Source organism: Sarcophilus harrisii, chromosome 1 (genome assembly GCF_902635505.1).
Source record: "Sarcophilus harrisii chromosome 1, mSarHar1.11, whole genome shotgun sequence".
Lineage (NCBI taxonomy): Eukaryota > Metazoa > Chordata > Mammalia > Dasyuromorphia > Dasyuridae > Sarcophilus > Sarcophilus harrisii.
In genome coordinates this window covers 373,539,207-373,611,295 of record NC_045426.1, presented here as the reverse complement: position 1 = coordinate 373,611,295, position 72,089 = coordinate 373,539,207, and the positions used below count along the sequence as shown (strand labels likewise).

At 33.3% G+C, this 72,089-nt stretch overlaps 1 pseudogene; it reads left to right on the top strand.

Annotated features, from left to right (window-relative positions):
- The first annotated feature begins 33,531 nt into the window (after positions 1 to 33,531).
- Positions 33,532 to 65,812, top strand: LOC100925667 (annotated as a pseudogene).
- The last annotated feature ends 6,277 nt before the right edge of the window (positions 65,813 to 72,089 follow it).

Here is a 72,089-nt window from a genome sequence, read left to right as displayed (position 1 = left end):
TATTAATTTCCTTTTTTGTGCTACACATTGTACAGTTTGGAAGCTTAGAATTCTATTAAAAATAGAAATGGAGTAATTATGAAGGTTCTAGATGCAACTTATCCTAAATTCTTCATGACTCCAAAACTTTAGATCATTTCTTTTTTCTTTGATAAAGAAAAATATCAGTCAGTTCACATATCATTAATATGGATACAAAAATTTTCTATTTCCATGTTGTTTATATTTTGCATTCTCGAAATAAAATTCTTAAGTCAGATGTTTTTAAAGTTCATCAGAAGCTCTAATACTCGGTGATCCAGAAACTGTTTCAAAGCTGGATGAGTTTGGACTCCATGAAAAGACACACATTGACCTCAGTTAGGGACCAGGCATTTTAAAACAATATTACCCAGTCCAGTGTCAAGTGTGAATGCCACCCTTTAAATCTGACAGTAATTCTCTCTTTTAAGGCTTCTAATAAAGGATAATTTTTCAGTTACTTTTAAGCATTCTTTACTTGAAAGCTTTGAATTGAGTGTGCTGTCTCATTCTAGCTCACAATTAATCCACAATTACCAATAATGTTTAAGAACTGATTTCCTTATTTCTTTTTGTCAATGTAATGTCTCTATTTCACATGTTTGTGAAACTAAATGCCTGGATTATTTACTGTTGCATCTCCTTCTTAATCTTTTTCATCATCTCTTTTTCTCCTATTTTTCCCCTAAAGCATTAGTTTGAATGTTTTCTACCATTTTCCCTGCACTTTTCTGGCCCTCACTTCAGGTTTATTTTTTCATTTCTTCTCCATTAACTCTCATTCCTCCCCTCTATTTTTTGCTTCTCTATAATCAAGTTAAACTTTCCTACATTCAACCTACTAAAGACATCCACCAATAGCCAGTGGTGTATTATGGTATCTCATATTCTAAAGCTAACCAATCTGTTCAAATTCTTTTTTTTTTTTCATCTTGCTCTTTGCTCATCCTTATCTTTAACCATCTTTTTTTGCAAATTCATGCTGATTCTTTTTCATTTCTGTTTCTCCTCTATTCTCCCACATCCACCATCTGCAGTTATTCATTTCTCATGTAATTACGGTGCTCCATGGAGAGGGAAAATTGCTGGACCTTGAAACAGTTCTAGATTGCAAAGAAGACACTGCAGTAAATCTAGTTTTGCAGTATAGCCAAACCATATATTATTAACCAATCTGTACCCAATTCCTCTAAGAGTTGACATTATGAAGTAAGTTTGCCACAATTTCCTTTACATCATAAACAGGAATGTTTACTGCAAAAAAGCTCACTGACCTTTGCCTCTTTCTTAGCTTTATTTTATGTAGGTTATCTAGTAACTACTGGTGGATTACTTCAATTATGTAGGTTTTGAAGCTTTGAGCATAGGGGTTAGTTACATATCAGGAATTTACTAAGACATTTTAATTTTTAAAAAATCCCCTGCTCTATTAATGCAATTTTTGCATCAAGAGTCTCCTGTGCTAACAAAAGGCCAGAGTGTTTGCAGGGATTTTTTTCCAGTTCATATAGCCTCCCCTCTACAAAAATTTTAGGAAAATTTATTCATGGAACTACCTTGAATGCTGAAAATGATACACCACTTCAAAAAGTTATGTGCTTATCACAATGTTACACAAGAATTTTTATTGTTGTTTCTTTGCTTTTTTTGAAAGAAAGGGGAAAACAAACCATGATCTTCAAATGATCTCCAGTATAAATCTCTAGTCATTTGAGAAGTTAAACTGCAGTAGGAAGATGAAGAGAGATGTTAATATCACTGAAGCCTTCCCGGAATCTTGTCTTCATTCAAGGTCTCCAGTCTTCTCTCATCACATTTTCTACTCTGTTGGCATAAAATTCTCTGTTCTGTGGGAGAACTCTATGGCCCACTTTTCTTTCAGGAAGACAGTTCCAGTCTTAAGAGCTGATATATATCAGAGCACTCTCCACCAACAATGTCATGGATAGTTCCTATTGGTAGAGCCTGTCAGCCTCACATTGGGTGCCAAAATGTTGGTGTTCTTTTTCTTTAAAATAATAATGGTTCTCTCTGGGGAAGAGGGTTCTTGGGGAGGTTTTCTGGAGGCAGCTTTAGTTTCAGTTACAAGTAAATAATCACCCAAAATCTAAGCCAGCTGATAAAAGTTCAGATCTTTTATTGTGTCCTTCAATATAGCCCAGTTAGCTCAGAGGCCTATCTCTCTGCTTGGTTCCAAGAGCTCTTACAGCTTTGTCCTTTGCCACTGCTTTTTTTAGCCTCCAGCCAGCACCAAGGTAAAAGATGCAATGAATCTCTCTTGTCTCGGAGAGAGGGTTTGTGGGCTTCCTCACAGAGTGCTCCTCTCTGACCCCAGTCAATGTTCTGAAGTAAGACCCTCGAGTGGCTCACTGGAGCTGTATTTATGCTGCTTCTCCGAGAGAGGGATTGTGGGATATCTCCCAGGGTGCTCTGTGGTCCTAAGAGCTTCAAGGGAGGTGTGAATTCAGATAGATCTTTCTAAACCCTGAAATCTCCCAAACATGTGAACTCCAATGAGTACTTAAATATTTCTTGCTTCTATGAGCTCTCTAAAGGTGTGAACACAAGCATCGTTTCTATCAGTTGTACTTAGTACCTTGTTTCAAGTTCTGGCCCAAAATATCTCCTTCTAAGATCAAATCAATCATATTGAACCATGCTAAATTAGCTAATTATTGTCTCTATCAACTCTAATGGCTTAATAGTTTGTAAAGATTCCAACAGTCTAGCTAATCTCTATGGCTTTGAATATGCTGGCTTCCACTTTTAAGACTTTTTTTTTTTTTTTTGCTTCTAAATTCTAGTATGGGGAACCAAATTTCTGGCAACCCTTCCCCAACTACTAAGATGTAATGCCAATTGTACAGAAAAACAAATAGTTCCCATTATTCCATTTTTAAAAATTGTACCCCAGAGCAAATCATAGTGCCTGATACATACTAGGTATTTAATAATGTTTGTCAGTCAAATATGAAACAAGTAGGAAATTGGATTGATTTGAAGCAAATGATGCCCTTGTATTAAATATTCAAGTGGTTTCATGTAAATCAGCCAAGAAAGTCAGGAATCTGTGTAAGGTATAAGTCTCATCCCAGGGATGATTCCTTTTTAAATTTTATTTGCATTCATATGTTTTTTAATACCATTGTCATTTCTTTTTTTAAAGTTTTATTGATGTTTTCTTTTAACATTATGAACACTGCTAGATTAGCTCAATATGTAAGAGCTCTCTATAACAAAAGTAACACCATTAAATAAAGCTAATATTAAAACCTTATTTTAAAGTATTGACAATATTCCACATACACACAATGTCCAAACTGTTTTTTTTTTTCAAACAGACAACTATTTCATTCTCTTCAATTCCCAATTTAAAAAAAAAAAGTAAAGGAAAACAAATTCCTTGTAACAAATAAGTGTATATGCACACATATGTGTGTGTTTGTATGTGTGTGTGTGTGTGTGTGTGTGTGTGTCTGTGTGTGTGTAATGCTTTATTGTAAATCCATTATTTCTTTATCAGAAGGCCATAATGGAATTTTTTCAACATGGTATTCTTCTGGAAGTATGGATGGTCATTTTATGAATCATATATCTCACAGCTTTCAAAGTTTTCATTTGTTTGTTTTTTGGTCATTGTTTTTATTCATCAGTTTGTAAAATTATTTAAAATTATTCATTTAAAAATATTAATCTTATAAATTGTTCTTCTGGTTCTACTTGGATCTTTTTCAGTCAGTTCATGTAAGTCTTTCCATGCCTCCTTGAAATTATATTATACCTTGTATTCCATCACATTCATATGCTACAATTTATTGTCATCATCCAATTGACAGAATTCCTTTTAGTTTCCAGGGTGTTTTTCACCTCAAGAAAAACTGTTATATTTTTGTACATATAGAATCTTTTTATATGGGCCTTGTAGTAGGATAGCTGTTATAAAGAATATAAAGTACATACTGAATTACTACATACTAAAATTTTTATGTATAATTCCAAATTACTTTTTTTGAATAGTTGTGTTCATTTTTAGTTCATGCATTCAGAAGTCTACTAATAGTGCTTATCTGTGCCTATTTTCCTATAGTCTATCATTTCAAATTTTTTGCCAAAAAATGAAAAAGGAGCTGCTATAATTATTTATACAAATAAATCCTTCCTTTATTTATTTGTTTCTTAATCTCTTTGGGATATAAATATAGCACAGCTTTTGCTTGTAAAAGAGAATTCACAATTTAATAACCTTTTTGACATAGTTCTGAATAACTCTCCCAACCATACATTCTATGATTTCTTCTAGAATTGTTCCAAAAATTGAAATCAAGCTCATCAAAACAGAACATAGCTATGAAGTTATGAAACTTCAATGATAAACATAAAATCAAAATCAAAAGAATTTATTATGTAAAAATAAAGCAGGGGTGGTAATCATAATCTCAGATTATGCTAAAATAGCTAAAATAGATTTAATCAATAGAAAAAGTAGAACTATGTTATATATCAATCATATTAATCAATATGTTTTAGACTATTTAAAATAACTTTATAGTATAAGATTGGAATATTGCTGTGCTGTTGGAAATGATGAGTCTGTGAATTTCGAAAAATATGGAAAGATTTGGACTTATAAAGGATGATGTTTTCCACCTACAGAGAAATAGAGGATAAACAAAAATAGTATGTATGTCTTTGCATAAAATATATGAATATATGTATATAATATGATTATAAATATCTGTGTATATGCATATGTATATGTATGTGCATATATATTATTAAAAAAAACTAATCAGAGATGGTCCTAGCAAATTTTCCTGTGATCCAGGTCATGATACACATATGTGGGAAGAATATAACAAAAAGGAAAACTATACACTAATAACCCTAATAAACATTGATGTAAATAAAAAAAATTTATTAGCAAATAATTCCAATAGCATTACCAAAATTATACACTATGGCCATTTTGGACTTAAACCAGAAATAGTTGTCTTAATAATTGGAAAACACTAAACTAAATAGCCATGTTAATATAAAAATGAACAAAATCATAAGTTTGTAACAATATATGTAGAAAAACTTTTGCCAAAATACAAACATTTCTGTATTAAAGCACCAGAAAGCACAAATAAATAAAGCTTTCCTTTAAATGATGAAGAATTCAAATTAGAGATAATTATAGATAACAAATATTAGCTAGAATCTTTTTACAATAAATTCAAAAGTGAAATAAGCATGGTTATTTTTAATGCTACTATAGGACACGATGCTAGAAATCCTAGGTAGGGCAGCAAAAGAAGAAAAAAGAAGTTGAAGAAAACAGCATAATGACAGAATAAACACTATGATCCCTTCTTCTGCCTCTGATCCCTAAATAGTTATCCATGAACACATGAGTTAAAGTCCTACATTTGACTGATAATAGTAATGTTACCCTGGAGTAAATCATTCATCCTCTCAATGTTCTAGTCAGTATTTTAAGAATATAAATGCTATAAAACATATTATCATCCTCTCAATGTTCTAGTCAGTATTTTAAGAATATAAATGCTATAAAACATATTATATAGCATTGATAGAGAATAGATCTCAGGTTCAAGAGTTCTGAGTGGCAGTAGTCTAAGCTAATTGGGTATTTAGCATTTAGCCTAGTAACAATATAATGAACTCCCAGGATCTGAAGCTCAACTGGCTGCCCAAGGAAAAATGAACTAGTTAAAGTTCAGCAAAAAAAAGCTCCTATTGTTCATCAGCAGGATAAAACCACTAAATAAATGCTTTATTTCTAAGCAAGAAGAAATAGGGACACAGTCTTCAACCACAAGAACAACAACAACAAAAATCCTCATCAAGTATTTCACTTTAAATGAAGCACATTTGTTTTTATGACCAAATTTTGTATGTGTGTGTGTGTGTGTGTGTGTGTGTGTGTGTATGTGTGTATGTATACAGATCTTTGATCCTGGCTCAGTAGCAGAGCAGTGTGTGATAAATATATATATATATATATATATATATACACATATATATATATCACATATATATATAAACACACACACACATATATATATATATATATATATATATATATATATATATATAAATACATACACATTTATGTGCATGTATATGGGTGTATATGCCACAATTTTTTTTTTATTTTTTATACCTTTCAAGTGCAGCATAGTAGATAGAAAACTGGTAGAAAATCAAGAATGTGTAGCTGCACATACCCTGCATGATATCTATTGGCCCTATAATGCTGAACAGGTCACAAGTTCTCAGTTCACTAAGCAAGTAGAATGTTCAGATTTCCATTGATAGGAAGTATATACATGTGGGGCTTCCCTACACCAAGTGTATTAACATCTAATTGGTATCATCATCCCAGCTTGCCCTCCAATTTTTACTTCTTTTCTCATTTGTTGCTAATTCTAATATTGTAGCATTTAGTTGGATTTCCAAAGCACATTTCTTAATTACTAATTATTGCCTTTGTAATAATACAGTATGTTTATAATTCTATTGGTTACTATCATGTCAATCTTATACTTTGAGCAATGCTGCCTAAATTCTATAATTTAGTTATTCCCGGGAATGGATCAGTGAAAAGTAAAATAAAAAAGATACTTATCGTTCCTTCAATCTGGGCTTTTTCTATAACTAATAGCAAAAAGACATTTAGTTGCCAGAATTAGGCAGGAAAGTGGGGGCCAGGAACAGATAGTCAGGAGAGACAAAATTCTGACAAGAAGTTGAGATTTTGTGAGAATTTAGTTAAAAATTCAGACCTAATCAGAAACTATGTATATGCTAATGACAAAAGGGGGTTAACCTTTCAGCATAATAGTAATTCCTAGGCTATAAATATAGTACATACCAGCGCCTGGATGGAAAAGGCAGTATGTGAAATTTTGGCAATGTAGGCTTCCACTAATAACAAATTTAACTCTTATTAATCTTGAAATAGACTGCTTGTTAAACTCAGAGCCCATATATATTAAAAGTCAGTGATACTGTAAATAGGACAACAAACATTGTCTTTGGGTATACCTTTTGTGATTGTTAGCCTTTACATGAATGGTAGGCACATAGCATCTTGGGCACTGAAAAGACTACAGTTATTTTTACTCCTAGAGTTCTCTGAATTTTATGAAATGAGTTTAAGGAACAGCATTTCCATGAGGATATTAATGTTACATAGATTTTCTTACTCCAGGTCAATGACAGATCTCTAAAAGATAGATTGGTCTTGGTGAACAAGTTTTCAATGAAGACATGAAAAAACAACTAGTGATGTTAATATAAAACCCTAAAACTTTAGTCTTTTGAATCTGCCCCAGGAAACTCCTACATCCAGTCTGTCTGATTCTGAATAGACTATTTCTCAATTCATTGCTGACTGATCATCTAGTCAGTGATCATTAAATTCTGGACAACACCTTCAATTCATCTGGAGATTCTACCCTTGAGCCATAGAATCCATGATAGAAACTGGATACATTTTTTTTTACCTTTGCTTCTATTTCTTAACTGGATTCCCTTAGAATTCAGTGTGTTTTGTAATGCATCACCATTACTTTCAATAAATTTTGCCCCTTGACTAGGAGATGGATTCAAGCCTGCAAATTCTTTTGAGATACCTTGCAACACTGATCTGGGAGCCCAAACTTTTGGGGTCCCCCTTTCTCAACCTCAACACCACTTCATCAATATAGTCAATCATATCAATACATGCAACACACCTTGCAATGTAGGTAAGAATTCCCTTCTAGAGGAGGAAGAGTCTATTTCTCCAGCCAAGTCTCAAGGGAAAAAAAATATTCTTTTGTTGAAGGGACAAAAGTCACCAAGGATTTTTGATCTTTTGTTTTATTATTTCAATGAATAGGCATGTTAGAAAATAGCTTTTCTAAACTTAGATTGTTTAGAAATACATCCCTAGACTTAAATAAAGGGATCAGTCTACAAGAATTTTAAAAATCACCTACTATGTGACTATATTCTAAGCACTGGGAATACAAAAAAGAGCAAACTGCTGTCAAAAGCACAAGGGGCTCCTTACTCAGAGGAGCTACTTGACCAAAAGTCTAATGAGGAAAATAAAATGCAAACAGCTAGATGCAAATAAACAGGGAATTATAATTAATCGACAGAAAGAAGCTCCTAAAATTAAAGAGGCATTAGGAAAGACTTCCCAGAAAAAGTTATGATTTTATTTGGACCTTAAAGGGAGGACAGGGAGTAAAAATGCTCACAAAAAAAGTATTCCTTGTAGAAGGAACAACATAAATGCAGTAGAGAATAAGATGAGATATAGAAAGTGTATGACATATATAATGAAGGCAAAATTAATAGAACTTGGCAAAAGATTGGATATGGTGAAGGTGAGAGAGAAAACAAGAAGTCTAGTATGATATCTAAGCTGTAAACCTGGATAAATAGAAGACTGGTGGGACTAATGACAATAATTAATAAGGTAATTATTTGTAAGGTAAGGTAAGATTTGGGTTTTTGGGGGAGAGGAGGGATGATAATAGACTCTCTTTTATAGATGTTCAATTTAAGATGTCTGTTATTTTAAATTCAGGAAGTCTGACATATAGGGTGATCATCAGTGTTAAAGGCTACAGGGAAGTCAAGAAGAATAAGGACTGAGTAAAAGCCATTAGATTTAGCAATTAAGAAATCATTGAATGATGAGGATAATACCCAAATTGTAGAGACTCATGATAAAAGAGAGTAAGAAGTAAAGACAGAGATTATAGATTGCCTTCTCAAAGAGTTTAGGCATAAAAAGATGGAAAGATACTGAGTAACTAGCAGAGATGGATGGATAGTTCAAATGAAGGTATCACAAGGATGAAGCACACTGGGGCATGTTTCTAAGCTGTAGGGAAATAGCTATTGGGAAAAACTGAAAATAAATGAGAGTTGGGATAATCAAGGGGCAGTTTTCTGAAAAAGATAGGATGGAATAGGAGCACCTGATCATGTAGAAGAGGTTGATGTGGCAAAGAGAAGTGCCATAATATCCTGTAAGATAGGTGTGAAGGCAGAAAGAGTGATAGAATATATCTATGTGATATGAATTGAAGTGGAGAAGAATAGAAAAAGCTTTCCATGAATGACCTTAGTTTTTGCAGTGAAATATAAGGCTCTCAGGTGGAAGGATAGGAAAAGAAGAAGCTTGGGAGGTCTGAGGAGAGATGAAAAAGTTTGCAGAAAACCTCTAAAGTAGAGTAGAAAGTCAATTAGACCTAAAAGTACTGTCTTACAGAGCTCACTGAAGTGTTAGAATCTTAGCCAAAGACTCCAACCACAGGTAAAATCTAGATGCGGTGGAAGATCGATGATTTCCTCAGTCATTCTTGGAAATAATCTGAAGTGACCAAGAACCAATGGAGCAATGTTGAATAGTAACAATATAAGACAAAAAAGAGTCAATACTTTGCAGATTGTACATAATAACCTCATATGCTTGGCAGACACAAGCATACCAAATGAGACCAGCGCTATGATTTTGAGATATGGGTCCCCTAAATACATTGAATATTTGCTAAATTTTTTGAGTGATACTCAATAGCCAAAATAGGGGCCATTTCTAGTAACTATGAGTTCCTTTGAAATCTGATATTATCATGACCTAAGGAGAATAAATGCTGATATATATATAGAGAGAGAGAGCAGAAGTTATGTCTGCTCCTCTGATGTGTCAGAGTCCTGGTTTTCTGTCCTTCCTAAATTCTTCCATTGTGGAAATGAGACAAAAAGAAACACTAAGATAACCATTTGTCTATCCATTCTCAAAACTTAAAGATTGGGAGGATTTGCCTAGGATGAATAGTGCATTAGCATTAGTGAGTTTTCCAAGATAAAGTATATTCAAAATGATATCTAAATAAGTAGGTAAGAAGGAAAAGAAAAAGGTCAAAGTCAATATGGTTCAATAAAGAAAGTATTCCAAAGAGTCTCCCAATATTCCCTCTTAAACAATTTTAAAATAATACCTCAAATTGAATTAAGAAATATTAGAATCAACAAAAGGACAGATTGAAACATTGCTCCAATACAAGACAATATCAGAAGTCAAAAAAGAGAAATCTGTTACACAGGGAAGCAACCTGGCCCTGGGGATGAAACACTAAGGGTGGGATTAAGTGGTAATAACAGAAGAAACTGCAGCTTCAGGAGCTTTCAAGCCAGAAATAGTAAGATGACCTGGCAACTGGTCCTGTGCTAGTACAGAACACAGAAACAGATGCTGTTTGGTAACTCTATTGCCTATACACTTTTCTGGGTTGTAACTCAAGAATAGAAAAGAACTTTTTTGGTGAAGGAGTGGAGGCCCTGGGGGGTAGAATCACTTCCTATCCAAAAAAAGGAGGAGGGGATCTGAGGATCAGCATTGATTGAAACAAGGAGGAATCAGAAGGGATAATAGAAGACTAATTACCTCTATTTGACTTCTATATACTAAAAGTATGGCCTTCACTTCAACTCTTTGTGATTTAATGCCTTCATCTGTAGCCTGAGGTTAAACTTGATGATCTCAGAGACACTTTCCTAGTCTCAATTGTAGATCTTGTATATGTGAACATATTTTTGCATCAGAAAGATTATTCTGGAAGCAGTATGAAAGATAGAATAGAGATGTGAGATAATAGAAAAGGGAAAGAATGTGAATGGACTAGTGAAATATTTTAAGCAGGCGATAATGATGGTCTTTTCAGGGATCATAGCAGGGGTCCTCAAAATACAGCCCACAGGCCAGATGCGGCAGCTGAGGACAATTGTCCCCCTCACCCAGGGCTATGAAGTTTTTTTATTTAAAGGCCCACAAAACAAAGTTTTTGTTTTTACTATAGTCCGGCCCTCCAACAGTCTGAGGGACAGTGAATTGGCCCCCTATTTAAAAAGTTTGAGGACCCCTGAGTAGGGCATAGATACAAGACTTGTTATGTTGTTAGAAACAACAAGATTTGGTAACCAAGTGGACATGAGAGGGGAGTGTGAGGGAAAGTCAAAGAAAATATGGAAGTTTCAAATGTGAGTATCTGAGCAAATGTTTATACCACAGACAGATATAACAAATTTAAAATAACGACTAGGTTTTTGAGAAAAGAGAATAAACTCACTTCTTGCTTTATAGTGTTATTGAGGATATTCATTCACTCTTCCTTTGTTCCTCTTTTCTTCCCTTCTTTTTTCTTCCTTCTTTTTTTCTTACTTTCTATCTTCCTTCCTTTTTTCTTTGATCCTCCTTCCTTTTCTCTCTCTTTCCCTCCCTCCCTTCCTTTTTTCTTTTCTTTCTTTTTCTTCCTTCCTTCCTTTTTTCATTCTTTCATTCTTTCCTTCCTTCCTTCCTTCCTTTCTTTCCACAAATATTTACTAAATACCAACTATGTGTAAGGTACTGCACTATGACAGGGAATTTGCAAACAAAAAAAAATTAAGTAGTCTGTTTTGTAAATAGATGAGATGTATGTCAGTCAATCAGGCTGTATTATATCATTGTTACTTTTAATTAAACAATTATCACATTTGAATGGGAGAGACAACATATAGACAACGACATATATATTAAATAAATATTTATATAAATGTATGTTATACATGTATGTATGTATATATATATATATATATATATATATATATATATACACATACATACATACATACATGTGTATATGTATCCCATAGGTAAAGAAAGAGTTTGAAGTTATTCTTTCCAGATAGAAGTTATTCTCTAATTTTAATTTTTATCAATTTACCCATTTTCATTTCCATGTTTAGATTTATTTACATCTACATAGAATTTAGTAAAGGTAATCTTAGGAAGAAGGTATGAAATCGGGGAGGAAGAGTTACACCAAGAAAGGCCTCTTAGTCTTGAATGAGGAAGACTTTATGTCCTTCTGTAATTATTTACAATAAATACAACATATGCAAAAATTAATAGGACAAGGAAACAAGACTTTATTAAGGAGTTACTACAACTATTATCTCATTTTATTTTTACAACAGCCCTTCAAAGTAAATGTTGGTATATCCTCATTTTACAGGTAGGGGGAAGAGAAAAATTTAGGCAAACAGAATAAGTGATTTGCCCAGGGTGAAACAGAAAATATGTGTCTGAAACCAGATTTGAACTTCATTCTTCCTGATGCCAGGCCTATAATTCTATAGGGAAGTAGAAGAGGAAAAGGGCAAGAAAGGGGGTGAGGAGCTGATGAAAGAGAGGGCAGATTGAGGGAGGGGTTGTCACAAGCAAAACACTAATAAGGAGAGAATAGGTAAAAAGAGAGAAAAAAGTATAAATGGAAGAAAATAAGGTGGAGGAAAATACAGAATTTGTAATCATAACTATGAATGTGAATCAAATGTACTCTATGATAAAAACAGAAGTAGATAGCAGAGTGGATTAAAAGCCAGAACCCTACAATATGTTGTTTACAAGAAACACATTTGAAGTATATATATATAGAGAGAGAATAAAGGTAAAAATTAAAAAGCAGAATATATTTCAGCTAAGGTTTAAAAAAAAAGTGGGGGTAGAAATCCTGATTTCAGACCAACCAAAAGCAAAAATAGATCTAATAAAAGAGATAATGAAGGAAACTACATCTTGCTAAACAGTACCACAGATAATGAAGTAATATTAATATTAAATATATTTGCATTAAATGATATAAATACAAATTCTTAGAGAAGAATTTAAGTGAGTTTCAGCAAGAAATAGAAAGCAAAATTATAGTAGTGAAGGATCTCAACTCCCCTCTCCGTCAGAACTAGATAAATCTAAACACAAAATAAACAAAAGAGAAACATTAAAAAGGTAAAAAAGAATTTTAGAAAAGTTAGATATGCTAGGTCTCTGGAGAAAATTGAATGAGGATAGAAAAGAATATCCCTTTTTCTCAGTGTATATGTCACCTATGCAAAAATTGACTATATATTAGGGCATAAAATTCTCCTAATTAAATATGGGAAGACAGAAATATTAAATGTATCCTTTCCACATCATGATGCAATAAAAACTATGTATAATAAAGGTCCATGGAAAAGGAGCCCAAAATTATTTGGAAATAAAATAATATGACCCTAGGGAATTATATAAACAATCAATAGCATTATCCAAAAGAATGATAATAATGAGACTAAAAAATAATTAATTAAAATTATTCAGGGAGGTTAATAAATAAATAAAGTTTTTGGAATAATAAATAAAACTAGAGTTGGTTTTGTGAAGAAAAAATCAAAATAGATAAAATTTTGGTTAATTTGATTAGGAAAAAGGAAAGAAGAAAACAAATTAGCAGTATCAAAAACAAAAAGGAAGAACTACCACCAATGAAGAGGAAATTAAAGCAAGAATTAGGAGTTAACTGCCCAATTTTATGACAAAAAAAATAGACAATCTAAGTGAAAGGATGAATATTCACAAAAATGTAAATTGCAGAAATAAGGAAATAAAATACTTAAGTGACAATATTTTACAAAAAAAAAATATATTATCAATTAACTCCCTAAGGAAAAAAAAATATCCAGGGTCAGATGGATTTATAAGTGAATTCTAACAAATATTTAAAGAATAATTAATTCTAATAGCATATAAACTATTTGAAAGAATAGGGAAAGGAGGAGTCCTAATAAATTCCTTTTATGAAACATATATCATGCTAATACCTAAATCAAGGAAAACCAAAACAGAGAAAAAATTATAGACCAATTTCCCTAATAAATATAGATGCAAATACTTAGATAAAATGTTAGCAAAACAATTACAGTAATTTATCAACCAGATAATATACTAAGATCAAGTGGGATTTGTACCAGAAATGCAGAGTTGGTTCAAAATCAGGAAAACTATTGTATAATTGACCATATGAATAACAAATCTAACAGAAATTATATAATTATCTCAATAGATGTAAAAGCATTGACAAAGTACATCATCTATTCCTAATGAAAACACTAGAGAGTATAAGAATACATGGAATTTTCCTTAGAATGATAAGTAGCATTTATTGATTTATTGATATTGATTTATCAATCATTATGCATAATGGGAATAAGCTAGAAACATTCACAATAAGATCAGGGATGAAATAAGGATGCCCATTATTACTGCTATTATTCAATGTTGTACTAAAAATGTTAACTTTATCAATAAGAGAATAAAAAGAAATTGAAAGACTTGGAATAAGTCATAAGAAAACAAAACTATCTCCCTTTGCAGATGATATGACAGTATACTAGAAATTCCTAGAAAATCAACTAAAAATTATTTGAAACAATTAACAATTTAACAAAGTTAAAATCTATGAAATAAACCCATATAAATCATCAGCATTTCTATATGTTACCAACAACACTCAGCAGCAAGAGATGGAAAGAGAAATCCATTTAAAAATAATTATAGACAATAAAAAATATTTGGGAGTCTCCCTGCTAAGACAAATCCAGAAACTATATGAACACAATTACAAAGCACTTTTCACACAAATAAAGTCACATCTAAACAACTGGGAAAATAAAAATTGCCCATGAGAAGGCTGTTTATATAATAAAAATGACAATTCTACCTAAATTAATATATATTCAGTATCATGCTAATCGAACTTCCAAAAATTGCTATGTAGAGCTAGGAAAAATTCATTACAAAATATATCTGCAAGAAGCAAAGTTTGAGAATATAAAAGGAATTGATGAAAAAAATGCAAAGGAAGGTAGCCTAGTTGTATCTGTCCTAAATCTATATTATAAAATGTCAGTAATCAAAATCATTTGATACTAGCTAAGAAATAGAGTGATGGATCAGTGGAATAGATTAGTTACACAAGACACAATATTCAGTCACTATAGTAATAGACTATTTGATAAAGCCAAAATCTCCTACTTCTGGGATAAGAACTCATTATTTGACAAAAATTTCTGGGAAAACTGGAAAATAGTACATCTCATACCCTATAGCTAAGATCAAGATAGGTTCATGATTTAGACATAAAGGGTGATATTATACCCATTATCTTCGTGAGAAGTAAACTTACTTAGGGTAATATTATTGTGCCTATCTCAAATAGGAAAAGTTCTACAACACATACATACACACAATTATAAATATCACTCAGTATTTAATTGCTACAAAACATAGGTGGAAATATTTATGGGACTAGAAGACAGGTAACTGCCTGCTTGTTAGAACCATATTATCTAAAGAGGAAATAAAGAATATAATAGCATAAAGTCAAGCCCAGGTTTTCTGTTCCCTTATGGTCTGATTTTGACCCCTTGCTGTTCCTGCTAAGGAATAGTACATTTCTGTTATGCAGAACTACTAAGTTCTGTATACAACTTAGTATACAGTTGTATACTAACTGCATTACTACTGCAGTATAACTGCTAAGGATTGTTAGAGAAGAAAGAAAAGAACAGACTGTGCATGATAATCTTTTATTTCCAACTGGAATACTACTCAAAAAGTTCCACTTCTCAGTACAGAAAGCTATGGTTAGTCATGAATTCACTCCCAAGGCTGGAGCAACCCAAGAAATGACCCATTTTAACTTTAATTCCAACATCACACTACCTAGGAAATTCACCTTTCTCTAGCTATAAGAAATGGGTTCAGGAATGACAATGCCTATTAGCTGTAGTCATCATTTTATTTTTAAAGTAAAGCCATAGGACTAGTATGGTTTATAAAGTCACATTGAAGCTCTTTTTATCTAATAATAATCATATTAATAGAAAATTTTATCTTCTTCCTGTTAGTAATTTTATCTTTTTTTTGCTAATGATGCAATATTTTGCTTTCTCTAGTTTCTTTATTTTAAAGTATTTTTCCATAAAATTAAATATTCTTATTTTTTTATTGCCTTTTTTCATTTCTCTGTTTAGCTTTGTAATAAATAAATAAATCAACAAATAAATAAATAAAGAGTATGTTGCTATTCTGTTGTCTGATGAGTGAACCCATAAAAGATTTTCTTCTAGTTGAATATTGCTATTTTGAAGCACACCTTCATCATAAAATTCATAACTTAAAAAAAAATTCTATATCAGTCTTTTCTTTATATCTCTACCTTTCCTTACTGTTCAAAGTATACTAGGATATCATTTGGAGCCAGTTAAAAAGTGATTCATGATTGCTATTCCTTAAAAGAAATGGGAAACAGCTTCCTTCTGTATCTTCCCATATCCTAACCCTGAGGATTTTTAGTCTATATTTGTATGGGGGAAATTAAATGTTGCTAAATAATTCTTCTCTTTCCTCATATAACATATATTGGAAATGCATGCAGGATAATTGGCGTTAACAATGTATATCCTCTACACCCCCTACCAATTCTCACTGCAGATCTCACTAATTCATCACCATCCAATCAATAATAGCTCCAGCTGAGAGGGAGATAAGAGAAGTATGCCTTTCTCTTTCACATAAATATTTGAAATTAGCCTAATTAAATTGTCCTGTGCTTGAATGCAGTGACAATAGCCCTCCATTTAGACTAGAGAGAGGCACACAGGTGGAGAGGTATCTAGGTAGGCAAATTAAATAGAAATGTTCTACTGAAGTGTGTAACTGCAGAAGCCATTATTGGACTCTACTCGTAAGTGTCAGAAAGATGAGTCTGATTATACAAAAATGACACAGAAAAAAAAATTAACAGTAGAGAATATTGAAAGCTTTCTGCTTTCCTCCCCAATCTCTACTCCTTTTATTTTTTTCCTTCCTTCCTTCCTTCCTTCCTTCCTTCCTTCCTTCCTTCCTTCCTTCCTTCCTTCCTTCCTCCCTCCCTTCCTTTCTTCCTTTTTCTACTCTTTCTTTTTCAGCTGAACTTGTTTGAGTCTCCTTTTGGCAAGATGGAACAGCATACACATTCATTACAGGTAGTGAATCACTTGTGAATCATACCCATGAACTTTTCCAGGACTGCCAGTTCGGTCATTGCAATGTGAACTTCAGTGTTCTGCCTTTTATATGCATAACAATGTCATAAATAAATCAGAGGAAAGCATAATGAGAAAATATATATCAAGAAGCCAAGCAAGCCTCTGTGCTGAAAATCAACAACAGTTTATAATTCAGTTCATTCACAGGCTGAGTAATTGCATATTAGGCAATTTACAAGAATGTGCACTTTCTATTGGGGATCAGGTTTAGTGCTGGACAAAGGCAATCTGGTAAACTGCCCTGGAGAATTCCACATAGACTTTTTATGCTTGAGCATATTTCCATGTACTAAAAAGTTTAAGTGACAAAAGTAGTCTATTCATAATTATCTCTTTTGGGGAAATAATCTTGTTAGGCAATGTGATTTGGAAATTGACAGAGCAGGACTAGAGCAAAATCAAAAATTGAAAGTGAATGCTGAAGTGCAGAAATCTCTTAAAGATGATCCCAGAAAGGATTGGTAAATCAAAGGTTTAGAGATGTATGGGATCATAAAATTGTTTCTCCAGAGCTAGTTCAACATGGAGAATGAAGGAGGAAACTGATACTAGAGGACATTAAGTGACTTATTTAAGGTCAATATGGTGTAGTCATCAGTGGTGAGACCTGAACCCAGGTTCTCTTACTCAAAGGCGGTGTTTTCATTTTTGTTTTGTTTTGGATATTCCCTGTACTGTACCACCTACTGCAGAGGATTTCGGGCCTTAATTGTGACAGCTCTTTAATTCCAAACTAAAAGCAAAATTACCTAATTACCTGTCATGAAAGCAAGTACAGAGATGGAACCTCAACATCATGTTGCTCTGAATATTATTCAAAGTAGCCTTTAGTGCCCCCAGAACCAAAGTCAACTTATTTTTCTCTCTTGGAAGGAGTTATTGGTTTGTTTGTTTTTGGTTTTGTTTTGTTTTGTTTTGGAAGAGTCAATGTCAAGAATTTTCTCTTTACTCAAATCTATACAGAAATGCTTCAATTATTGCTTTTACATAAAAAGACAAGTCTATATGGATCCATAGAGACTGGGTGCTGCTAAGTGAAGAAGATTTTTCCCCATTGTTTTAAATAACAAGAAAATAGGCTATAGTCTTACAATACTCACACAACCAGATGAAAATATAGAAAGAAAACAAAGAGAAATATGTAATGGCTACAGGATACAAAGAAACTCAAATTTGATTTGGATTGGTTTGGTTTTTAAATTGAATAGTTTTGTTGTTGTTTTATTGTTGGGTTTTTTAAACATAATTTGATTGTTTTGGTATTGTGTTGACACAGGAGAAAGAAATTTTTCCTAAAAATATGATGTTTAAACATTTAGAATTGTAAGAAGGCAAATATGTTATTTCCACTTAATTTCTAACTTTAATTTTAATTGACCAAATTCATTTCCTTTTGTGTTTGCTAAGACAAATCTATGTGGTAGACTGTGCATAGGAGGAGTCTTCAGAAGAAATCAGTTCTGTTCTTGACTCAACTAATTTGAGGATCAAATAAGATAATTGTGAAAAAAAATAGTGTTTATGGTATTAAGTACTTGTAAGTGGTATGTCTTAATTGGAATTTTTATTGTTATTGTAACAGCTGTGATTTGTATAGTCACTAATTTGTTTTCCTTATTTCTGATTACTAAGATCTCTTAGGTGTTTCCATTAAATCAAACTTTCATGATACTTCTGTTCCATTCAAACTGTCAGGGACATCATTTCTCATTTCACTGCATTTTACCTATGTCTTTCTGCATCCCATCTTTGGGAAGATCTAGAATTCCATTCTTCATGGCCTACACCTCTTGGAATCCCTAAATTTCTTCAAGCCACGTCTCAGCTATAATTTCCTTTTTGAGAATTTTGCTCTTCCTATCTCTTCCTACCACCCCTCCCAGTTTTTAGTGTTGTCTCTCTCTTAAAATCATTATGAACTATTTTGTACAAAATATATACTTAATAAAATACATGTGTTCTACTTACAAGAGAATAGAATAGTCTGCTTTTTCTCTTTGTATTCCCAAAGACTGGGGCCATGATCAGAGAAGGCATTTAATTGTTGTTTAATTGACTATATGGGAGGTAATATTGGGTACTTTAACCAACCAAGAGAAATGGAGTTATAGAGGTTCATAGGATTCAGAACTGGAAAAAATCTCAGAGGTCTTCTGCTCTAACTCCCACATTTCACAGATGAAAAAACTAGGGCTCACAGAAGTCATGTGAGTTGTCCAATCTTAAGGAAGAGGCCAGAATCAAAGTTAGAATTAAAGTTCTTTGCTTCCAAACAAATTTGTTTCTGATACCTAATGCCAGGTCTATGTTATACAAGATATTACTAAACAAAGGATGAGTAACATTAGTACTGTGAGCTTCAGAAAGAATAGAACAAGAATAAATAGTACAAACTAAAATAGGCAAGTAATCTACTTTTTGTCACATACATAGAACTATTCATATCTCTCTGCTGGGATCAGACACTTCAAAAATCAAAACCAAAGCTAAGTCTATAAACTACATTTAAAACTGTAAGAGGATATAATGGTCCAATAATTCCTTTTATGAAATATCCTATAATAACTATAACTATAATAACTCAAAAATTTCAATTTACTGTTATTTTATAAACTCCCTGATTGTGGTACATGGGAGCCCTATTCCCTTATTTCCCTCTATGTCTACCAAAAAATTTTAATTGAATTTAATCTTGAGAATATTTGTCTTTTTCATGAAAAATCATCACCATATCCAGGCATTTTATCAGTTGTGGTCCTAGGCATTCTAATCTTGCAGCTTGAAAACCGGCTTAACTTCTTTGCTACAGTCAGCACAGCTTGTTTGTCAATCCAACATGTGATTGAAATTTGAGTTCATAGACATAAATTTAGATTCTCTGTCTACTCAGGGAAATGGAGCTTAGTGTTATGATCATATATTATTATAGCTATGAGATAATATCTTCCTTTGTTATTTCAAACCCAACTCAGCAGCCTACAATGATTTCAATTGCTTGGGCATGTTCTGTAGTTATCCTACTGCACTGACCATTATAATGAAGCTAAATTCTACCTCAGAACATCTAGTCTATGTCAGCAATGACAAAATTAAATAATTAAAACACTTGAACAATATTGAACTAATTCATCAATACCCATTTAATGAGAATATTAGCATTAAATAATAGTTCTTAGTACTATTCTATGCTAAGTAAATACTGACATTTAAAAACAGAAAGTTTTACCAAAGTTTAGATATAGAGATGAATACAGATAAGTTACAGGTATGGCCTCTGTCCCCAAGGAATTTGATGATAATTAGTAGGCAGCTAAGGGATACAGCAGATAAATACTGGACTTGAATTCAGTAAGATTTTAATTCAGATTCTGACAAAGACATTTACTAGTTGTGTAATATTAAAAGTCATTCAACCTCCATTTGCGTTAGTTTCTTCATCTATAAAATGGAGACAGTAATGGCATCTATTTTCACATCAGTGTTGTTGTCAAAATTACATGAAATATTTATAAAGTGTGTTTTTTTAACATATAATTTACTATGAAAGTTCTTATTTAATTATTCACATAATGTTCTTTCACTACTTGGTATGTATTCTTCTTGACCAATTAATAACAATAATAATACTTAATAAGAAATAGCATTCAGATAACACTTACTATATGCTATGGAGTTGGTCATCCCAGTTGCTTCTAAACATGTTCACAAAATCACTGGGAAAATGGTTCAGGCATTCCCTAACAGCAGACAAAAGATATAGCCAGAAAAGGCTATCCTAAAGAAAGTTACTTTCTTCTCCATGACTGTAGACATAACAAAGCAAAACTTTTTTTTTTTTTCTGTGCCAATTTTAAAATGAATTAATTAGTTGAAGGCCAATCTCAGGTGAACTTTTCTTTCCTCCTTTCTCTTTCATTTTATTCTCACAATAGTGCATGTGGCGAGACCCTCAGGGAGCAATAAGACACTTGGATAAGCCAGTTGTAGATTAAATATATACTCCCTGTGGCACACTCTTATCTACTGCCTTCCCTCCTGCTTGCAGAGATGCAGAGACTGGATTATTACAGCAGCTGCAGTTCCTAGAAGACTAATCAATGCAGCTATAAGAAAGTCTAAAATGCAGCAGGATTTCCAACTCTAAGAACGAATTTTTTTAAAATGTGGGAGGATGGAAAAAACATTCTGAAAAGTCCATAATGCTGTTAATGTGCACTAAAGATGGACAAGGAATCTATCAAAATGACTTCCTTCTAAGAGCACCACTACTTGTCCTAGCAAAATATAATTTGAATTTTTTGCTACTTCCGATAAAACTCTCAGTGGTTTTAGCAAAAAGGAAAATATATATACTCCCCTAAGCCCAAACACATATCCATTGATGATTAAACCTTGGGAGTGAAAAACAGGTAGACAGATAGATGATAGATAGATAGATAGGTAGATAGATATTTAGAAATTTCAGAATTATATAGATATACACGAAGAGAATGAGAGTTTGTGTGATATTTACGTGACAAATGTATGATATAAATATATACATATAATACATTATGTGTATATGTACATGTATATAATTATTTATTTCCAAAGTTTTTTTTTTTTTTTTCCTAAATTTCCCACCAGATTTTATTAAATGGGAGAAAAATACTGTTTGCTTTCCATAAAATACTTGCTCCCCATAGATTATTCTCTTTGGGGTAATTAAATGGGGTACATTTTTAAAAAATTCAAATATTTAAAATAGTATTAAAATACAATATAAAAGTATCATCTGGAGAAACACACTATTATTTTGGTTCCATACTTTATATCTAGATTAAAGGGGCAATGCAAAAATCTTTCCTTGTTACCCTTTAATTGGTTGTTTTGTTGCATTGGTTTGACTGGATGAATTTTTCAACCTTTCAATATTCTCAAATACGTGCATGTCAAATCATTTCTTCCTGATTCTTTATTGTTCTCTAATAAAAAATTATGGATCTATGTGAACTGTGTAGTGCCAGGTATGAGATGAAATCCTGAGGCATACTATTAGATGTTGTATTCAAAATCTGGAATCTAAGGGTTAAGACTCAAAATTTGGGAGTTTAATGCAAAGTCTTTAATATTTTTTATATAATGTTTATGATATATCCTTGGTGGAATACAAGTTCATTGTAAACTTAGAATAGGGTAGAGTTGGGCACAACTTCTGCTTTCGCTACTTACTACCTTTTTTTCCCATAATAATCCTCCAAGACACATTTTCTTCACCTGTCATATGGAGATTACAATATCTATAGTACCTAGATTTCATAGGATTTCAGTAATGCTTAAGTTAGATAATAGATGTAGAACACAGAGTACCAATTATTATAATAATTACTTAAATAGATCTTAGATAATTGTCTAAACTTCAATCTTACAAATAATAATATCTAGCATTTGTGCAACTCTCCCGCAGGGGTCCTCAAACTTTTTAAATAGGGGACCAATTCATTGTCCCTCAGATTTTTGGAGAACTAGACTATAGTAAAAACAAAATGTTTTGTGGGCCTTTAAATAAAGAAACTTCATAGCCCTGGGTGAGGGGGATAATCATCCTCAGCTGCCACATCTGGCCCGTGGGCTGTAGTTTGAGGACCCCTGCCCAGTAAGCAATCATCCAGGAAGATATGGTTCCATGGTCATATACTAGTTAAATATAAGATACAAGATCTGAACACAACTGATCTTGACTCGCCCATTTCTCTTACATAATACTAATATGTTCTTTAATGTGTTATTGTTTAAAAAAGAACAAGTTGGGATTGTTAGTTCATTACTAAAATTAGAGCTCCTCCATCTTCCAGTTTATGAATGAATTTGAGAAGCAGGATTAATATGAAAGACTAGATGACCTCTGAGGATACATCCAATACCAGCATACAGGGACTTCACAAACATTTATTGAATTGAATGTCCAACTTGGGAAACTTCATTAATACTATGATATTTGACATCTTCACAAAAAATATCTTTGCTAAAATTTTATACCTTTGGATAATGGAATTCAGAGTTTATAGCAAGCATTAATCAGCCCCCTGTGGATTATCACTGGGGAAGGAGGATAAGAACAATGGTTTTAGGACTTAAAGGGACCTCAGAGGTCACATAATCAATCTCTACCTAACCAAGGATCCCCTAACAAACTCCTGATAAATATTTATCTTATTTCTTCTTGAAGATGTCTATTAATGGAGAAGGAACTCACTACTTTCTAAATACCACATTCCACTTTTAAATGGCTTTCATTAAGAACTTTTCTTTTGTTCTGGATAAAATCTGTTTCTTTCTAATTTGCACTGATATTTTCTTTTCTTTTTATGGATAAACAAAACAAGCTTCATCTTCTTGTCACATGAAAATACTACAAATTTGAAAATAATGCCCATGTAGCCCATCTTTTCTAGCTAAACAATCATAGTTCTTTTAATTTGCACTTATCTAATACTATTCCTTTTGAGTTTCAGCAGGTGGTGGGAGGGTACAGACTTGAAGGTAAAAGGATCAGCAAATTTTCTTTTCCCCCTCTTTACTAGTAATAATGTGCGTTTCAGTAAAGATAGAATTGTATATAGAAGGATAGTTCTGGAGATAGGGATAGTGATTAAATATATATATATATATATATATATATATATATATATATATATATATATATATATATATATATATATATATATAAATATATATATATTCATTCACTTATTTAAAAATAAATAGTAATGATAAATTGTGTAAATTACTGCACTAGGTATTAGAAAAGATTCAAAGTTTAAATGAGGCAGACTCTTGTCTTCATAAACCTTGAAATCTAGCAATGAGATAATGCAAAATTAGTAAAATAAGCTAGGGAGGTACAAAATATAAAATAACATTTTTACATACATTGTTAAGGCTGAAGAGGAAGTTTGTAAATTTCTGAATGGATATATCAAGATGTGATAGAGATGTCATATCAGATGGCTTTTAAAGATGGAGAAAAATTTAACACCCAATAAGAAAGGCAGACATTCCAGGTACAAGGAGCACAAGGATAAATTGAATATGTACAAAACAGACTGCCTATATTGTATTTAGTCCAAGTGATCAAATTTGACCAAAACAGTATTCAGAAGTCAGAAAAAGATGGTGAAGGTTCCGTGTCCTACAAAGAACAGATGCAGGTAGGGGTGGTATTGAACTTGAAGAAAAGAAAACTTGAATGGTAAAAGTGGAAAGGATATTGTCTTCAAGTATTTGGAGGATGGTCATATGGAAGAGGGCAGAATTTTTAAAAATTAAAGTGTTATGCACATAATCACTGCACAAAAATATAGAATGAATCATGTCAAGAAGTAGTGAGTTCTTATATATCTTGAAGTATTTCATCTTTACCTGGGGTATATGAAATATTTAAAAAATTGATAGCCATTTTCTAAAATAATTAATTCCCTTTATAATCCACAAATTTTATTTTATGAATTTAAAGACATCACTATGAGTAGGGTCTGTAGGTTTCCCTAGCCTGTCCAAAAGGTTCTTGATAATAAAAAAAAAAAAAAGCTTAAGAACTCCTGTTCAAGTAAAAGAGACCTTTGAAGGTGAATGTTCATCTGTCAGGAATGCTAAAAAGCTAATTCCTTTATGGTTATCCTAGAAGTTTTCTAATGTCCCTTCCAAATGTAAGATTAGAAACTTTGACTTTTTATCAAACAGATGTTAAGTTTTCCTCTGACTTGCCCATCACCAGAATAAGCCATTAGTTCACCCTCCCTCCTTTTGAATAAAGATGGAGTCAATTAAAAATACCTGTGGTGGAAAATTGAAATAAGTTTAGTGTCTGAAAGATGGAGGTAATGTGCTTAATTACAGTGAGACAGGAAAGAACATTAAATGATACTTGTGTCAACTTGAAGACATCAGGGTTCATATTTCTCAAATGATATGGACTGTGACCTAATCTCACATTTATTCAATTAAGCTTAGGAGTAAAATTCCAATGTGTTCCCCCCCATCATCCTTTTTCTCCTAACCTCAGCAGATCTTAACTGACATCTAAACCAGTCATCATGACAAAGAAGAGTTCATATACCTGGGCACTAAAAAATAATAATAGTAAAATTCAAAAGAGGCAAAGGATGAAGGAAATTAAGAACTAGATTTCAATTGCCATGATTGAATTCTAAGATAAGCTTTGCCACTAATTAATTGGGTAACCTTGAGTAATTCATTTCACCTTTGTGGCCCTCACTTACCTCCTTCATTTGAATTAGATAATGTCTAAAATCTCTTGTAAATGCAATAGTTTTATAAATTGTGTCATTACATCCTTCTTTTAATACTCAATGTGGCATATTAGTTGGTTTTAATGGAAATATATATTTTTCCCAAGTGAACAAATTTGTTGAAATCCTGTTTTCACTATGATATACTTAGTTGTTCACAGCAATTCAGTGATCCAAAACAATTCCAATAAACTTTGGCAAATGGTATCTGTTTCCAGAGAGAGAACTATGGAAATTGAATGTGGATCTATGCATACTACTTTCACCCTTTTTCCTGTTGTTTTTCTTGTGTTTTTAATTATATTTTGATTTTTGTCTCTGAACATGACTTATATGGAAATATGCAAAAAAATGAATTAACATGTATAATTAAGTATAACAATAAAAATAAAGAGAACTCTAGAAAAGAAGAAAAAAGATAAAAAAAGAAAGAAAGTGATGGAAGAAAAAAGAGACAAAAAAGAGAGAAAGTGATGGAAGAAAAAAGAAGAAAGAAAGAAAAAGAATTTTCACACAAGCATCATTTAATGTTCTTTTCTGTCTCACTGTAATTATTTTTCAACCATTTTTCCATATGATTAGGTTTTGTTGTAACGGAGTACCTCACTCGTGTTGTTGTTTGTCCTTCCTTCTTGAAGAGGACTATGACATCAGGAAATTGATGCCATGACATGTAAATGAATTAGATTTAAGTGCAAGAGGGCTAGGCAAGATCATCTGCCTCACTTCCCTCTCCAGAGCTATCTGGGTCCCATCCCATCAGGATGAGTGCATATGGCCTTGGATCAAATGGGAGATCTTGGTCTTTTTAAGTTAAAGTCTTCAATAGGTCTCAGTTTGACTGAGAACAGTGATTAAAACTAGATAGCAATTAAGACAAAGATCTCTTTATCCTTGTCCAAAAAAGAAAATCTAAATAAATAAATGAGAATGAATGAATGAATCTGGGAGGGAAAGGCCCTCCCAGAAACTAGGGTTTCTAGTCAAAACAGAAATGACTGCAATATACATTCAATCTGAATCAACACAAACAATAACCAAATGGAGTTTGACCTAGGACCTGTTGATGGACAACTAAAATCAAATTGGTTTTGGTTTAACGACTGATCATTAGAAAGAAATCTAAACAGTAAACCCCAAGATATCTAGCAAGGATTCAGAGATGCAAAAGAGAAAAAATGATGCTTTTAAAAGCATCTGTAGCTGAGGGTATGATACTCTATGTGGATAGAGGGAGAAAAGAAAGAAAGGAAGGAAGGAAGGAAGGAAGGAAGGAAGAAAAAAAGGAGAAGGAGGGAAGGAAGGAAGGAAGAAAGGAAGAAAGAAGGGAAGGAGGAAAGGAAGGAAGAAGGGAAGGAAGGAAGGAGATGAGGGAAGGAAGGAATGAAGGAACAAAGGAACAGAGGAAGGAAGGAAAGTTATTTATAATATGACCAGAATAATTTTGAACATGAACATGATTAAAATATAAAGACTAAATGATTCACTTATATATGTAGAAATGAAATAAACTTAAATTTTGATTTCTTTCCCCCTTTTTTCTCCTTTTGCCTGTTCAGATTTGTACATTTTTAGTCATCTCCTTTCCCTATGATATTTTTGTTTTATGAGGAAGTCTTTATCCCAGGATTACAATCCTTTTTTTTTTTTTTAATAGCCTTTTATTTACAGGATATATGCTTGGGTAACTTTACAGCATTAACAATTGCCAAACCTCTTGTTCCAATTTTTCACCTCTTACCCCCCCACACCCCCTCCCCTAGATGGCAGGATGACCAGTAGATGTTAAATATATTAAAATATAAATTAGATACACAATAAGTATACATGACCAAAACGTTATTTTGCTGTACAAAAAGAATCAGACTCTGAAATATTGTACAATTAGCTTCTGAAGGAAATCAAAAATGAAGGTGGGCATAAATATAGGGATTGGGAATTCAATGTAATGGTTTTTAGTCACCTCCCAGAGTTCTTTTTCTGGGCATAGCTGGTTCAGTTCATTACTGCTCCATTGGAAATGATTTGGTTGATCTCATTGCTGAGGATGGCCAGGTCCATCAGAACTGGTCATCATATAGTATTGTTGTTGAAGTATACAATGATCTCCTGGTCCTGGTCATTTCACTCAGCATCAGTTCATGTAAGTCTCTCCAGGCCTTTCTGAAATTATCCTGTTGGTCATTTCTCACAGAACAGTAATATTCCATAATATTCATATACCACAATTTATTCAGCCATTCTCCAACTGATGGACAACCATTCAGTTTCCAGTTTTTAGCCACTCCAAAAAGGGCTGCCACAAACATTCGTGCACACACAGGTCCCTTTCCCTTCTTTATAATCTCTTTGGGATATAATCCCAGTAGTAACACTGCTGGATCAAAGGGTATGCACAGTTTGATAACTTTTTGAGCATAGTTCCAAACTACTCTCAAAATGGTTGGATTCGTTCCAACTCCACCAACAATGCATCAATGTCCCAGATTTCCCGCATCCCCTCCAACAATCATCATTATTTTTTCCTGTCATCTTAGCCAATCTGACAGGTGTGTAGTGGGATCTTAGAGTTGTCTTAATTTGCATTTCTCTGATTAATAATGACTTGGAGCATCTTTTCATATGACTAGAAATAGTTTCAATTTCTTCATCTGAGAATTGTCTGTTCATATCCTTTGACCATTTTTCAATTGAAGAATGGCTTGATTTTTTATAAATTAGAGTTAATTCTCTATATATTTTGGAAATGAGGCCTTTATCAGAACCTTTGACTGTAAAAATATTTTCCCAGTTTATTGCTTCCCTTCTAATCTTGTCTGCATTAGTTTTGTTTGTACAAAAACTTTTCAGTTTGGTATAATCGAAATTTTCTATTTTGTGATCAGTAATGATCTATAGTTCTGCTTTGGTCATAAAGACCTTCCCTTTCCACAGGTCTGAGAGGTAAACTATCCTGTGTTCCTCTAATTTATTAATAATTTCATTCTTTATGCCTAGGTCATGAACCCATTTTGACCTTATCTTGGTGTACGGCATTAAGTATGGATCAATGCCTAGTTTCTGCCATATTAGTTTCCAATTTTCCCAGCAATTTTTATCAAACAGTAAGTTCTTATCCCAAAAGCTGGGATCTTTGGGTTTGTCAAAGACTAGGTTGCTATATTTGTTGACTGTTTTATCCCTTGAACCTAATCTATTCCACTGATCAACTAATCTATTCCTTAGCCATACCAAATAGTTTTGGTAACTGCTGCTCTATCATATAATATAATATAAATTGCTTGAATAGTCCCATTTCAGAAAAAGAAATAGAACAGGCAATTAAACAACTCCCTAAGAAAAAATCCCCAGGATCAGATGGATTTACATGTGAATTTTACCAAACATTTAAAGAACAATTGGCCCCAATGCTATATAAATTATTTGATTACAATCCTTTTATCTAATACCTTTTAGATGACAGAATGTTAGGTTAGAATTTACCTTACTCATTCAGTCAATAAACATTTATTAATCACCTTCTATGTGTTAGGAACGTTAGGAATCATGAAACACAAACTGATTCACAGTTCTAATAAGAGATTCCAACCCTCATTTAAGCTTAAGACTATTTCCACTTCATCAGGATTCCTTAAGGCAAGGACTGATAATTTTTTTTTCACTATAACAATTGTGCCCTCTACCAGATTTTTATTCTGTTCTTTGGTTGATTTGTAAGGCTTCTGTTTTTACTTTCACTTAAACCTAATAGACATTATTATTGATGGTATCTTATCATTGGTCATCTTTTTCATCAACAAGAGAAACAGAACCACCAGCTGCTATTGACCTAAATACACAAGGACATACGGACAAAGGTCTGTGGTAGAGAATTCCTCATATGAGGGACTGATTGTTCTCATACAGGCCTTTGGCCTGAGTCAAAGAACTAGAGTAATGGTTTCATTCAAATTTTTAGCAAGGGACAAATATCAGACTACTGGTTTTATAACAGCATTGCACTGGGCCCTTGACAATATTGTGATGTTAGCTAATTTTTGCTTGTGGTCTTATCTTTGCTTTTTATTATTCTCCTCTTCTTCCCAGATAACTTCCAGTAGACTTATTCTATCCCTGGTTATTACAGGTTTGTTTACCTAGAAAAGTGATTATTCACAAAGAGGGATTAAAGTAGTATTGACCTTTTTAATTCCTAAGGAATTTTATATTAACAAATAGCCTAGGGAGAGTGATTCCAAAATAAGGAAGAAATCAATAATGACATAATTTAAGGTCTTTGGGAAAAAGACAATGGGGTTAATATTTTTTAACTACTACCATGTAAGGGAGTCATTAATTTTGTCTGTGAGTAAGACCAGCCTAAACCACAAAGGGATATATACAGAAAGAAAGAGGAACCTTTTTTATTTTTTTTTTCTTCCTGAAAATCTTACACCCAGGATAAGAACATGTACTTTGTAGATATTAAGAAAAAGTATACTGGAAAATGCACTCGATTGTGAGGTTAAGAGAGCTCATCTTCAATCTCTTTTTCAATATTTACCAACAGTATCACCTTAGGCAAGTCACTTCTGCTAATTGAGCCTCAGGTGCCTCATCTATGAAATGGAGATATTAATAATCTATCTTACAGGACTGTTAGGAGGAAAGCAATTTCTATGCCTTTAAAATGCTATTAAATATGATCAATTATTCAATAAAATGCTTGGTTTGGAATGAAATGGGATTGTTTCTGAAGCAATAGCAATTGCCAGAGTTGTTATCTTTTTCTGTCTCCACACCCAATTTAGAAGCTGAATCTGAAAAGAGGAAAATGGTCTGCTGGTTTCATAGTCCATAGTTCCATAGTCACTGAACTCAAAGCAATATGCCAGAGGGTGGAATGAGGGTCAGCTGTATAGACCTGAACACTGCTGGAAGACTTAGATTTACCTTGTAAAATCTCTTTGGGGTTCCTTCTAGATGTGTTTGGAGTTTGCATTGGTTTGGGGTTTTTATCCTTGCTTCATTCCTCACAGCTATTAGCATTCTACTTCTCCATTAGACAGTCTCAGGGAAGCCAGAGCAATCCCATCTGTGCCTTTTAGGGGGTGAAAACAAAGAGCCCAGGGACAGGTGGAGCAGGCAGCAGGATTGTCACACTGGGGGCATAGGAGGTGGAGAGTGCAGTGAGGGGACCAGCAGGTGGCAAGAGACAGAAAGGGCAAAGGAGAATCAGTATTGGCCCCTATCAAATTAGTAAAATCAGGGAGAGGTTAGAAGGCAAAGAGGGTAACAGGAAGGCACAATCGGGCAGGTTATAGATAGAATGAAGGCAATTAGCCAAGAGGAGAGATGAACAGAGAGTGTCAGGTGGCAATTATGAGGTAGGTGTAGCTGAAGAGTTAAAATGGGAGGCAATTCTGAGAGGAGAAAAGATTACAGGTGCACCAAAAAAAAAAAAAAAAAGGACCAGGAAAAAGCTCACCCCATCTATGTTCCAGGGAAAAAGCAATGGAGAACATAACTATTCTAGAAGCACCCCCAGATCAGCAATTAGTAATGATGCAAGAGAAAGTATAAATGCTTGAGGCAAGCCAGAACATTTTGGCCTCCAATGCCTGTGCTACATCTGTGGTCACTCATTGCCACAGTGGATATGGATCCAGGCAGAAATGGGGTCCTTTGGACTCTTATGTAAGAGGTAAATTCCTACTGGTCAGTAATTTGAAGCATATGAGGTACTGAGGAATCCTCTTGTAAATGTACCCTCCTGATATTTAGTATTCATATGAAGAGGTCACTCTAGAATAGTCAAAACAACTCTGGTATTAAAGTTAGAAGATCTGGGTTTTCATCTTGATTCTGCCAGCTATTAAGAATATGATCTTGGGCAATTCATTTAATCTCTCTAACACTCATTTTCCTCATATATATAAATTAGAGGTTTTTATTCATTTTCAATTAATCAGCAAACATTTATCAAAAACCAACTTTAAGTCAGGTAATGTTCTAAGCATTAGAAGATAGGAATGAAACAGTCTCTGTCCTTAAGGAGCACATCTTCTCTGAGAGAAAAAGATAAAGAGAGAGGAGACACACACAGAGACAGACAGACACACAGACACACACACGCACACACATACACACACAAACACACATTCAGAGACAGAAACAGAAAAATATACTATATCTCTGTCTATCTAATATCTATCTATCATAACCTAAGATAAAATATTTGTATTTTATTTATAATTACCCCTGAGAGAGAATATATTTTATAGATAGAAATAGATGGTCTAACTAGCTATCATTCCCCTGAAAGAAGATAATATCTTTTTATAAATAGAGAAATGATATCTATCTATCTTTCTACTTTTTTACCTGCCTACCTACTTATGTAAACAAATACAAAGCAGATATAAGAGAGATTCTTGGATGTTAAAAGTGCTAGCCACTAAGACCAGGAAAGAATTTTTATAGAAGATGACAATCTGATCTAAATTCTATGGCAGCTAGGGACTCATACAAGAATATGAAGAGAGAAACCATTCCAAGCCTAGGGAGCAATCACTGCAAAATAAAGCTACAAAGGTGCCAAGATAGGATACTGAAAAGCAGACATCTGGTGAGGAACTAGAGGCAGGCCAGTGTGACTGATCTGTAGAATGGGAGAAATGTGGAGTATATCTGAGCAAAACCAAAAAAGACTTTGTATTTGATTCTAGAGGGAATAGGGAGTGAGTAGGTTTAATTGATTAAGGAGCTTACATTGCAAAGAAAGGGCATGAAATTGTGAGAGACTTCAGGTAGGAAGACCAATTAGGCTATTATTACAGTTCAGGTAAGGAAAAACAAGGACTTTAACTAAAATAATGGTTGAGTGAATGGAGAGAGAAGAGACTTAAGAGATGTTACAGAGGTAGAAATGACAATATTAAGAAAGTATTTGCTTGTATGGTATGAATCAGAGTAAGGCTTAGCTGATGGAATTCATAAGGTTGGGAATTTGGGTAATGATAAGGATAGTATTGCAAGGCTTGACAAGGAAGGAACATGCTTATTTATTATTTCTTATTTATTTACTTTTTAGTGAGAAATGACACTCACCAAGTATTCAAGAAAAGTTTAATTTTGGAATGAGTCTATGATTTCATCTTTGCAACAAATTCTCTATGAACTAACTACCATTACCAATGCAGATTGATTCTTGTCCTGAACTTAGTTTTTGAACGTGTCCCTAATTTGAAAAGTAAAGACATTTACTCAGGATAACTCAGCCTGTACCTGTCCATATATAATAGTTGCTTAATAAATAGTTATGAGACAAGTAACTCAATGTCAATGTCAGATTTGATGAAAGTGAGAAAAATTCATAATAAGAAAGATGTTTCCTTGTTCAGTTAATGATACCTATGATGGTGGACATTTTCAATCACATAACAGTGGGTCTCAGTTTCTTTATTTGCAAATTTATGCTATGAAAACACATTGACTGCTCCACCAGAATGTTACAGTATGATGAATAGCTTAGTAACTTTGCAATCTTTGGAAGAAACACAAAGCATTATTATTGTTATTAAATATTATTAGCTAGGGTATGGTGTTGGACTGATAATTACTTCAAGGAACACTTCATAAAATGCTAACTATAAAGTATACATAAATTTATATATCCATTAATATCAACTCAGCTATGAACAAACATTTTGGAAGACTGCCAATATCATTCCTTCAACAGTGTGGGTAAATTTCAATTTATATTCCAACCCATTCCCTTAGTTTCTCATATAAGACTCCGTTCAAAGCCAGTGGGAGTTCTGTGGAACAAATCCTCCACTCCCTTACCAGCCCCCTCCCACTCACATTTCTCATCCACTCTGAAAATTTACCTGTTTTATTAGATTGTTTCTTATGCCTTGAACACCATCATAGGCATTCTATGATAATAAGAAGCTGAACTTTTCCCTGGAAAATGAGTCATCACTGAAAATGAGAGATTTCAGTTCATAAATTTAGTACACATTAAAAAAAAAAGTTCTACAGTAGCAACTATTTCTATGGGTCTTGGCTTAGTTAATAATCTAGGAACTTTCTTGGAAGATTCAGGATGCATACCAACAGGGATATTCTGACATTCCATTCAGGAATGAGCATGAGAATTTTTTTATAACCAGGAAATATCTATAATAAAGCATATGTCTTACAGAATGCCTAGCACTTTATGGCTGGCAGAGAAATGCATCTGGTGGCTAAGACTTGGATAGGAAGTTTCTGCAACATGATAATTCAAACCCTGTTGCATGAATGGTTTATGACACTGAATAAAAGCTCAGAAAGGTATTCTATTCTAAGCAATACTGCTTTCTGAGATACTCTGGGCACATCTTGGTTGCCTAGCTATACTGTTGAATAACCCAGAGTTAGGAATTGTGAGATGTGGTTTGGCAAACTTTCACCATTCCTACCATTGAATCTCTTTGTTCCATCTAATAAATAATTTCATTGAACCTCCTATGTTGAGCATTTCAGTAACTTCCTCTATTTGAATCTGATATTAGAGAATAATTGGCTGGATGGACATGGTCCATTCCAAAAAGATTTAATTATTAATTGGTTGCAATGAGCAAGTCACTTCTCTGTCTAGCTCTAACAGTAAAAATGTATATAACATATAACCTGGTCTAAAAGATTAAAAAATCTCATAAAAAGCAGAGAAATACCCAGATAATTATTTTTTTACAACTCCTCTGCTCTCTCACCTTAACTCTATATTAATTTTTTTTTCAGTATGGGACCCCATGATGACAACTATTTTCAAGGTTCTAGGAGTACCCTGTGGGCACAGATTCCTAGCACTATTGTTCCCACCAAAGAGCTTCACCTTAACATTCAGCCAATAAGAATAGGTAATTCAAAACAAAAGTATTTATTAAAATGTACCCATCATCAACTTGGGGGGGGGGCATGGCACAATCTCCTACAGGTATATACCTAGCATCTTTGGGAACAGTAGCAATAGATTTACAAAACAATGATAGTAAGACACAAATTTAGGGAAATCCCAGTTGTCACTGAGGCAGTTTATGCCTCCCCTTCCAATAACTGACACCAAAACTAAAGCCCAAGTACTTGATATGCTTCAAATAACTTAGCAAAAAATGGTAGAATCAGATTTCAAATGTACATCTTGATGAAGGTCCTTTTTTCAGTTTCCTTGCTAGTGTATGAAGAGCAGCTAAGTGGCAAAGTCGGGAGGATCTGAGTTCCAGTGTGGCCCCAAACACTTCCTCAGCTATGTGGCCTGAGCAAGTCACTTAACCTGTTTGCTCAGTTTCCTCACCTATAAAATTAACTGGAGAAGGAAATGGCAAACTATTTCAGGACCTTTGGCAAGAAAACCCCAAACTGAGTCAAAGAGAATTGAATACAAACTTAACAAAATTAAGGATAACGTGATATAGAGGATAAATATCAGGGTTTTGAATTAGAAAGACCTGCTTTTGGCCTATTTCTAACAAATAATGGCTTTATGACCCTAGATAAGTAACATATACTTTCAATACTATGGGACTCTAAAATTATAATCTCGGAGAAAGTGTTAGTCTGCCTTAATAGAGCACTTCCTGATCTAAGAATTCCTTACATGAATGAAATCATACACAGGGTAGCCCACATTCTCATTTTACAGATAGGGAAGTGAGGTTAAAAAGAGAAAAAAGATTGTCCAAAGTCACTCAACTATTGTTCAGTCAGTTTATTCATTTCTAAATCTTTGTGGCATAGTTGGGCTTTCTTGACAATGATAGAGTGGTGAACGCATCCCAATAAGATTAGAGGTGAAACAAGGATACTATTATCACTATTACTACTTGGTATTATACTAGAAATGTTGGCTTTAGCAATAAAAAAAGAAAAAGAAATTAAAGTAATTAGAATAGACAATGAGGAAATAATTTTCGCTCTTTGTAAATGATATAATGATATCCCTAGAGAATCCTAGAAAATCATCCAAAAACCTACTGGAAACAAGTCACAGCTTTAGCAAAGTTCTAGAATATAAAATAAAACCACATAAATCATCAGCATGTTTATATATTACTGATAAAACCCATCAGGAAGAGATAAAAAGAGAAATTCCATTTAAAATTATTGCAGAGAAAATAAAATACTTGGGGGGTCTACTTGCCAAGACAAACCCATGAAGTATATGAACACAATAACAAAACACTTCTCATACAAATAAAGTCAGATCTAAACAACTGGGAAATATCAATTGTTTATGGCTAGGCTGAACAAATATAATAAAAATGACAATTCTGCCTAAATTGGTCTACTTGTTCAGTGCCATACCAATCAAACTGCCAAAACATTATTCTATAGAACTTGAAAAAAAATAATAACAAAATTCATCTGGAAAAACAAAAGATCAAGAATACCAAGGGAATTAATGGAAAAATACAAAGAATTGTGGCTAAGCAATGCCAAATCTAAAACTATATTATAAAACAGCAGTTATCAAAACCATTTGGTACTGGCTAAGAAATGGAGTGGTGAATCAGTGTAATAGATTAGATTCTCACAACATAATAATCAAAGTCTATAGCAATTTAGTATATGATAAATGCCCAAACTCCAGCTTCTCAAATAACTCACTATTTGACAAAAATTTCTGGGAAAACTGGAAAATAATATGTCAGAAACTTGGCATAGACCTACATCTCACACCCCATACCAAAAAAAAAAAAAAGGTCAAAATAAGTACATGATTTGGGCATAAAGGATGACAATATAAACAAATTAGGAGAATGGGATAATTTACCTATTAGATATTTAAAGAAGGGAGGAATTTGTGACCAACGAAGAACTAAAGAATACTATGAAAGACAAAATAGACAGTTTTGATTACAATAAACTAAAAAGGTTTTGCAGAAACAAAACCTACAGAAACAAGATTAAAAAAGAAGTACAAAGCTGGGGAAAATGTTTACAGCTAATATTTCTGAAAAAGGTCTCATTTCTAAAATATTTAAAGAACTGTGCCAAATTTATAAGAATACGAGTTACATCACTAATGAATAGAAAAATATAAGCTAAAACAACTCTGATATACCACCTTACATCTCTCAGATTGGTTAAGAGACAGGAAAAGATAATGATAAATGTTGGAGGGGATATGGAAAAAACCGGTAGACTAATGCATTTTTGGTGGAGTTGTGAAATGATCCAACAATTCTGGAGAACAATCCAGACTTATGGCCAATGGGCTATCAAAATGTGTATATCCTTTGATTCAGCAGTAACATTACTGGGTCTGTATCCTAAGGAAATCATAAAAAAGGGAAAAAAGACCCACGTGTTCAAAAAATGTTTGTAGCAGCTCTTTTTGTGGTAGTAATGAATTGGAAAAGAAGTAGACATTCATCAATTGGGAAATGACTGAACAAGCTGTGGTACATAAAGGTAATAGAATTTTATTGTTGTATAAAAAAATGATGAACAAGCTGATGATAGAAAGGCCTGTAAAGATTTACACGAACTGATGCTGAGCAAAACAAGCAGGACCAGGATTACATGATCAGCTATGAAAAACTTGGTTCATCTCAGCAGTTCAGTGATTCAAAGCAATTCCAGTAGACTTAGGACAGAAAATGCCATCTTCATGCAGAAAAAGATGTAAGAAAACAATGTAAATAAACACATGCTATGTTCACTCCCTTTTTTCTGTTTATCATCTCTCCCATGACTTTTCTCTTTTGCTCTGATTATTCTCTCCCAACATGATTAATAAAGCAATAAGTATTAAAAAATAAATAAACTTTTTTTTTAAAAAAAAGACATCTGAGTAGGGGCTTCTGGGAAAAGGAAATGGTAGACACTTAGTTGCAGACCTGATAGAGTTTCTGGCACTCTGTTGGACAAAGATTTCCCTGTCATACCTGCCCAAGGTGTGAATCTGGTTTTAAAGAAGAGCTTCAGAAAGACAACAGAAATACTGAAAACAGTTCCAACTCTGCTATAACTCCCATGGACCAGGACAGCCATTTGAGAAAGTAGATCAGTATTTATACACCTTGTCACAGCAGCTATGGCCAGTTTACCTTTGGGATTTTTGATGACAGCTTTACATTTCCCATATCCATTTTCAGAATGCATTCTGAAGATGCAAGGAACTGAGAGAAAAGGCAGGAAGAAAATACTAGTCCCACTACTTCTGTGCCATTTGGCAGCCATGGCCTCCTTCACTCCACCACATGCTGAAGGCAGACATGGAGGCCTCCCAAGCTTAGAAGGAATTATATAGCAATTGCTCAATGGAATTATTGTATCTGCAACAATACTAAATCTGGAACTGGACCCTTGGGATTGCTTTGCATTCAAACCCAATGGACTACAAGTGGGGTGCTAATGGTCTGGACAAAATCATGACACAGATCCTCAATCAGTTTGAAAAACTGCAGACAAAAAAAAATACAATCCCTTTCCACCATAGAAGTCACAGAGGAACTTGTATGTTCAGGGTTAGAATGCCCTGTATGCAAAGATGACTATGTGGTGGGTGAGGATGTCTAGCAGTTACCTTGTAATCACTTATTCCATGATGGCTGCATATTCCCTTGGCTAGAATAGTATGATTCCTACCTAAGGTGTCAGAAAATCTTAAATGGACTGAACAATGCCACAAACCACTCCAGAATGATAAGAATGATTTTTCCTTTCTCCTCTTCTCGTTCACCAAGTAATAAAAAATCAACAAACAATTCATGAATCTCATAACCAGCCAGTCCAAAAGATCACTCTGGACCGTCTTATCTCTTTTCTCTTTGCCTCTCATCCTACCTTGTCTAATGTCTATCTGTCTTTTTCTATCATTTTTTATGTCTTTTGATTCTGATATAAATAGGTTTTAAGTAAGGCAGAGTTGCATGAAGTCATCAACCTTACCCTCTCTTCCCAAGTCAAAACTGTTCAGTGGCAGGGCAGACTTAAGCAATTGGTCATGACTTGAGATGTAGTGGATGACCTTGATGTCTTCAATATCTAATCAAGCTTAAAGTGCTCCACAATACCTGCTTCTCCTGCCTCCATGGCCATTGAAACAAATTGTTCTCATCTGCCTATACTTGGATTGGAACTCTTCTAATTCACTGTAGGATGTGAGACCCCTTGGTTCTACTTCCTGGTTAGATGGAGCCACTAATCTTGCCCTACACTGAGCCTAGAAGACAGAGTAAAGGGAAGGGGGAAAAGGCAATAAAGACCTTTTCTTTACTTTTTCTTCCTTCCTTCTTTCCTTTCTTCCTTCTTTCCCTCTTCTTTCCTTCCTTTCTTCCTTCTTTCCTTCCTTCCGTTCCTTTATTCCTTCCCTCCTTCCCTCCTTCCTTCCCTCCTTTTTTTTTAAAGTTTTGGAAGCACCAAAGGTTTTTAGATCATTTCCCTCTCTCTACCTGTCAGTCCCCAACTCACCTGAAGGTTCTAGGAAAGCTCTGTCTCTCCTATCAGTTGATAGCTATCACTATGCTGGATTATAACCCCTCCTGTTTTATCCCTTTGTTTTATCACTCTGCAACCTAGCAGATACCAGGTTGTTTGAAACGAAGGATAGATGGGGCTAGACCATCTCTGGGGTTTGGGATTTAAGATACATTTCACTTTCCCCTTCTTCCCCCTCCCCAACTCCTCCATTTGTAAATACCTCAGATAGATTATAGACAATGCTCTCAGCTGGGAAGACCGGTGGAGTGTGGCTGTTTCATTGTCACCCAACATTCAAACTGTACATTCATTCTCCCTTTAGTTTTCCTCTCTTTCATCATTCTGACTGTCTTTTATAACATCAGTGTCTAATTCTTAACAACAGAAAAGATTTTTATAATTTTAATTTGTTATTGTTATTTATAAATTGATATTTTAGCTGAGAAAAAAAGATACTGTAGGGTTTTCCATTTCTTTCTCTAACTCTAGTGTGAGTTGAATATGAAGAGAAAATATATTTTTTAAAATGAAGTCAAATACAGTATTGATTATGAGAACTGAGGGTCTAAACTAGGATGTTGTTTATGTGAGTAGGGAAAAATGGGTGGAAAAGGTTTTATGCAGGTAGAATTGACTAGAGTTGATGTAATGAAGAATGAGGATGCGAGAAAATTTGAGAAAGACTCTAAGGTTGCAAACCCAGCTGACTATAAGGATACTTTTGCCTCAACATAAATATAACAATAAACAAGAAATAAACAAGTTTGTAGACTAGGATGTATTTATCAGGATAGTGAAGGAAGAAGTAATATGTAGACTTTGAAAGACTGGTAGCATTTGAAAATGAGGAAGATAGCTTACTACCATTGAAAGAGCACTTAATTTTCTGTTAGTGAACTAGATTTGATACTTGTCCCTTATTATCTGTGTGACTGACAAATCATTTTACTGTTCTAAATTTCAGTTTTCTCAAATGCAAAGTTGGAATTCAACATATAATCAAATAGAACTCTTTTAGATTGAAATCTAAAATCCTATGATTTCTGACCATGTGGAATTGAAAGGGTATGACTTTAGAACACTTTTATCAGACTTCTGCTAGCCCTCCCCTGAGTATTTCAACTAAAGCTCAACATCAGCTAATATATCTATGATCACTTCTTCACTCCCCTTACCCTCAAGACCTAATGCTCTACTAAAAACAAACAAACAAAAAAACCAAGACCAAAACCACAACAACAACAAAATCCCTGGCTCTCAGAACCTATGAGTGGAACACTGTAGCTCAGAGTGGCACAAGGACAAATAGCATCCCCCATTGCAGTGATTAGGGAACAAAGTGTGAATACCTCATACTTAAGTTTCTGCCAGTTTCAAAAAGCAAAGCCAAATGAGGACAGACTTGGCGGGTGATTGGCATAAGCTAGATGTATGAAGAGAATGGTGTCAGAATGGAAAACGATCATGCTTATTGGTTCTCTGTATGTTAGGAGGGGCAGAGAGCTGGGTGCCAAGGCACAGGAGACAATGTTGATTCCCTGCAGGTGAAAAATGGGAGTTTTAAGCCTCCAAACACCTGTGTTTTCTCAGCATGAACTGAAAACAGGTGCCTGATGAAAATTCATTTGAACTATAGGTCTGAAGGAAAGGGAAAGCCAAAATTCCAGGTTTTCCAAAGCAGCTATTTGGTATGCACAGGTTTAAATTTGAAAATGACAAAAATATAATAATTAAAAACACACAGCCATATCTCCTTGTTGTCCAATAAATATATTTTCCTCCTCCTGGATGCATGGTTAAGCAGAAAACTGGAGGCAGAAGGGTTGCAATGTAGGTTGTGGACAACTTTATTTTTTTCAAAAAAAGGGCCAGGTGGTGAGAAAAATGGGCAGATTAATGATGAGTAGTTCACCCCCAGTAAAATTAACTAGGAATTTTATTGAGGACCTTCTCTCAGTTGCCAGTGCTCTGCACACAGTAGGTACTTGACTAAATGAATGATTAGATCATTGTTTGCCATCCATATGCCAGATATTCTGGGAATAAAAAAAGGAACATGTAAATCCTCTCCTAAAGAAACCTTCAATGCAGCTGTAAAGATAAAGCTCATCTTAAAGAAACAACTTTAAGGAATATAACAAGTGCTAAATTGTGTAATACAAAAGATTATTGTCCAAGACAGCTGAGTGATACAGTGAATAGAGCACCAGAGTTGGAGTCAGAAAGACCTGAATTCAAATCAGACATTTACTAGGCAAACCATTTAACTCTTGTTTTCCCGTTTCTTCAACTATAAAATGAGTTAGAGAAAGAAATGGAAAACCCTACAGTATCTTTTTTTCTCAGCTAAAATATCAATTTATAAATAACATAATAATAAATAATAATAATAACATAATATAAATAATCCCCTACACTGAGCCCAGAAGACAGAGTAAAGGGAAGGGGAAAAAGGCAAGAAAGACCTTTTCTTTACTTTTTCTTCCTTCCTTCCTTCCTTCTTTCCCTCTTTCCTTCTTTCCTTTCTTCCTTCTTTCCTTCCTTTCTTTTTTCCTTCCTTCCTTCCTTCCTTCTGTTCCTTCATTCCTTCCCTCCTTCCTTCCCTCCTTTTTTTTTAAAGTTTTGGAAGCACCAATGGTTTTAGATCATTTCCCTCTCTCTACCTGTCAGTCCCCAACTCACTTGAAGGTTCTAGGAAAGCTCTGTCTCTCCTGCCAGTTGATAGCTATCACTATGCTGGATTATAATCCCTCCAACTAGAGTGGTACACTCTATCCAATCTATCCAATCCAAAAGTGTTTTTTTTTTTGTTGTTGTTGGTTTTTGTTTTGGGGGGGCAGTTTTGATAATTGTCATCATCATTTTTTTAAGTAAATAAATCTACAGGTATTAAATAAATATCTACTGAATGCCAGTGGCCAAGATAAATGCTGGCAATACACGGCAAAAACAAGACATAATTATTGTACATGTCTACAATACTCCTATAAAAGGTACTTTTTATGTCTTATATGATTCTTATTACACTTCACATTGTGAAATAGGTAATGTCAGTATTACTATCATCCTTTTGCAAAGGAAGAAACTGAATTTGAAAGTTTAAGCAACTTGATGAATAAGGAAAATAGTTGCTACAGGTTGAATCCAGATTTTATGGCTGCCAAATGCAGTGACCTTCTCCGTCACACCATGAGAAAATAGTCCTACTGAACTAGAAATATCACATCTGGATATCACATACTAACATTCTATTCTGATTGCTTTTTTTTTTCTTTTTTCAGATATATATGTGCGTGTGTGTGTGTGTGTGTGTGTGTCCTAAAAAGAGCAGGATAATAAAGGTTAAAAGCACTTGATATGAAGAACAACAAAACGAAATGAGTATATTCATCTCCTGGTCCCTTGTGTATAAAAGGTATGTCTTTCTTACTTCTGCCTCAAAGCTGTACCATTGAACAACTGCTAAGGTTCCACTTCAGAGATAGCCCCATACTTTTTTTTTTAAGCTATCAGTTTTTAACCCTCCATCTATTTTCTGTCTGTTTTATCTTTATTAATTTGTGCATTAGTAATGACTTATCCCAAATAGAACAAAAGTTACTTGAGAACAAACAACATTTCCTTTTCCTTTTTGTACCCTCAAAGCCTAGTACAATGTTTGGTACACTGTAGATTCTCAAAAAATATTTGTTTAATTATCCTGTTGAAGACAAGATTTAGGGATAATGTGATATCTTTTTGCATATTGAAGAGCTAAACATAAAACATAAAGAAGATTACTGGAAGAAGGATTTTAGCTCAGCATGGTAAATAACTTGTTTTTTTAAAAAATGTGAAAATTATTTATCAATTATTCAAAAATGGCTAGTTTGTTATAAATAGTGAGTTTCCCATCACTGGAAATGTCGATTAGATTGGATAGTCTTGCTGGTCTGAATGGTTATCTATCAAGAAGGTTGTAAAGAATACCTTCTATGTATAGGTAGATGATCTCTAAGTTCCTTTCTACTCCTTTTTGGTAAATACTGTTTATTTTTTTGTCTGTTTTACCTGTGCCTAACCTAGTGTCTGGCATACCACAGGTATTTAATAGATGCATACAATTTGGATGACAGAATACAATTCTAAGAGTGGGTTATTCCTTAAACTCTATCTTCCCTTTTGAAAGCCACTTTTGTGAGTGGAAAGCATTATGAATCCAGTAATCCTATCTTCAAGATTATATAAAAAAGATTCCTTGTCATTGGGATAGGGTGCCTCCCTTACCCAAAGAAACCCCCCCCCAAAAAAAAACTATTTCTCAGCTAGAATCAGAATTGTAATTAATAATCACCTGCATATCACTTTGACTAGAAGTTGGCATTAATTCAATTTGTCCTAGAGGTTTGGAGACATGTATAGACAAAGTTGAAAAACAATACGTTGAAGAAATATACTTTCAAAGCCCAGCTAAGTTTTGGTCTGTGCTACCTGTTCCCAGCTTTCCTCCTGTCTGATGCCAGCTGAGAAAAATGTATAAGCATCTATGTGAGATTGGGACTGCACATATCCTAACAATTTATTTTCTTTCCATTTCTCCCACTGTCAATGGGCCTAGGAGGTATGTTTCTTTGCAAAAAGTAGCATTTCCAAGTGTGGCCCAATAATATCTGCATAATATAATATTATGACTCTAATTATAATAACTTAGAAATTGGTGAATTATACACTTCTATGTTGACCTGCTCATCTCACCTACCATGGCTTTATTGGAAATATTGCTTTTAGAAGAAATACAGTGCTCTTTAGTCTAGCAATATCTTCCAGTGAATTGTGAACAATATAGACAGAGTCTTTTGTCCTTCCAGTTCTCAGATCTATTTGGGTAGCTGTTGTCTTAAAGTCCATCTTGCAGCTGATCATACTCTAACCTAGTTTAAAGTTGGTTACTAATTGCTGGGGTCCCAACTAACTGCTTTGTCAACCTAGTACCTAATGATAGATTATATAATCATAGCTTCATTGATTTAGATGTAGTATATACTTTAGAGGCCATGACCTCCTTATTTTACAGATGAAGAATATAAGACACAAAGAATTAAAGGGACTTACCTAGAGTTGCACAGGACCAGGATTTGAACTCAGAAGTCCCTGACTTCAAGCCTAGTGCTCTATCCACAACTCTTTCCTGTTTTGTTCTCATATGATGAGATTCCTGACTAAAAAATTAATCCCCTCAGATATTTGAATTTCATTCCTCGCCCAGTCCTCTTGACTGAAATTCTTGTACCCATGACTGGAACTCAAGTGATAAGTTAAAGAGAATGGATTTTATTCAATCAAATGGTGAGTTCCCAGAGGTTTTGTGAGCAAGAATGTGACTTGCTGTGTTAATAAAAGTAATGTTTTAGATGAAGCTGATAGCAAGATGAATTGAAGAAAGGTGCATCTAGAGAAAGTCAAGGCAAGGTCTTCAATTAGCAACTGTTGCAGGAATGTAAGAATGAGTAGATAAGGGTATAGACAAGTGGGAAATGAAAGAAATAATTAAATGGCCATTGTGAAAGATTTATTTACAATATTTTCCTCACAAACTCTTCTTCAATTGCTATTAAATAGAACTCATTTAGTTTAGAAATGATAGAAGATACATTGGACTGTACATTGTCTCTTTCAAAAGAAAAATGAATGGGAGAGGGGGAATAGCACTTTGCAAATTCTGCATGTTTATGTGGGGGGAAAGCCTGTGGGAGAGTATTGGTAATTTTTAATTCATATTTGTTTCCTCCTTTTTCTCCTTAAGTTTAGGGAAAGCTAAAATTTCAGGGGCCAAAAGCCATATTTTATCTCAGATGAAAGTAGTTACAGAAAGAGTTATAGTTCTGTCCTTAAAAAACAAAAATTAGCAAGTGTCTAAATATGCAATTTTCAGGTAGTTGGGAGTCCTCATTTTGTTAGTTTATTATATTATACAGTCATATTAATTACTACTCTGCTTTCCATAGTAATATCTATTATTTTCATTGAAGAATTTAAACAGGAAGAATATAACGGAAAATATAATTAACATGTCTCCATAATATATAGATACTGGATCCTCAACTCCCCATCTATCACTTAGATTGCTTGATGAATTTGAAAAAAAAAACAATGGAACACATAAAAGGGAGGGACAAGTGTTACTAGTATGACACCTCTATAATTCATTGTGTTTTGGATTTTTTCCTCCGAATTTTTGGAAGGAGTCTCAGGAAATAAATGGAAATGGTAAGAGGAGAATGGTATTCAGCATTTTTCTTCACGTCATGCTACCTATGCTTCTCCCATAGCTGTCATATCCCTATATCTACAAAGTGGTTTGGTATATACTGTGTCAGATCAAGACTTCTTTCATTGAATTATACTGAATTATCATTGATTGAGCTTGTCTACGCTTTGTACAATATATCAATTTAAACATCAATGAATCATAGTCTTCCTATATATGATAAAGGAAGTAGACATCTACACATTAACCACAACAATGAAGTGGTGAATGTACCCTGATTCTGAAGAAAACCAACATTTTTGGGAAAAGAAATCATTATTTGTGATTTGATTTACCCTGGGAACTACAGTTGCATTTTTTTAACATCAAATTAGACTGAAAGGAAGAAAAAAAGTTAATAAAATGAGAAGCAACATATGGAAAGTGCCATAAAGATTATGGACTTTATGGTTTGGTGAAATGAAAATGTCAGTATAATCTCTAAGCTTGACTGAAAAATTCCATTGGATTTTATATAATAGAGATGCATTGGTGTGAGATAGTGGCATTGGGGATTATACATGTTTTAGGGATCTCTTACCCTAGAATTTTACTTTATCTTGAAATACCTAGGTCAGCTAGAAAAAATAACAACAAAGTTCATATGGAAAGACAAAAGGTCAAGAATTTCAAGGGAATTAATGAAAAAAAAATCAAATGATGGTGGCTTAGCTGTACCAGATCTAAAATTATATTATAGAGCAGCAGTTACCAAAACTATTTGGTATTGGCTAAGGAATAGATTAGTTGATCAGTGGAATAGATTAGGTTCAAGGGATAAAACAGTCAACAAATATAGCAACCTAGTCTTTGACAAACCCAAAGATCCCAGCTTTTGGGATAAGAACTTACTGTTTGATAAAAATTGCTGGGAAAATTGGAAACTAATATGGCAGAAACTAGGCATTGATCCATACTTAACGCCGTACACCAAGATAAGGTCAAAATGGGTTCATGACCTAGGCATAAAGAATGAAATTATTAATAAATTAGAGGAACATAGGATAGTTTACCTCTCAGACCTGTGGAAGGGGAAGGTCTTTATGACCAAAGCAGAACTAGAGATCATTACTGATCACAAAATAGAAAATTTCGATTATACCAAACTGAAAAGTTTTTGTACAAACAAAACTAATGCAGACAAGATTAGAAGGGAAGCAATAAACTGGGAAAATATTTTTACAGTCAAAGGTTCTGATAAAGGCCTCATTTCCAAAATATATAGAGAATTAACTCTAATTTATAAAAAATCAAGCCATTCTCCAATTGAAAAATGGTCAAAGGATATGAACAGACAATTCTCAGATGAAGAAATTGAAACTATTTCTAGTCATATGAAAAGATGCTCCAAGTCATTATTAATCAGAGAAATGCAAATTAAGACAACTCTAAGATACCACTACACACCTGTCAGATTGGCTAAGATGACAGGAAAAAATAATGATGATTGTTGGAGGGGATGCGGGAAAACTGGGACATTGATGCATTGTTGGTGGAGTTGTGAACGAATCCAACCATTTTGGAGAGTAGTTTGGAACTATGCTCAAAAAGTTATCAAACTGTGCATACCCTTTGATCCAGCAGTGTTACTACTGGGATTATATCCCAAAGAGATTATAAAGAAGGGAAAGGGACCTGTATGTGCACGAATGTTTGTGGCAGCCCTTTTTGTAGTGGCTAGAAACTGGAAACTGAATGGATGTCCATCAGTTGGAGAATGGCTGAATAAATTGTGGTATATGAAAATTATGGAATATTACTGTTCTGTAAGAAATGACCAACAGGATGATTTCAGAAAGGCCTGGAGAGACTTACACGAACTGATGCTGAGTGAAATGAGCAGGACCAGGAGATCATTATATACTTCAACAACAATACTATATGATGACCAGTTCTGATGGACCAGGCCATCCTCAGCAACGAGATCAACCAAATCATTTCTAATGGAGCAGTAATGAACTGAACTAGCTATGCCCAGAAAAAGAACTCTGGGAGATGACTAAAAACCATTACATTGAATTCCCAATCCCTATATTTATGCACACCTGCATTTTTGATTTCCTTCACAAGCTAATTGTACAATATTTCAGAGTCTGATTCTTTTTGTACAGCAAAATAACGTTTTGGTCATGTATACTTATTGTGTATCTAATTTATATTTTAATATATTTAACATCTACTGGTCATCCTGCCATCTAGGGGAGGGGGTGGGGGGGGTAAGAGGTGAAAAATTGGAACAAGAGGTTTGGCAATTGTTAATGCTGTAAAGTTACCCATGTATATATCCTGTAAATAAAAGGCTATTAAAAAAAAAAAAAAAAAGAAATACCTAGCTCAGGAGATCTAAAGTAAACTAGTTGATTTTATACATATATGTGTGTGTGTGTGTGTGTGTGTATGTGTGTGTGTGTGTAACTCTGTGACAATTAACAAGTCTTATGAAACCTAGGATGTAATATGTTCTGAACCCAAGTTCTGGGGGTGGAGCCATTTGGCATAATGAAGTCAGGAAGCTGCTGAAGTTTTCCTAGTTTCCCTGGAAATCTACATGAAACCAAGCCTCTGAACTGAGTCTGATGGAATGAAACCATGCTCCAGCTCAACATAGATTGGAAACACTTCAAAAAAGGTCAGTCTCACTGGGGTAAAAGGGGTGTTCAACTCAGTTCAGACAGTGTCCAAAAAAAGCCAGGAAAAACTCAACCACAGAGGATCAGCAACTGATACCCTTGGTCCTGGTTCAGTAGTGAAGCAGATTAATGGGGCAGCCTATAGTCCCCATTCTAAAGTCAAATTGATAACCAGGGAAAACAGGCTGTTATCTGGAGAGAGTAGGTAGGGCTATCCTTTGCTGTGAGCAAATCATCAAACACAAGGGGCCTCTGGCAAATTTCCAGCCTAGGAAAACAGTTTGTTTCTAGAAGAGAACAGGTAAGACTACCTCCTACTATAAACAAGATACTAAACACAAGTGGCCCCTATGAAAACATCCAATGCTTAGAATTGTACAAGAAGCTTGTAACAAAACCCCTTTTACCCTAGGAGCAGAGATCAACTATAAAAGGCAGAAAAGAAAGGAGAGAATGAAAAAAAGAGCAAGAAACAGAAAAGAACTGATAAAAAACTGTTACTACAGTGACAGGGAAGGCCAAAGCAGCAATTCACAAAAGAACAAAATGCCACAGAAGAAATCTCAAAAAGTGATATGAATTGGTCTCAAGTTCAAAGAGGCATGTTAAAAGTGTTCACAAAAGATTTTAAAAGGTAAATAAGAGAGGTAGAAGAAAAAATGAGAAAAGAAACGAGAAATATGTGAGAGATAGTGAACAGCTTGGAAAAGGAAAAGAAAAAAAACTGAAGAAAACAATTTCTTAAAAAATACAATAGGTGGGAAGTGGAGAATAGACATATCTTTGTCTAAATTCTTCCTGTCTTCCTTAAGGTCATCAAGAGATCAAGATTCTGAACAAGTTTTAGAGTGACAAAACTCAAAAATATTTGCAATGTTACAATTTTCCAACAGAAAATATTTTAAAAGAACTTCAGGAAAGGTCTGTCTAAATCAGACAGGGAGGGATACTGCCTCTCATAGGCACAGCACAGCACAGGGAAGCCCAGGGCAGAGACTCTTCTGTGTGCTGGGGGAATCTAGTGGGAAGCTTTTAGCCAAAATACAGCAGTGTTCTATACTTGGCCCTGACAGAAGCCAATAGATTGGCAAATAGTTGTGAGACTACAAGTATAACTACAGAAGGCATATAGTGAGTCCCTGAATCCCATCATAATAAGTGGGAGTTGGCCATACTCATCCAGCACAGGAAGAAAACTGACAGCATAAGCTCCAAGTATGTGAAGGCAGTGTGAAAGCAAGGTCTCCTGTAGAGTAAGCTTGGGACAATCCTCCTTTGCCCAAGCAGACTTCGACCTTTAAAAATGAGCAAAAAAAGCAAAAATGATCGCTGATCATAAATAGGTATTATGGAGATAAGGAAGAACAGACTTCAAATCCTGAGGACAATAAAGGCAAAAATGTCTCCAAATAAAGCCTCAAAGCATCTTATAAGCTGATCTCAACTCAAAAAATTGGAGACCAACTCAAAAATTTGAGACCAACTCAAAAAGCTCTCTTAAAGGAATTCAAAAAGGAGCTAAAAAGAGAATTAGAAGAAAAACAGAGAAAGAAAATGAGAACTTTGGGAAAGGAAACACAGAAATTGTCTGAAGAAAATCAGTACCTGTGAAATGGGGGGAGGGGAAGGAGGGGAAATCCAATGAACAAAACAAGTCAAAAATACAATTGGCCAAATACAAAAACAAAACAAAACAATACACTGAAGAAGTCAATTAAAAAAAAAAAACATGGTAGGTTAAATGAAAAAAAAATAATAATCCACTGAAGAAAACAGCACCTTAAAAAATAGAATTAAACAAACAGAAAAAGAGATACTAAGGTAATCAAAGAAAATCACACATTAAAAAACTAGAACTGGGCAGAGGGAACCTATTGATTCTATAAGACATCAAGAATAAGTCAAACAATCTAAAAGGAATGAAAAAATAGAAGAAATTGTAAAATACTTCACTGGAAAAACAACTGACCCAGAAAATAGATCTGGGAGAAATAATTTCTAAAATATTGGTCTACCCAAAGGCAATGACCAAAAATGTCAAGGAAAAATGCTCTAATATAATAGAACTAGAGGGTGAAATACTCATTGAAAGAATCCATTAATCCCCTCTGAAAAGAAATCCCACAAGGAAAACCCAAAGAGACATCTCCAGAACTATAGTCTTAAGGAAAAATTACTGTATCCTTCCAGGAAAAAACAATTCATGTATCAAGAAGCAACAGGATTATTAAGGATCTGGCAGCTTCTAAAATATTGTAGGGCCTAGAATACCTTTTCATTGAATATTTAACTCTTGTGAACCATATCTATTATTGGGACAGTTAGAGAGGGCATATATGTATGGAAGATGTAGCTATAAAGAGACTCTGACATGATATCAAAGAAGAATAAGGATAGAACTGGGAGAAAATGAAAGGGGAGGTAAAATAGAAAAAAAATTAGATCACATGAAGAAACATAAAAGACAAAAGAAGGAAGGGAGTATGCATTGTCTGAAACTTAATCTCATCAGATTTGGCTTGGAGAGGGAGTAAAAATCACTAAGTAGGGTATAGAAATTTATATTAATCTATAAGGAAGTAGGAGGAGAAAGGGTAAGGAAAGGGAGGGGCTGGGATAGAAGAAAAGGTAGAAACACTAGGAGAAAGGGATAAAAAAAGGGAATAAGGGATGATAGAAGTGAGAGCAAATGGGGGTGAGATGAAACAAAACACTACTAAGAAGGCATAGGGTGGAAAGAGAGAACAAAAATATACACAGGGGAAAAAATAGGATGAAGGGAAATACAGAACTAGTAATCATAACTGTGAATGTGAATGGGATGAACTCTCCTATAAAATGGAAGGAAATACTATAGAGGGTTAAAAAGTAGAATCCTATAATATCACAAAATGAACAAGAAAAACTAGAGAGGTTAATAGAATCCTAGAAAACATACATGATAGACCTCTAGAGAAAATTGAATAGGGACAGAAAGCAATATACATTTTTCTCAGCAGTACATGGCACCTACACAAAAGTTGACCGTGTATTAGGGCATAAAAACCTCTCAATCAAATGCAGAAAGGCAGACAAAGCAAATACTATCTTTTTAGACCATGATATAATAAAAAAATATTCAATAGAGATTCAGGGAAAGATAGACTAAACCAATTGGAAATTAAATTATATAATTCTAAAAAATGAGTGGGTCAAAGAACAAATTGTAAAAACAATCAATAATTTCACCCAAGAGAATGACAATGGGACAACATACTAAAACTTATTGGATGTAGCAAAAGCAGTTCTTAGGAGAAATTTTATATCTCCAAATAGTTATATGAATAAAATAGAGAAGAGGAAATCAGTGAATTAGGCATGCAACTAAAAAAAAAAAAAAAAAAAAAAAAAAAAAAGCTAGGAAAAGAACAAATTGAAACCCCCCAATTAAATACCAAATTAGAAATTCTGAAACTCAAAGGAGAGATTAATTAAAGTGAAACTAAGAAAACTATTGAACTAATTACTAGAACTAAGAGTTGGTTTTATGAAAAAACACAAAATAGAAAACCTTTGGCTAATTTGATTAGAAAAAGGAAAGAAAAAAATTACTATAATCAAAAAATGAAAAGGATGAACTTACCATCAATGAAAAAGAAATTAAGGCAATAATTAGAAACTATTTTTCCCAACAGTATGCCAGCAAATCTGACAATCTAACCAAAATGGAGGAGTATTTACAAAAAATAAATTGTCCAGATTAATAGAGGAAATAAATTACTTAAATAGTCCAATTTTAGAAAAAAAAATGAACAAGCCATTAATGAACTCCCTAAGAAAAATTTTCCAGGACCAGAAGGATTCACAAGTGAATTCTACCAAACATATAAGGAACAATTAATTCCAATACTATATAAACTATTTGGAAAAATAGGTTAAAGAAGGTGTCCTGCCAAATTTCTTCTGTGACACAAATATTTTACTGATATCTAAATCAAGAAGAGCCAAAATAGAGGAAGAAAATTGTAGACCAAACTCCCAAATGAATATTGATGTGAAAATTTTAAGGAGAATATTAGCAAAGGCATTACCACTTATCAGCAAGATAACATAATATGACCAAGTGGGATTTATACCAGGAATGCAGGACTGTTTCAATATTCAGAGAAAATAGTACCATAAGCAACCATATCAATAACAAAACTAACCGAAATCACATGATAATCTCAATAGATACAGAAAAAAACTGTTGACAAAATATAGCACCCATTCCTATGAAAAGCACTAAAGAGCCTAGGAATAAAATGAGTTTTCCTTCAAGTAATAAGCAGCATTTATTTAAAACCATCAGCAAGCATTATTTCTAATAGGGAAAAGCTGGACATGTTCTCAATAAGATATGGTGTAAAACAAGGATGCCCTTTATCACTACTATTATTCAATAATTGTACTAGAATTGTTAGCTTTAGCAATAAGAAAAAGAAATTTAAAGGAATTAGAATAAGCAATCATTCTTTGCAGATAATATGATGATATACTTAGAAAATCCTAAAGAATCATCCAAAAATCTACATGAAACAATTTACAGCTTTAACAAAGTTGCAGGATATAAAATTAACCCACACAAATCATAATCATTTCTATATATTACTGACAAAGCCCTGCAGCAAAAGATAGGAATAGAAATTACATTTAAGATAACTTGTTGACAAAATAAAATTTGCGTAAGTCTACTTAAGATAAAACCAGGAATTATATAAACACAATTACAAAACACTTCTCACACAAATAAAGTCTTATCTAAACAACTAGAAAAATATCAATTGCTCATGTCAAAAATGACAATTCTACATGAATTGGTCTAGTTGTGCAGTGCCATACCAATCAAACTGCCAAGAAAAGTTACTACATAGAGCTAGATAAAATTTATATATATATATATCCTTGGGTTCAGAACATGTTTTACATTTCATAATGTTCTCTAGTTTTTATTTAGTCATAAATTCTTCCCTTTGCGAAAGATTTGATAGGTAAACTATCCCTTGCTCTCCTAAATTGCTTATAGTATCTCCTTTTATGCCCAAAATATGTACCATTTTGATCTTATTTTGGTATGGGAGGGGTAAGATGTAGATTTATGCCAAATTTTTGGTATACTATTTCCCAATTTTTCCAGCAATTTTTATGAAATAATGAGTTCTTATTCCAATAGCTGAACTTTGAGGTTTGAATCTTTTTATCAAATACTATATTATTATAGTCACTGTTTAATGGGTCATGTCTATCTAACCTATTCCATAGATCCACCATTCAATTTCTTATCTAGTTTTTATGACTATTGATATATGTATATACATATATACATATGTGTATATATGTATGGATTAAGTACCGAAGTATCAAGTCATAATGCTATTACTCATATGGTGACTGTTCATAGTATTACCCAATGTTTAAAAGACAAATACATGTATAAAAGCCACATTACCAAATAAGATAAATTACATCAGCACAAACTGTGGTGTCCACAGGTACTTTGGGGAAAAAAATGATTATTATAATGCTAGCAATGTTTCAAAGCATAAGCAATCATATGTGATTACTTCCTTTAATCATGGTAACTTCCTCATCCTTTGCATTTCCACTCCATATAATTTTCAAAAATTGTTGTTAATTTTTATAGATTATATAGATATATAGATTATATAGATTATAGATTATATATAGATTTTATAGATTATATAGGAAAATTCAAGTCACTACCTATATAGATCTATATAGATATATAGATTTTATAGATTATAGATTATATATATTATAGATTATATAGATCTATATATATATATATATATATATATATATATATATATATACCCTAAGTACTGGTGGAGTTTGTCTGATTCTCTATCTCTTTCTCTGTCTTTTTCTTCTCTATCATGACCTGTCTATGTGTGTATGCACACACATATTCATAGTTACAACCATAGCTATCTACACACATTATACAAATATGTAACTCACATGCTATATATTAACATTACATATCTATACACACATATGCATACACACATTAACATATGTCTGTGTGTATGTGTACATATGTGGGTGTGGGTGTGTAGGTTGGTAGCGTAGCAGAGAGTACTCTGGGCTTGGAACTGGGGAGACTTGTCTTCATGAGTTCAAATCTAGCCTCAGATATTTCTAGCTATGTGATCCTTTAATTTAACAAGGTATTTAACCCTGTTTGCCTCAGCTCCTTGCTTCAGGACAAGGAAGAGGAAAATTATTTAAGTATCTTTGTCAAAAAAAAAAAATAGGATCAAGAAGAATCAGACAAAACTGAAACAAATGAACAACTAACTAAATGAATAAATAAATGGATGGATCCCTCTTTTTTAATCTCTCTACATATATACATGTATGTACATATCTACATCTATATATATATATATACATATACATACATATCTCTATATATACATACATACAATATGTATACATATATAAATGTGTGTATATTTTATATATATATATATATATATATATATATATGCAAAAGAAATTGTCCATAAACACATACACATATACATACATTTATGTGTGGGTTTATAGACAATTTCTTTTATCTTTTGCAATCACTGTATGAAAGACCCATTTTGTAATCTGATCACTCAACTGATGATGTCTTTTTTGGTACTTCTCAAGGATAATCTATATTGACTAACATGTAGCAATCTAAACTTCCACTATGAATCTCCCAATTGCAACTTTGTCCTCTGCAATTCTGACACTTCTGAGCTCATTGTATTTCTTAATCCATTGCCATATCACATCACTATGATAATAGTTTTTTTTAAAAGGTTTTTAAGATAGTAATCATCTTCTAATCATAGGAAACTTGTATAATTTTCCAAATTCAGTTTACTTTGATCTCTTCCATCAATTCAGTTCTGACTCAAGCTCAATGGCTAGTTAGGCTGAATATACAAGTACTAAAGGATTAGCTCAATAGGTTACCTATGCAATTGTGTGTCTTACTTTGAACTTATGTATTATTTCAGTCTTTTTTATATTTCGATTGTTATTCTTGCCTCCCTTTTAGTGACTTAGAATAATACTGAAAAGATTGTTTTATTCTTGGGCTTACTAAAATCAATGCCACATCATACACAAAAAGAATCAGCACAACTAATCCTCAAAAGGAATTTCTTTCTGAAATTTTGTGATTATCATTCTTAAAATGGATTAGATTAGTTTATAAAATTAAAAACAATGCAAGATTCCACAATGCATACATGTGGTAGAACATGATACTATTCATTAGATTGTGACTACCCACAAAGGCTGGGGAATATGTCCATATCTAATGAGATTGAGTTATATAAAACAGAGATGAATCTTATAGCAAAGAATAAGAGTTAAGTAATCAATCTACAAGCCAGCTTGGTAGTAAGAGCCTAAATCAAAAATATTAAAATATATAACACATGTAAAGAATTAGTAAAGCACAAAATATTATATATAATGTGATTTTTTAAAAAAATCATTGTTGAAAGAAAGACACATCTAGTTCTAGCAAAAAAAAAAAATCTGCTTTCTCAGAGGGTGACTATTTGTACGGAAATGATAAAATTTCTGTACAGACATACCTGATTGTAGTTATATTCAAAGAAATGTGAAATATAGAGGACTAATTGATTATAACCTCAATATGAATGACATGATATGACTTAAAAGTTAATAAAAGCTAATCCAATGTAATAATAATGATAATACTACTTAAATTAATTTATTTATTCGGTGCCATACCAATCAAACTACTAAAGGATTATATTATAAAAAGAGGAAAGATAATAGCATAATTCAATTGGAGGAACATGAAGTCAAGAATATCAAGAGAATCAATAAAAATAAATGAAAAGGAAATAATGCCAGATCTCAAAATATACTATTAATTCTGATCATTAAAGCAATTTGGCATTGTGTAAGAAAAAGAGAGGCTGATCAGTGAAATAGATTACATAAACAATGTAGAGAAATTAATGAGCACACCAAAATCCTATCTATTGGGGGAAAGATTCATTATTCAACAAAAAACTGTTGTTAATACTAGAAAGTAATCTGGCAGAAATTAAGTATAAGCACATTATCTTATAATAACAAGAATTCTTAAAATAGGTGATGCAAGCAATTTAGTGGGGCATAGAAGAAATAATCTGACTAAATAAGGAATATAAAGGTTTATAGAAAGTAAAATGAATAATTTTTATTATGTGAAATTAAAATCATTTCTTTGTACAAACAAAAACCAATGGAGTTAAAAGTAGAAGAAAAAGTAAGAAACTAGAAATATATTCAGGAACTTTCTATGATAAAGGTTTCACTTGTTTGATCGATAGAGAATTAAATCAACTTTACAAATATGAGAGCTATTCTTTATTTGACAGCCAAAGAATATAAATAAATATTGGGCAAGTAGAAGGTATAGTGTATTGAAGGTGGGGCCTGGAGTCAGAAAGACCTTCTATTCAGTATATGTGCTGTCAAAGAGAGCAACCTTAATTAAAATTCAACCTTAGTCATTTATAGCTATATGATCCTGATCAAGGCATTTAATTGTGTTTGCCTCAACTTCTTCATCTATAAAAATTAGGAGGAAAAGGAAATGGCAAACCACTTCAGTATCTTTAAAAAGAAAATCCCACATGGGGTCAAAAAGTCAGAAATGATAAAACAGAAACAAATAGACAGTTTTCAGAGGAATAAATCTTAGCTATCAATAGTCATATGAAAAATGCCCCAAATAATTATTTAGGAAAATTCAAGTCACTACCTCATATCCATCAGATTGTTCAGATGACCAAAAAAAAAAAAAAAAAAAAAAAAAAAAAAAAAAAGAGGAAATGACAAATAGTAGAGGGACTTTGGAAAAACAGTGGAAAAAACACTCATATATAATAGTTAACTAATACTAACATTTCTTTTTTCAATAGCATTTTATTTTTCCAAATACATGTAACGATAGTTTTGAACATTCATTTTTTTCTCCCCCCCTCCTGTATCTCCTCCTCCACAAGCAATCTGATATAGGTTATGTGCAATACATTTAAAGATATTTCTATTTGACATGTTGTGCAAAAAAAAATCAGACCAAAGGAGAAAACATAAAGTGAAAATATTATGCTTCAAATTATATTCAGTCCATAGTTCCCAATTCTATTGGATTGTCTTGGATCACTGAATTGCTGAGAAGAGTTAAGACCATTATAATGGATCATCACATAATCTTGCAATTACTATATACAATGTTCTCTTGATTCTGCTTGCTTCACTCAGCAATAGTCCATATAAACTCAGGAGTAGTTCATGTAAGTCTTTCTAGGCTTTTCTGAAATCAACCTTCTCATCATTTCTTACAGTATACAGAATGCTACAGAATACTGTAGTAGAAACAGTATTCTACTACATTCATATACCATAATTAGTTCAGTCATTTCCTAATTGATGGTCATTCCCTCAATTTCTAATTCCTTGCCACTAAAAAAATAAAAATGCTGCAGCACACATTTTTGCCCATCTGGTTCCTTTTCCTTCTTTTATGATCTTTTTTTGTGATAGAAACTCCAGTGAAGACACTGGATAAAAAGATATGCACAATGTTTTATAGCCCTTTTGGCATAGTTCTAAATTGCTCTCCAGAACAGTAGGATCATTTCAAAACTGCACCACCAATGCATTACTGACCCAGATTCCCTATATCCCATTCTACATTCATCATTATCTTTCCCTGTTATCTTAGCTAATTGGATAGGTATGAGTTGGTACATCAGAATTGTCTTAATTTGCTATTTCTCTAATCAATAGTGATTTAGAGCATTTTTCATATGACCATGAATAACTTTAATTTCTTCATCTGGAAATGAACTGTTCATACACTCTGACCTTTTATAAATTGGGGAATTAGTCCTGATATTTGGAAAGCCATTTGATATTATGCCCAAAAAGCTATTAAACTGTGCATACCCTGTGATTGAGTAACATGGTCACTGTCTATATGTCAAAAAGATCGAAGAAAGAATTAAAGACTTCTACATTTTTACACTTGACTTTTTTTTTATTTTTCTCAATTATATGTAAACAAAAGATTTTTTAAAATTTTACTTAAAATTTTAAACTTAAGCTTATTTCCTCTTCCCCTTTTTTAAGAAAAGAAGCATTTTCATATAAGAAAGTTAAAAAAAATAGCATACTTGAATCTCTATTCAGACTCCATAAGCTCTTTCTCTGGAGGTAGATATTATTATTTCATCATATGCCCTTCGGAATTATCTTGGATCATTGTATTGTTAAGGATAGCTAAGACATTCACAACTGATCATCATGAAAAATTATTTTTACTGTTTACAATGTTTATTTCCACTCACTTCACTTTGCATCAGCTCATGAAAGTTTTCCCAGATTCTTCCTGAAACCATCCCTGTCATCATTTCTAAGATGAAAATATTCTATCACAATTATTTACCACAACTCGTTCAACCACTTCCAATTGATTAGCAGCACCTCAAATTCTAATTTTTTGAGAACACAAAAAGAATTGCTATCAATGGTAAACTCTGAGGGACTTCCAGCCAAAATGGCAGAGAGGAGGCACCCATCTTCTTAAGCTTTGCGTGTTTTCTCAGAATTTAATTCATGAGAAACCTCAGAATTAGTGCTTGACTGAAAAAAAAACACAAATAATTACCAAGAGAAGACATCCTTGAAATTTGCCAGAAAAGGTCTGTTTTTGCTCAAGGGCAGGGATAGTTTTAGGTCGGGCAGAGGCTGAGGACAGGCAGGGGCAGCAAGAGCACAGCAGGTACCTCACAGCTGAGCAGACCTGAAGAAGGTGGGGTGTGATTTCAGCCATCTCTGCGGGAAGAGCTTTACTACAGTATTGGATACTTTGCCCTGACAGTAAGCCAGTAGACAAGCAGAGAAGCTAAAAACACAGGGGGTGAAGAGTACAACCATGAACAGTTAGGGTCTCTAAGGGAGCTAGCCACCCTTCCCCCCACACAATCTCTCAGCATGATCTCAGAGTCTCAGAATGCAAGCACAGCACAGCCATTGCTGTCCTGCTTGTGCCTCACTGCTGCCCCTCCTTCCCTCCCCCCCCCTCCATAGTCTGTAGAGGAAGCTTGGTAACACCAGGCAGCCCCTCCACACACACAAAAAAGCAGATTCCATTTTTTTGGTAGTTTGTCTTCTTTTATTCTTCTCTAAAAAAATGAGCAAAAAATTTAAACGTACCTTAACCATTGATAGCTTCTATATGGTTAGAGAGCAGACTTAAAATCCTGAAGAGACTAAAGACACTGTCTCCAGATGAATCCCCAAAGGAGGATATCATCTGGTTTTCCACACAGATGACTCTCATAGAAGAAATTAAAAAGGCTCTCTCAAGAGAGCTAGAAGAAAAATGGGAAAAGGAAAGGAAGGCTTGGCAAGAGAGTCTGGATAAGTCATTCCACTCATTTAAAAACAGAGTGGATAAAGAAATCAAATCCTTGAAAAATAGAATTAGTGAACTGGAAAAAGAAAATAGCTCTCTAAAAAATAAAATTGGCAAAATGGAAAAAAATTCCATAGAACAAAACATTGTTTTATTTAAAACATTTAAAAACTCAATTGGACAATTAGAAAAAGATATTTAAAAAATGAGTGAAGAAAATACTTCATTAAAAATCAGAATCGAACAAATGGAATTGAATGACTCGAGGAGACACCAAGAATCACTGAAGCAAAACCAAATAATAATAATAATAATAATAATAACAATGGGAAAAAATGTCAAATATCTTCTTGGGAAAACAACAGACCTAGAAAATAGATCTAGGAGAGACAATCTGAGAATTATTGGACTCCCTGAAAAATATGATGAAAAAAAGAGCCTGGACACAATTTTCCAGGAAATTATCAAAGAGAACTACCCAGAAGTCATAGAAACAGAGGCTAAAATAGACATTGAAAGAATTCATTGATCACCTACTGAAAGGGCTCCTAAAGTCAAAACACCAAGAAATATAGTGGCCAAATGCCAGAACTTTTATAAGCAACACAAAGAGAAATGTACTATATAAAAATTAAGAGCCATACTGTAAGATGATCAGCTATGAATGACTCAGCTATTCTCAGCAGTGCAATGATACAAGACAAAGATGAAAAGTTTTATAATGAAAAACACTATCCATTTCCAGAGAAATAATTGATTGTGTCTGAAGAGAAATTGAAGAATAGTTTTTAAAAATCTTTACTTTTCTTGAAGGTTTATTTTTCCTTTTTGTTATGTTTTCCTTCATAACATGACTAATATGGAAATATTTTGTATAACTACACTGTATAAACTGTATTGTATGGTTATACTACTTGAGGAGGAGAAAGAGAGGAAGAAAATTTGAAATTTAAACATTTGCAGGGGAATGTTATGTTAATTTTTACATATAACAAGAAGAAAATGAAATACTAAATCAATTCAAAAATAAAATACCAGTTAGTTAGATCTGATTTGATGTGAAAAGTTTTGTAATTATCTTCATAGAGTTCCTGAATTTTTTCATAACAAGTAGACACCCAGATATTTTACATGATCTATAGTTATTCCAAGTGGAATTTCTCTATCTCTTGCTGTTAGAATTTGTTGATAATCCATAGAAATGCTGATGATGTATGTGGGTTTATTTTATATCCTGTGACTTTGCTAAAGTTAATTGAAAGTACTTTTTAAGTTGATTCTCTAAGGTTCTCTAAATATATCATCATATCATCTGCAAAGAGAAGTAGTTTTGTTTCCTTGTTACCTATTCTAATTCCTTCAATTTCTTTTTCTTCTCTTACTGCTTAAACTATCATTTTTAGCATAATATTGAGTAATAGTGGTGATAACAGGCATCCTACTTTCACCCCAACAATCTTATTTGGAAGGCTTCAAACATCCTCATTATAAATAATGTTGCTAATGCTTTTATTTTTATTTTTTTTATTTTTTTTTATTTAATAGCCTTTTATTTACAGGATATATACATGGGTAACTTTACAGCATTAACAATTGCCAAACCTCTTGTTCCAATTTTTCACCTCTTACCCCCCCACCCCCTCCCCTAAATGGCAGGATGACCAGTAGATGTTAAATATATTAAAATATAACTTAGATACACAATAAGTATACATGACCAAAACATTATTTTGCTGTACAAAAAGAATCAGACTCTGAATTATTGTACAATTAGCTTGTGAAGGAAATCAAAAATGCAGGTGTGCATAAATATAGGGATTGGGAATTCAATGTAATGGTTTTTAGTCATCTCCCAGAGTTCTTTTTCTGGGTATAGCTAGTTCAGTTCATTACTGCTCCATTAGAAATGATTTGGTTGATCTCGTTGCTGAGGATGGCCAGGTCCATCAGAACTGGTCATCATATAGTATTGTTGTTGAAGTATATAATGATCTCCTGGTCCTGCTCATTTCACTCAGCATCAGTTCGTGTAAGTCTCTCCAGGCCTTTCTGAAATCATCCTGTTGGTCATTTCTTACAGAACAGTAATATTCCATAATTTTCATATACCACAATTTATTCAGCCATTCTCCAACTGATGGACATCCATTCAGTTTCCAGTTTCTAGCCACTACAAAAAGGGCTGCCACAAACATTCGTGCACATACAGGTCCCTTTCCCTTCTTTATAATCTCTTTGGGATATAATCCCAGTAGTAACACTGCTGGATCAAAGGGTATGCACAGTTTGATAACTTTTTGAGCATAGTTCCAAACTACTCTCCAAAATGGTTGGATTCGTTCACAACTCCACCAACAATGAATCAATGTCCCAGTTTTCCCACATCCCCTCCAACAATCATCATTATTTTTTCCTGTCATCTTAGCCAATCTGACAGGTGTGTAGTGGTATCTTAGAGTTGTCTTAATTTGCATTTCTCTGATTAATAATGACTTGGAGCATCTTTTCATATGACTAGAAATAGTTTCAATTTCTTCATCTGAGAATTGTCTGTTCATATCCTTTGACCATTTTTCAATTGGAGAATGGCTTGATTTTTTATAAATTAGAGTTAATTCTCTATATATTTTGGAAATGAGGCCTTTATCAGAACCTTTGACTGTAAAAATATTTTCCCAGTTTATTGCTTCCCTTCTAATCTTGTCTGCATTAGTTTTGTTTGTACAAAAACTTTTCAGTTTGGTATAATCGAAATTTTCTATTTTGTGATCAGTAATGATCTCTAGTTCTGCTTTGGTCATAAAGACCTTCCCCTTCCACAGGTCTGAGAGGTAAACTATCCTATGTTCCTCTAATTTATTAATAATTTCATTCTTTATGCCTAGGTCATGAACCCATTTTGACCTTATCTTGGTGTACGGCGTTAAGTATGGATCAATGCCTAGTTTCTGCCATATTAGTTTCCAATTTTCCCAGCAATTTTTATCAAACAGTAAGTTCTTATCCCAAAAGCTGGGATCTTTGGGTTTGTCAAAGACTAGGTTGCTATATTTGTTGACTGTTTTATCCCTTGAACCTAATCTATTCCACTGATCAACTAATCTATTCCTTAGCCAATACCAAATAGTTTTGGTAACTGCTGCTCTATAATATAATTTTAGATCTGGTACAGCTAAGCCACCATCATTTGATTTTTTTTTTATTAATTCCCTTGAAATTCTTGACCTTTTGTTTTTCCATATGAACTTTGTTGTTATTTTTTCTAGGTCATTAAAATAGTTTTTTGGGAGTCTGATTGGTATAGCGCTAAATAAGTAGATTAGTTTAGGTAATATTGTCATTTTTATTATATTTGCTCGCCCTATCCAAGAGCATTTAATATTTTTCCAATTGGTTAGATCAGACTTAATTTGTGTGAAAAGTGGTCTGTAATTTTGCTCATAAAGTTTCTGATTTTCCCTTGGCAGATAGATTCCTAAATATTTTATATTATCAGTAGTTACTTTAAATGGAATTTCCCTTTGTAACTCTGACTGTTGGATTTTGTTAGTGATATATAAGAATGCTGATGACTTATGTGGGTTTATTTTATAACCAACAACTTTGCTAAAGTTGTGGATTATTTCTAATAACTTTTTAGCAGAATCTCTGGGGTTCTCTAAGTATACCATCATGTCATCGGCAAAGAGTGATAATTTGGCTTCCTCATTGCCTATTCGTATTCCTTTAATCTCTTTGCTAATGCTTTTAGAAAAGCACTACTTATCATTTTAAGAAAAGCTCCATTTTTTCTTATGCTCTTGTGTGTGTGTGTGTAAGTATATGTTTGTGTGTATGTGTTTAATAAGAAGTGCTATATTTTGTCAAAAGTTTTTCTACACTATTGGGAAAATTATATTATTTCAGACTGTTTATTGATAAGGTAAATTATGCTAATAATTTTCCTATTTTCCTAATATTGAACCAGTCCTGCATTCCTATTATAAATCCCACCTGACCATATTGTATTATTCTGATGATAAATTGCAATAATTTCTTTGCTAATATTTTATTTAAAATTTTCACTTTGATATTTATTGGGTAAATTGATCTATAATTTTCTTTCTCATTTTGTTTCTGTTGATTTATGTGTCAGCCCCATATTTGTGTCATAAAATGAATTTGATAAGACTTTACCTTTATTTCCAAATAGCTCATATAATATTGGGATTTTTTTTTAAGTTTGGTAGAATTTACCTGTAAATAAATCCATCTATCCCTGAATATATTTTCTTAGAGATTTTATTGATAGCTCATTCAATTTTTTCCCCTAAAATGGGGTTATATAAATATTTTGTTTCCTCTTCAGTGAAGGAGAATGATTTATGTATTTCTGTGAATATTCATCTATTTCACTTAGATTATCATATTTATAAACATACAGATGGGCAAAATATCTCTGAATTATCACTTCAATTTCCTTTACATTTATGTTGAATTCACCCTTTTCATTTTTAATACTATTAATTTGGTTTTCCTATTTCTTTTTTCTAATCAAATTAACCAAAGGTTTATCTATTTTATTGAGGGTTTTTTTTTTTTTTTGGTCATTAAACCAGCCCTTAGTTTCATTTTTTAGTTCAATAATTTTCTTATTTTTAATGACATTACTCTCTCATTTTACTTTTAGAATTTCCAATTCAGGAATGTGCCTGCTATATTCCTTAGAGTTTTCATTTTGGGATTTATTGCAGGAAGTAATCTGTAGATTTTTTCAATTACTATTTTGCCCTCTGGTTCTTGGTTACAGGGCAATTTTCCTTGATAATTTCTTCAAAGGTGCTGTTCAGAATCTTTTGTTAATCATGACTATCAGGTAGTCCAATAATTCTTAAATTATCTCACCTGGATCTGTTTTCCAGGTTGCTTTTTTTTCCTGATGATGTATTTTCCATTTTTTTCTATTTTTTTCATTCTTTTGATTCTGTTTGAATGATTATGTAGAGATTGTCCTATAAAGTCATCAGCTTCTACTTGCCCAATACTAATTTTTAAGAATTTATTTTCTTGAATTAACTTTTATATCTCCTTTTCCATTTGACCAATTCTACTTTTAAAAGTTGCTTTCTGGGACAGCTAGATGATACAGTGGAGATAGTGTGAGCCCTGAAGTCAGAAGGACCTGAGTTCAAATTTGATTTCAGCCACCTAACACTTCTTAGTTGTGTAAACCCAGGCAAGTCATTTAACCCCAGTTGCCTTAACAACAAAAAAAAGTCTACAACAGTTGCTTTCTTCAGTTAATTTTTGGACTTCCCCCCAAGTTGTTGACTCTTTTTTTTTCATAATTCTCTTGTAAACCTCTGCTCATTTCCTTTACCCATTTTTAATCTATTTCTCTTACTTGATTTTTAAAATCTTTTTTGACATTTTGCTAGAGGACTTTTTGAATTTTAGACCAATCCATATTTCCCTTTGAAATTTTGCATGTAAGCATTTTACCATGGTTGTTCTTTTCTGAGTTTGTGTTTAGATCTTCCTTGTCACTATAATAGTTTTGTATATTTCGAGCTTTTTATATATTTTTTGCTCACTTTTTATACCTGATCTCTGCTCCTGAGGTTCTGGAGGCACTGTTCCAAGCTACTTGCACTTGGGGACATTGTTTCAGTTTCCTGGCTTTCTTCACCAGGATTTATGGGATTTGTAGTGTTCCCATTACACTAGGATGATCCAACCCAATCATTCTGGTTAAGCTCTGGATTCTGCTGCATTGGACGAAAGACTTCACAACTGACCTGATGTACCACTGGACTACTGACTCAGGACTGCAGAACCTTGGTTGCTGATCTGTGATGTGACTAAGAGCCTTCTGCTAACTTGTCACTATATCACCTACATTGTTCTCTGCTCTCCTTTTATCCAAGTAAAACAGATCTTTTCCTGAAGTCCTAAGTTACCTTGGGCTGGAAAATGTCTTCACTCCATCTTTGGGTGGATTTTCTGACTTCAGAATTCTTTTAGAATTTTAGAATTAAGAATTGTTTTAGAAGAAAACTAAGGCAAGCTTAGGCAGCTTCCTGATTTCTTTTAGTTATTTCCCCCTAATTATTTCTTGACTTTCAGTTTTATATTAAAGTTGGGATTTTCGGGAGAAAAGGGGTGAGTGGTGTGGGAAAAGGTAGACTATCCCAAGTTTTGGGCTTTCTTGCTTCTGTTTCCAGAGCTGGGATTCTTTATATTTTTTGGTGCTTACAAGGTAATATCCTGTAGTTAATAGTGCTAGCACTCTTCTCTACCCTGTAATTGTAACCAAGTACCCTGGTCTCCTGCAGCCAGAGTTGCTAGTGCTTATTTTGTTTTGGAATTTAGAACAGTATCCCTACTTCCCAGTGAGAGACCAAATATACTCCTCTCTTTTCTGGAACCATAACCTAAGCATCTTATCCCCTGAACAAATTCCTTGTTCTTTTTGGACATAGACTATGACTCAGAAATGTATCAGGGTCCTGAACCCAGTGCCATCAAAGGGTCCCTGGAATCTCTTTCTGATCAGTTATCCATCTCCTCACCACCATTAGCCATTAGTATCATCACCACCTACACATATCAAGGGCTGAGAATTCCTGAAGAGGCTATTGCTGATAATGTAGCTGCCTTGAAGTACTGGCCTACACTGTCTAGGCTGTGTTCCTGGGGACCACCACCACTCTATTGACACAGACCTTTCCTGTTGATCTCCTAAGTTGTCTTGGACTAAAAACTCATTTTCCTGAATTTTTTTTCTTTCATCACATCAGAATTTGCTTTGAAGTATTACTTTAGAGTTGTTTGGGAACTCTAGGGAATTTTAGAGAACTTGGGTAAGTGCTTCTCAATCCCACTAGTGATCTTAGCCACTCCTATGATAAAAATAATTATAGGAACTCTTTTTGTGGTGACAAAGAATTAGAAACTGAGATTTTCATCAAATAGGGATTTACTGAATAAGCTATGGTAGATAAAAGTAATGTATTATGTGCTGCTATGGAAACTTACTTGAACTGACATAAAATGAATTGAACTTGGTGACATATTGTCCAGATTCTGTCTATTTGTATCCCACAACATCTGAAAAATTACGTTCATTTCTGAGTCCCATAATTTAAAAGGAACAGAAGTGTACCATAATTGATAGAGGGCTAGTCTTAGTGTCTAGAAATCTTGTGTTCAAGTCCTCTCCTTTTCATATACTAACTAGGTAGTCACAAGCAACTCATTTAACAATTTCTTGGCCTGAGAACATCTGCAATACTATAGATTATAGAGAAGTTAATAATAGTCTGTTTAAGTGGATAAAATTTCAATACTTTAATGTTGTAATCAATGACAGAACAAGAATTAACATACACCCTCCCCATAAAAGTAAAGAAAAACAAGCATATATCCAGATGAAGACAACTAGGATCATGAAAAATCAGAAAGTCATATCATTCAAACAACTTTCAAAAGATTAGGATTTGTTCAGTCTTGAAAAAGTTAGTAAGAAATGCTATCCATTTTTTCCCAGGCAGCAAGGTGATGTAGTGAGTAGACTACTAGGATTAGAATCAGAAATGCTCATTCAAATGTGGCCCCAGACACTTACTAGCTGTGTAATTCTAGGTACCTTAACCTTTTTTGTTTCAGCTTCTTCATCCAAAAAGTGAACTAGAGAAGGAAATGGCAAATTACTCTATCTAGTAACCTTGCAAAGAAAACCCTGAATGAGGTTATGAAGAGTCAGACATGATAGAACAACAAATCCATCTCTAGTCATTTGTAGAACTGTGATGTTAAAATAAGGGAAGATTTGTACAACATTTTCCCAAAGAACCTGAATAGATCAAATGGATATCTATGCTGATAAAAATACAAATAGAAACATAAATAACAATATTATAGTGGTAAAACACCAGAGTAGGAGCTATAAAACTTTGTAATAACAATATACTTTATTCTTCCATTTTGTGATTTTGGGCTCTAAGTCTGTTTTTACACTTTGTCTATCTCAGTTTCTTCATCTGCAAAATAACTGGTGTATACTAAATGTCCATTTCTTTTCTAATGTCTTATGATCCAAAAAATAATTCCTCACTTAAAGGCTATAGGATCCTAAATCCACTCTGACACTTCAATTTAAATATGAAGAAATTGAGGTCCAGAGAATGTCAAGTGACTTGTCCAACATTACACAGGTAGTAAGTTTCAGAAGCTGGGTTAGATTCAAAGTTGTCCAACTTCATAGTCAACACCAGGCTACCTCCTATATTAAAAAAAAAAAAAAAGTATGGAATCTATATTGCAGAAGGGATTCTTTCATCAGGGAGAAGGTTAGAAAAGATATTTTCTAACTCTAAAGTTTATGATTTTATGTTTCTACTTTTTGGCACAAGGAATTCAGTATAAATACAAAATCCTTAAATCATGATGGCATATCCTTTATGCACTGTGTTCTTATCTGATATGTGGGAACATTCTTTTCTGAATATTTCTCTTTTTTATTCTCAGCAAAGTAGGAATTGTCCTTGGCTTGCACACGTGACATTCTTTGAATGACTTCCATTAGTGGTACTTGAGCTTCAATAGCTGACAGAAGAGTCACTTTTCTGTTGGATAGGGTTTCGGAGGGCCATAAAAGGATTAAACAGATTTAGAATATAAAAATGTGCAAAGTAACTTTATTACAATGGTTAACATATTTCCCCGAACAATTAATTGAATGCTACCAGAAGTGTTAGATTATGAAGGGATCAAAGAAAGCTCTTACATTCGACTGAGCTATTTCAGATGTCTGAGTTTCTCCATATCTCTGGCCCAGAGAATGGGCAATTTGTGAGGAACTAAAGATTTTAAAGGCCATACTCAGGCATGTCCTTTCATGTGATATCAAAGAAACTTTGATTTTTGGAGTCTAACCTCAATTTTCATATTCTCCCATCCAGTCAAACTACATACTGAATGCAAGAAAGAATACTTAGCAATGATAAGAACATAAGTGATTTTATTCTGTTTTGGACAAACTTATCCTTTTATATTCGTGACAAGCAAGCTGATTTTATTTATGGGATCTTCTTTTATGAGCTATGGCAGACTTGCCAATCAAATGACTCCATTACTTTTCAGTATTTGCCCCTCTGAGTGTTTCCTTGCCTGAGAATCACCCTTATTGAAAACTTAAAAGGGTCCCCCTAGGCCATCCTCGGTTCTTTCTTGAAAACTAGACAGAAAGAGAAATTCAAGCATCCTCCCCTTAGACAATGAAGGTTAGACAGCTAAAGGGTATAGATTCAACTACTGTCCTTTATGAAACAAAGATTTTTACATCATTCTTTAAAAAAATAAATGCAAATATTTATAAAGCATTTTATAATATATAAAATCTCCTTCTCTTAACACTACTATAAAATGGATGATGCAAATATTATCTTCATTTAATTTGAGGTCCCCAGAATATTCTGTGTACTTGTGTACATGGATCTTTGCACTATAAGAGCCAAGTCTGACGAGAACCTTACTAGATCCCATGATAATAAGAATGACAAAGAAAATTTTATGCAAGAGAGAAGAAAGTCCTTAAAAAAGATTTGTAAACATTGTAAGTCACATTCAGCTTCATGTTTAAGTTTCTTAAAGTAGGTGATAAAAAGCTTCTGAGGATCAAGGATTATTTTTCGCAATTCTCTGACCCATATATTACCCAGCATAGCTAAAACCAAAACAGGCCCTCTTGATGCTAAATTTTGACCAAGGAATTGATTGAATCGGGAAGTTAGACAGATTTGGGATTAAAATGAAACAAATAAGATTCACAATCCTGAGACAGAACATTCCTTAAACTAAAGGTGATACCTAGGACACAGAAGCATAGGGAATCTACCTTTGTAAGGAAGTGTTCTAGTCTGACAGCTGGATAGGGCCAAACCTTTTTTTTTTTTTTTTTTTTTTAATAGCCTTTTATTTACAGGATATATACATGGGTAACTTTACAGCATTAACAATTGCCAAACCTCTTGTTCCAATTTTCACCTCTTAACTCTACCTCCCTAGATGGCAGGATGACTAGTAGATGTTAAATATATTAAAATATAAATTAGATACACAATAAGTATATATTGACAAAACGTTATTTGTTTACAAAAGAATCAGACTCTGAAATATTGTACAATTAGCTTGTGAAGGAAATCAAAAATTCAGGTGGGCATAAATATAGGATTAGGAATTCAATGTAATGGTTTTTAGTCATCTCCCAGAGTTCTTTTTCTAGGGCATAGCTAGTTCAGTTCATTACTGCTCCATTAGAAATGATTTGTGATCTCGTTGCTGAGGATGGCCTGGTCCATCAGAAATGGTCATCATATAGTATTGTTTATTGAAGTACATAATGATCTCCTGGTCACTGGTCATTTCACTCAGCATCAGTTACAGATGTAAGTCTCTCCAGAACCTTTCTGAAATTATCCTGTTGGTCATTTCATTAAGAGACAGTAATATTCCATAATATTTATATACCACAATTTATTCAGCCATGTCTTCAAGCTGATGTACATCCATTCAGTTTCAGTTTTTACATTATACCCAAAAGGGCTGCTCACAAACATTCTGTGCTACATTACAAGGTCCCTATCCCTCCTTTATAATCTCTTTGGGATATAATCCAGCAGTAGCATCTAGCTTGGATCAAAGGTATTCTGCAACTAAAGATTTGATAACTTTTTTAGCATAGATTCCAAACTACTCTCCAAAATGGTTGGATTCGTTCACAACTCCACCAACTTTTTTAATGCTTTATCAATGTCCAGTTTTCCCATCATCCCTCCAACAATCATCATTACTTTTTTCCCTTGTCATCTTAGCCAATCTAGACAGGTAGTGTAAGTAGGTATCTTAGAGTTGTTCTTAATTTGCATTCTTGATTAATAATGACTTGTGAAGCATCTTTTCATGACTAGAAATTGTTTTCAATTTCTTCATCTGAGAAATCAATAGTCTGTTTATATCCTTTGACCATTTTCAATTGAGAATGGCGATTTTTATAAATTAGAGTTAATTCTTCTATATTTTGGAAATAGGCCTTTATCAGTAACAACTTGACTGTATAGAAATATTTTCCACTTTGTATTGCTTCCTTCTAATCTTGTCTGCATTGGTTTTGTTTGTACAAAACTTTTCAGTTTGTTGTAATCGAAATTTTCTATTTTGGATCAGTAAATGATCTATAGTTTCATCTTTGTCAATAGTAATAGCCTTCCTTTTACATACAGGTCTGAGAGGTAAATATCCTATTCTCTAACTTATACATTAATAATTTCAGTTTTTATGCCTAGGATCTTGAACCATTTTGACCTTATCTTTGGTGATAACGGTTTTAAGTATGGATCAATGCCTAGTTTCAATGCAGGTATTAGTTTTCCAATTTTTCGCATAGTTTTATCAAACAGTAGTTCTTATCCCTAAAAGTTGGGATCTTTGGGTCTATCAAAGATAGGTTGCTATATTTGTTGATGTTATTATCCCTTGAGACCTAATCTATTCACTGATCAATAATCTATTGTTAGCTAGATTCAATGAAATTTAGTCTTTGGTCATTACAGTGTTTCTATTGCTTAATTTTGTTAATTCTTAGGATCTGATTTATTTCATCATTAGTGCCATTTTTTTATTCTTAAAATTCGGTTTGATGGAATAGTTCTTGCTACCTTTTTGTTTTTTCCATGAATTTTTCGGTAGAACTGTGTGGTTGTTAATTTTTAGGATCATGTAAATCATAGTTTTTGCTGAGCTCCTGATTGGTTAGAGGTAAATAAATATGATTATGTTTTTGGTTTATGTGTCATTTCTTATTATATTTGCGTTCATGACTCCGTATGCCTTTTTTTTAATTTTTTTGAGCATTTAATATTTTTCCAATTAGGATAGTGGATCAGATTTAATTTGTAGTTTCTGAAAAGTGTGTCTATGTAATTTTGCTCATAAAAGTTTCTGATTTTCGCTTGGCAGATAGATTCTTAATATTGTTACATTATTTGATAGTTACTTTAAATGGAATTTCTCTTTGTAAATCTGTGACTGTTGTTGTTTTTGGTGAGTGTTTTGATATATAAGAGATGTGTTTGAGGATGTTGATTTCTTATGTGTTGGTTTATTTTTTGGTGATAATCTTTCTTAGTTTTGGCTAACTGTTGTGCTAAATGTTGTGGATTGTATTTGCTTTCTTGGGTTTTTGAATAATTGTTTATGATTTTTGCAGAATGGCTTTCATGTGTTGGATTTTATAAGTTTGAATGAATTGCTGGTATGTAAAGTGAGTGTTTTTATAATTTGGTTTTCTTTCATTTTGCCTGGATTTTCTTTTCCTGTTAAATCTTTTGCTTTTTGTCTTTATTGCTATAGCTAAAGAGTTTTATTGATACAATGATTAAATATAACGGTGATAGTGGGACCTTGTTTTTACGTTTTTGTGGGAATGGTTGCAGGTTTGTTTCCTTATATATGATGTTTGATGTGTTTTAAATAGATGTGCTGTATTATTTTTAATGGAAAAGTCATTTATTCTATACTCTCAAGTGTTTTTAAGTAGGAATGGATGTTGGATTTTTTATAAATGCTTTTTCTGTATCATTGTGAGGATGATATATGGTTTTTTTATTTGTTATTAAATGGCTAATTATATGGTATGTTTTCTAATATTGAACATTTCCTGCATTTCTGGTATAAATCTTTGATATATGTATGTATCTTGGAGATGATTTTTCTTGATGTTTTTGCAATATCTTTTAAGATTTTGCATCAGGTTATTCATGTGGGGGATTGGTTATAATTTTACTTTCTCTGTTTTCATACTGGTTTGGTATTAATGTTCGTGTTGATGAAGGAATTTGGTAGGATCTTTCATTCCTTTTTATCAATAATTGTGATATAGTATTAGGGGCCAATTGTTTCGTTAAATGTTGGTAAATTCACATGTAAATCCATTT